The sequence below is a fragment of the Asterias amurensis genome, chromosome 5, assembly GCF_032118995.1.
Source record: "Asterias amurensis chromosome 5, ASM3211899v1".
Taxonomy (NCBI): domain Eukaryota; kingdom Metazoa; phylum Echinodermata; class Asteroidea; order Forcipulatida; family Asteriidae; genus Asterias; species Asterias amurensis.
Genome location: NC_092652.1, coordinates 702,844 through 774,932, shown reverse-complemented (window position 1 = coordinate 774,932; position 72,089 = coordinate 702,844). Strand labels below are relative to the sequence as shown.

General features: G+C 37.9%; 1 protein-coding gene across 1 annotated transcript; it reads left to right on the top strand.

Moving 5' to 3' along the window:
* The first annotated feature begins 12,216 nt into the window (after window positions 1–12,216).
* Window positions 12,217–59,055, top strand: LOC139937626 (neuromedin-U receptor 2-like). The gene is made up of 2 exons (XM_071932868.1): window positions 12,217–12,338; window positions 56,868–59,055. The coding sequence occupies exon 2, from the start codon at window positions 56,900–56,902 to the stop codon at window positions 58,106–58,108; it is 1,209 nt and encodes a 402-aa protein (XP_071788969.1). The 5' UTR covers window positions 12,217–12,338; window positions 56,868–56,899; the 3' UTR covers window positions 58,109–59,055.
* Window positions 59,056–72,089: the final 13,034 nt, after the last annotated feature.

Genomic DNA, 72,089 nt, shown 5'->3' with positions numbered 1-72,089 from the left:
CATGTATGAATTGTGTGTGTTGAAGCCATGTAACCATGTTTTATTTCAATATCATGTAAAGTATTGTATGCAACAAAATTTGTTTCTGGTCTGACGTTGCGACCCTATGACAGTGTTTTCCTCAAAGGCTAAAGTATGTTTGTATATTATTTTCCTAAAAGAGTATTTTCAGAGTGTTTCTTTTTGAGTTGAAGTAATGTTATGTGTACAATATTTCTTCAACCGCGTTCATGGCGAATGGTTATGGATGAATTTGACCTACTCGTGCATGATGTAGAAATTGGAACAGCCATGTCAACTTGTCATTACTCAGTTTTCTGCCAAATTATAGTCAGACAATGTACGCACAACTATAACCTCGCATCACATACTTATTCCTTGTTTGTAATCTCAATGAATAAAAAACTAGCACTGTTTTGGTCATCATAATTCCCCCTCCCTTATTTGTCCTCACCGCTATCAGTGCATGGAATGGGCTTAATGACGTCACTTCATGTGGTACTCTATTAGTATATCTCTCAATTTGTATCTTTTTCTATGTCTCCACTGCAGAACTATCGTATATTATATGAAGCTTTAAAGGCAGGGCTTTGCCGACGAAGGACACGCAAATCAAATCAAATTGGTCAATATAACCCCAGCCCTAGAATGTCATCAGTTAATGGGTTTCTTATATTCTCCGTACCACGAACTCTCCATAATCATCCAAGATGTGTACGAAACATCCATTAAGTGAATACGATTGCGGATCGGGGTTTATAGGGGGTATCGGATCGGGGTAGGGGGTATCGGGTCGGGATAGGGGTATCGAATCGGGGTAGGGGATATCGGATCGGGGTAGTGGGTATCGGGTTGGGATAGGGGTATCGAATCGGGGTAGGGGGTATGGGGGTGCGCGGTTTCGAATGCGAACTCTTACGATACCAAATATGTAATTCCCGTATGAAGTTGTTAGTTTTGCATGGGTACGGTCCACGGTAAACACGTGATGTCACAATTGTGCCATATCTGATCAGCATAAACCATAATTGTACCCCCGAGGATGCAGAGCGCGCAATCTGCCCTTAGAAGAAAAGAATAACCGTCGTGTAATTTTACTGTCTTGCGGGTCTACTCACCCAACTCCATACCCGCATAAATTAAGAAAATGTATGCATCAAATAGCAGTCGAGACGCTTTTCGCTCTTTGTTATATAATAATATGTCGTTAATAGATGTGTGATTATTATAAGGGTAGCCTACTGCGTACACCAGAAAGCGGTTTTTCTTGTCAAATTCAGTTCTGATTGTTCCAATTTATGTTCTACCTCCCTGTGTCTAGCTTTACCCAACATTTTTTGTTCACCCATTGAATGTACTTATTACCTCTAGTTAATCGTTAAAGACGTCTCGTTGCTGAACATCAATGTTTAAGGGTCAGTCAATACAACTAGATTATCTATTGAAATAATGGTTTATCCATTCGAAGCTATAGTTTGTCTTCTGAATAAAGCAATTGACATACATTATTTACATCTGTCGATGCTTGGCCATTAAATTTGTTTCATGTATGCAGTTCTATTACGCACAAACAGTGTTGTCTTTATGTTATGCAGAGTTTACCGGTACGGTGGCGTTTCCCTCGATTCTGATTACCCAAAACAATGTTAATGTGATGTAGTTTGGTTTCCTTTAAATATAGGTTTTAAAGATTGTTGCAATACCCACTACTTAAACATATTCTAACTGCCTCTTATAGATACCGGACAATCTCAGGATTGTAGTTAATACCATTATATTGAAATAATAAATCCACAAAAGCATCAAATGACGTCACACTCCAATGCATGAGTTTTTACATTTTTACTGGAAGTTAATTCATGAGTTATTTTTAAAAATTATAGCCGAAACGGCAATGAATTTGACCATTTGACGGACAAACCAGTCCATGCCAGTGGGTAATCTAGACATTAACTTCCAGTAAAGTATGTTTCCAAAGCGCCCAATTTGAGACAGCTTCACATCCCTCGTTTTTTTACGGATTCATAGAACTGTCCAATTGATACTTTTTGTCGTAGTTACTTTTATACTACTTGATTAAAGGTTTTGCTTCGGGCTGCCTTTCCATTTATGTATGTTTCCATTATACTCTTCAACCCAAGTTTAAAAGGGGAAACAAATATAAATGTCACTTTAATGTGTCGTTTATGTTCTTTAGGCATTTTTGGTGTCAACAACAGTTTTTATTTGCCACATTGAGTATATGAAACAAAACATGATATTCGTGACGTGGGAGCCCCCCCCCCCCCCCCCTACCCTCTACGCTCACCCACACCCCTCTAACCCCGAGCTCCACTTAGCGAAAACTGCGAATTGTGTGAATCGCCTCAGAATTGCCGGCCCCGCCCCACCCAATAAGTCTGCCTGGTGTAAATCCAACAAAATACAATTTAGATGACGAAAAAACAACAAAGTATAATTTTCCCATATTTGTTCCTAGGGTACGAGGTCTAACTGACTAGCCAGCGGCAAATCTTCCCGGGTGTCTCTTTTTATACGGACTAAGGCGTGGGTCAGTTGCCGCGCTAACAAAACAAAGCACAACTTGTTTATATCGGTTACTGTAGCGGCTAAACGTTTACGCCATACTTTCATGATATCTTGCATCTCTTTTCCTGTGCCATAAATATGTGTATAATAATTATACACACGGGTTGGATCGATATAGCTTTGCCATCTTATTTTTTCTTATTTTTTCTTTTCTTTTCTTTTTTTTCTGAGGCGAAGACATATGCCAAACAGCCGTGAGGGTAATTTAACTAGTGAGGACAGAATGGAATGGGTTCCACATGGTGTAAATATGCTCACCACGCGATGTATATGGATTCCTGTGACCGTAGCATGGTATCCAAAGTCTATATAAATGTACTCTTAAACAAAACCATGATTCATAAAAGCTAGCATGGATAAAACCAGAACTAACATCACCCGTGGAATTCGCACCCTTGTCAAGGAATAAACAAACACAAGATTGATAACTTCAATCTATAATCAATTACATGTATAAAACATATTAGCGGCTAATGGATACCGACTGGTCAATTATTTTTACTTTCTAAATATTGATGATACAGCTCTTTAGATTAGGAAATGATTTTGAATCATCTTGCAAAATCCACCCCAAAACATATATTATTTCGGAACCACAGCCTTCAAACTTTTGTGTATAATAGCAGAATGTTTTCTTTGCGCCAGGGTGTTATAATTGATAGGCATGGCGCGCTAGAAATGTTCAACATTATTATTTACAATTATTATGTTTTTCCTCCCTACCTCCCTTTCACAGAGTTATTTTGTCCTGCCACAGTGCCCCCCTACTTGCATTAAAGGCAGTGGACACTATTGGCAATTACTCAAAATCATTATTATCATAAAACTTTACTTAGTAACGAGTAATGGGGAGAGGTTGATAGTATAAAACATTGTGAGAAACGGCTCTCTCCAAAGTAACGTATTAATGAAATAATAATAATAAAATAATAATACAATAATAATAAAATTATATAAATATAGCAGTTTTCGAGAAAGAAGTAACTTTCCACGAATTTAGAACTCGCGGTCTTGAAGTCAAGCATCTGACAGCACACAACTTCGTGTGACAAGGGTGTTTTTTTTCTCTCATCATTATATCGCAACTTCGATTACCAACTGAGCTCAAATTTTCACAGGTTTGTTGAGACACACCAAGTGGGAAGACTGGTCTTTGACAGTTTCCAATTGTTCCAGTGTCTTTAACTCAGAAGCAGCTTGCCCATTCCACCTGTCTTTACTAGCTTCCCGGTTTACACAGAATGCAGTTACCATCTTTGGTCCAGTAATACACTCTTTCAACAAGCATTACTTCACTGTGATTGGAACTTTGCCATCCCTTTGTTTTTAATTTAAAAAGTTTGATTGGCTTTCTTTTCCTGCCTATTTCTGGATGCCTATACCCACACCTCCTTTTCCTGGTTGTGCTTTTAAATTGACACACTCTAGCTTGTTTATGCCTCTGATGAAGGTCCGGTTTTGATAGCAAGCTACGGCCATCACTCCTCATCAGTTGATGTTAACCAAATATGTATCGTTATCTACAACAGAACCAAGCGATTTTGGTATCTTGGTAGATATTGTATATGTAAAGAAGGGCATTGCTGCTGCAGTGAATACAAAGTATTGTGTGTTGAATATATAAGTGACAGACATTGCTGTCTCTCTATTATATCAAAGGGGTACTTTAAACATTAGTCACTGAATGAACACGGTTATGTTAAAAACACGGTCGTGTAGCACTCATTGATATCGGACACGTGCTCTACAAAGAACTACTTTTAATTTACAGGTCCTTAGACATATTTTATTCCTATCGCTCTAACGTTCTTCCCTTTTAATGATTCAGTTTTAAAGCATACATCATGGGATATTGTGCATCCCGGCATTTCTTCATGTTACTGATGGTCTTGCTTTAACATTATTGTACACAAAAAAAACATGATATTGATCTAAAACCCATTGAATACTGCCCAAGGAGTGGTTGTCACCCTTACACTACAGGGAAACTTACAAATCACCATCCTCGTCACGTTCCCTCTGTACAAAAAGCATTCAAGAACACCGATTCTCACTAGGCCCAATGGGGACCAGACTGAATTCACTCTGAACTTCAGTTTTGGTTTAATCTGAATCGAAGTATAGGTCATTGGTAGATAAGACGAACATCTTCGCATGCAACGCTCGTGAATCCTGTCACACGTGTCACCATTTTTTGTTAGATAGGAAGTTCATGTAAAATGGACACCATGTTGCCAGTCGTTACAAGTAGGACGTTCATGTAACCTGGCACCATGCATGGTTACCAATCTCTGTAAGTAGGGCGATCATGTAACACGTACGCCATCTTACCAATCATTACAAGTTACACATTTATGTAACACGTACGCCATCTTACCAATTGGTACAAGAAGACAGTTTATGTAACCCGTACGCCATGTAACCAATTGGTACAAGAAGACAGTTTATGTAAAACGAATGCCATGTAACCAATTGGTACAAGAAGACAGTTTATGTAACACATACGCCATGTTACCAATTGAAACAAGAAGACAGTTTATGTAACACGTACGCCATGTAACCAATTGGTGCAAGAAGACAGTTTATGTAACACGTATGCCATGTTACCAATTGGTACAAGAAGACAGTTTATGTAACACGTACGCCATGTAACCAATTGGTACAAGAAGACAGTTTATGTAACACGTACGCCATGTAACCAATTGGTACAAGAAGACAGTTTATGTAACTCGTACCCATGTTACCAATTGGTACAAGTAGACAGTTTATGTAACTCGTACCCATGTTACCGATTGGTACAAGAAGACAGTTTATGTAACTCGTACCCATGTTACCAATTGGTACAAGTAGACAGTTTATGTAACTCGTACCCATGTTACCAATTGGTACAAGTAGATAGTTTATGTAACTCGTACCCATGTTACCAATTGGTACAAGTATACAGTTTATGTAACTCGTACCCTTGTTACCAATTGGTACAAGAAGACAGTTTATGTAACTCGTACCCTTGTTACCAATTGGTACAAGAAGACAGTTTATGTAACTCGTACCCATGTTACCAATTGGCACAAGAAAACAGTTTATGTAACACCTACGCCATTTTACAAACTGTAACAAGTGGTAACGTGCACTAGTTTGTTAAACCAATACTGATCGATAACAAGCAAATTGATTCCGATCGTTTGCTTACTCAACCCTGAAGGGGATTACATGGCCCAGCGTTTTCCGTGCAAGTACACTTGAACTGACTATCGATAAAATACAATTATGTACATGGACAAGTTTACTTGAGGTTGAGTTGGAACTTGTGCCAATCGCAGTGAGATATAGAACCATCAATAAAAATAGGGACGGAGATAAAGTGGGTCGATTTTATTTCTCACAACTTCTGATGTTGTGTATGGAACTCTAACAAAAAGGTTATCAATTTTGTTGTTCATTGTGGGTTTTTTGTGTTTTTTTCGTTCCATTGTCGTCTCGGAACCGTATTCGTGTTTGGGGTTATTGTTTTGTTCTCCATCCATCCCTCCATGTTTTGGGCTGTTGTTTTTGTCCCCTTTTCACGTATTGTTTTATATGTGTCGTTTCTGTCACTTACTGGATTTGCTTTTGGGATAATAGTTTACTGCTGTGTGATTTTAAAAGACTTCAGTGCAATATTCATTTTAATCTTGGATGTGTATCATCTATTTTAAAATATGTGTTACCTCTGGTGGTGGTCTTGCTGTGAAGGTCTCGTTTAACTTTTGTAACCTTAAAAGCCCTTGCCCTTGCTCCAGTTGTATTCCTGTTTAGTAATGTAACAAGATTTATAATAGGTAAACCAATTATCTTGTTTCTTTCGCCCCCACGGAAATAATATAACATCAGCAATTTTACGTCGGTTTTCGAATTGCATTATGAACCTTATCTGTTGCGGTCGTGGGTTTGAATGACACTATTATTTCTTTTCCCTACAGAACTTTAAAAGCATTCAGCATGTGGGACATTATAACTAAACATGTGAAGAGGACCTCTGTTCGAAAAACCTTTCAATTCAATTGCTACTACAGATACGCCATTTTCGAAACCACGGCTTCGTCTCCTAGTTTATTTGCTCAGGCTAGCTTGGTCCCACGGTTGTTTTGATGCGCGAGCTTTGCGTACGAGCTCAGGGCTTCAGACGAGAGAACTGAGCCCCAGAAGCCGAATCCAAAGCCTGACGCCGTTGATTCGAAAGGGGCCATAGTTGTGTGGCTTGTGCTTGTTGATTATACACACCTGAATGTGAACACAGAGTCAAAGCATACTATTATTCATAAATACCTCAGACAGTTTCGCTATTCCTGTTGGTGGAGAGCGCGTCACGTGGGTGTGTATAAACCTTTGTTAATGACCAGTAAAAAGTGTTTAAACATGGGCGTGACACGCGAGCACCTGTGCTTAGACAGTTTCTTCGTTGGTCGAGAGAACGGCCGGGACAGTTGTGCCACATCACGCGATACGCGCGACGCGCACAGCATTCCCTTATAGGGAGTTGTTTACACGAGGGCCTTACCATTTCATAGCTGGAGGGGTGTTTGTTGAAAGAAACCAGTGAACAATTATATTTTTTGCATTTATTTTACTGTTTGATCAAAACGTGTTGATGTTTTTTTTTTGACCGAAAAAGTATTTCGTCTCGGTAAAATTATCAAGAACCAGGCCTCGTTGGGTTTAAACCACTTGTTGAAAACCTCTTCACCACACATTGATTCCCTTAGTAATACTTTGTTTCAGACATATCACAAAACATACAGGTACAACACATTTAGAGAAATACATTAGTGTTAAAGTGTTAAAATACATTTAGTATAAAAATATGAAAACAAAAATTAGGACAACAACTCAAGTTGCAACAGAGACAGAACAAGTGGTGTGCATGGAAGTAGAAAACCCCATCACAAATCCACATCACTCTATGGTCAGAGTAAGCCATGAGATTATTGGGCAAAGGGTCATCGCAGATTTGAGCTCACAAAACCAATATGTTAAAAAGAAACAACTTTTGAAATTGGTGCGATTGCTTGTTAACTGTGGTTGTAACGTTTAAGTATGCCCAAGATAATTGTCAAAGACCAGCAAATTTACTGTGTATCCCAACATAATTATTATGTATAAAATACCTAATCTATTAGCCTTCAGGCTCAATTGGTCATCGAAACTGCAAGAAAGAGATGGGAGAAAACAATAAATGGTCGTGTTGCGTGTGTTTTCAGTTTCTCTACTTCAAATTTTGTTTGTGAAACAAAAAAACGTTATCTTGCTCAAAACTACATTACTTCAAAGGAGGTCTACTTATCAATAGTTTGAGTTATTAACAGTTATATCCAGTGCTCTGTACCTAGTAAGTTTTAGTAATTACTAAAGGTACACCCGCCTTTAAATGACAAATCTGCAGACAAACAGTTGTTCACGTGCCACTGTAATTTGACAATGTACCACCAAAGGGTTTTAACCCCATCTTTAGGACAACCAACAAACCGTGTTGTACCACTTCGCATGCATATCTCATAACATTACAAGTAGATAGTAATATTTATTGCAAATTAATGCATTTAAAGGTATTTCACTTAAGTCGGCCCGCTTCGAAAGCAGAGCCAAACAAAAACTGTGATGTACATACAGTACTCGTACATAAAATCGTCGTTATCTTGATATATGGTCGTGCTGTGCCATTACATCTGTTAAAATTCCCAGTCGTATTACTGTATTTTACCCTGCTCTTTATCTCCATTATGAATGTGCATAATTGAAGAGAGATCTGATCGTGGATTATATCATTGCTTTGTCTGTAGTTTGGGTTAGGTAATGGTGTAGGTTGGGTCAAGGCTACGGGGACATTTGTTTTCATCTGTAGTATATAATTGCCATACTCTCAAACATGTTCGTGATTAATTGTTTATTAATTTAAAAAACGAAATTCCCATTGAAAAGCACTACGACAGATGGCAAGTTTGATGTGCAGAAACAAATTTGCGTACGGAAGTTCAAGTTTAGCTGGGCTTGGATATGGGTTTGTGGCATGTGAGCCCATTGATCTTGAATGGGGACCACTCGATACAAGGTTTGAGATGAGGAAAGGCGAATACACATGTACCTAATATTAAGCCCCCTATAGCATACAGTTCAAAATGTTATATATTCAAAAATACAGATAGAGTTTAAACTAGAGACAGACAGTTGGGGTCAGAAACCATGTTGAATGTGATGTTACTTGACGTATTGAATGTCTGAACTGTATGCAAACAATCACATGTGGTGAGCATCCCCAGTGCGGTGCTGTAGTTTTTAAGAAATGGGTAAAACAATTTCACGAAAACTATTTCCGTCTATGTTCTAGCATGTAAAAACGTATTAACCAGTTATGGCATATTATTATATATTATCATTGGTTAATACGTTTTTAATGCTAAATAAATTTGCCTCTCACTGAGACGAAAACTATTTTGTGACTTGTTTAACTCAATTCTCAAACACAACATCACTCAGTAAGTAATATTTGAAGGGATGCTTTCTGGTGACATTACCATAAAACCGTTTGAGTTTAATGTAAAAATGTGGACTTTTTGAACAAGTACCCGTCGAATCATTTATTAAGAATAACCCTCACATAAATGTGTTTAATTTGATATCACATCCTAGGAAATGACACCAGTGGGCCAAGGGAAATGCACCTATGAACCTATGACCATGAACAACTGAACTAATTATTTAAATACACCGTGTGGGAATGATTATAACTGTATGAAACTCCGCGGCAGTACAGTTATTACGATCCTATAAGCTAAAGTAGTAGTCCAGTCAAATTTCTATACCATCCGCCCTGGTAATAGTTATAAAGCAGGACAGTTCTTTTCAGAACTGAGAAGTCTCCCGAACCTCCGATTGTTACTCCACGGCAGTAGAATAAAGCAAGACAGTTCCCTAAGAACAACTCTACCTGGCAAGTAGATATACACACATGGTGTTACCGCAAACCAATATATATTGATACCCCACCATGCAATGCCTCAAATCCTATGTATGAAAGGTTGTTTGAAAAGTCACTCTTTATTACGATTGAACATCCAGATCAGTAAGCTCGATTCGAAAAGGTTATCCTTCCTTCGACATACCCAGAAAAAAAAGAGGCGTGCTTTACGAGATTTTGAGATTTTCAAGAGAAAGGGACAAGAAGAAAAAAATCCATATGAAAGAAGAATCCCTCTCTGTATTTCACGATCGAAAACGGCGGCAAAACAGACTGAAATATTATCCCGTTGTTGTCAGGAAAGACGGGACGAGTTTATGTCAGTCCACGTATGGGTAAAATTCTCACCAAGACCTAGACTGAACTAACAATGAAAGCACGTGAGTGGGCAGGCTTTATTCTCTTCTTGTTTGTTTTATATATGGCTTGACATACAACATTAATATTACTTCCCGAGAGTTGTATATACGTAGTACAAATGCTAGAAGGATTCCATCAAATCATACAGTAGGCTTTACAACATTTTATATGCTGGGCATGGAGTATTGTATCTTGTACAAAATCCCTTTTTTTTATAAGTTGTATGTCAGTCTTTACGACTGTTTACTTTTACTTAATAAATTTTGATTGTCTTTGTATAAAAATAACTGAACAATTTTCTTTAGTACAGACTGTAAACAAGAACGAGACTATGGCATGATATTTTATTCTCGGTCATTTATGTTAAACAACGGGGGTGGTTTTGTAGCGGAAATTGTTTTACTGTAAGAAGTTCATAATCTTTAATGACAAGGGAAATTTTAGATAAAGTTATCCGGAAAGTTTCTTGATTCCAATAAATAAAAGCAAAATTCCTTTAGGGTTCGGAAGTTTTCTTAGTGATGATGTTGTCTCGTCGACAAGAGATAAAACTCATTTTAGTAATGTTTTCGCAAATGCTGTACCGTCCCATCTCGAATAATTATACCAACCTGGCTAGATTGTGGCATCTGACCCTTTGAACATTTCCCTTGTGGTTTATTGCTTGATATGTAAAAGGCACTTACTAAAAGTTATTAGAAACTTGTTTGGTTAATGCAAGCAACGGGGAGCTGTGGTAGTACAGTGATAAACTACTCCATAATAACAGTTATGTCGTAACTCAGCTGTGCCATAATATAAAAGTAGTTCGATTTAAAAAATAAGTTGAATCGTAAAGCCGTATTACGGTTTAGTAAATCCGTTTGTGTGAATTTGCCGAGTTCCCTTGACAGGAAGATCACCTAAAAACATTTATATATATTTCAATTGTATGTCCAATAAAAGTGTGAGCTTTTTCCCATGGGATTTATTGAATCTCAATTCAATTAAATAAATTACTACCCATCCAACATATAATTAAAAATATCCTTGTAGCTGCAACCCACCCCACCCAATCCCTGCCCCCAGCAAACGCATAACAAAGTATTCCATTCTATTAACGAGGTATCTACTGTTCATGCAAGAATTCAAAAAACTATACAGCAAATTGTGCAAATTCCGGCAGATAATTATCATAACAGAATTATGCTTTGTCCTCCACTAACATAATCTAAAGGCCGTTTGATACACGTTTTTAATATTAACCAGGCTTGATTAATAATAAAATTGTGAAACGTGTCCGACCGGGGGATGTCTGCTAAATATGTTGTGTTTTTTTCGTTTGGATAGAGTAGAACACATGTGCGTTTGTCCGGAGTTTTTAACATTCCGAATTTTGTTGAGACCTATTTGATCGGTGTACGCCCAGATTACTGTGCGCTGGGACCACACACTCACATTGCTCCGACATTCCCATGTGAAACCGCCTTGACATTGCATCAAAGTAGTGGGAAATTACAGAACAAATCTCAAAACCCTCGTATGGCGTGTTCTAAAAAAACCAGGAGAAAAGTCGTCAACATTTAGTTGTGATCTTACAAAGTGGCTCTGTACATAAGAAAGCGTGACTTTTCACAAGATGTGGCATATTTCACTGATAATTCCAGCCCCGAGACTTTTACATCATCTGGCAAAGACATTTGAAACCGATTCATATCTTCCTTTAGTCCGTTTTTTTGCCGACTGTAAATTCATTTTTCGATATGAGTGAGTGACATGATTCAGTAACTGCGACACGCATTTAATCATCCTAAGATGGTTTTAAGGCAAGAGCGTCTAATGAATGATTTTCAAACAAGAATATTGCTATGGAATAATGTAGCTAGGTTGAATTACGTTAAGGACGTGGTTTCTCCATGTTTAAACACAATGAATTAGAGTTCTCCGTGACCTGTTTTCGTGGTCGAATAGATAACGTTACGAGGTTCAAATCGTTGGATGGAAAACAAAAATATATTCATAATAATTGTTCAATATTATGCTGATGAATCCAAGTAGACCGTCAGTGCAACTCAGCTCCCGCCAAATAAGAGAGTGATCCTCCTCTAGCGTTCAGCATTTGGTTGCTAAGTAGACTGTGACGTCAATAACGTGTCATCTCCCTCCCTCTTTGTGTGTGCGCGTGTATGCAGCTAGCTAGCCCCTACCCAGAAGTCTCTACGATGCGAGACCCAGGCCTCGTCTTCTATTCACACCTCTATCGCGCTGGCCAACCAGTCTATGAGGAGAGCGCGAGCTACGACGTGTGTCAGTGTTCATATTAACGCCGACGGAACTGGACGCGTTGATCGCCAAACTAAAGAAATTGTTTACGCTGACTGAGACCATGGTCGACATCAAATAGTCTGTTAAACAATCGGTGAGTAAACACATTAACCTCTTTAACTCAATTGCAAAGATTAATTAATTGTTACAGTTGTCTTCCCCCCCCCGCGATTTTTTTTTTTTTTTTTTTTTTTAATGTATAGACAATTTTACGAACCTTTATTATGTTTTCTTTTGTTTACCCCGTGAAATCGTTGAAACGCGGTTGCACACAATTCAATAACATTTCAACCCGTCGGTCGAACCGAAAGAGAAACTTCAAACAAATTTCCTTTAGTATTTTTTGGAAAAATAAGGCAAGTCAGAAACTCTTTGTTTGCCTCTTTTGTGTAAGATAGCACTGAGTGGTGCCACAGCATCTCCCGTTACACACAGTATTGGAAATATCAAATAACAAGTGCTTCTATACACGAAATACATTCGCCAAATAACCGGATTGAACAAAATATATGATAATGCAACGCGAAGTCAATTCATGTATGGAACGAATAAGAGGAGGACACTAGTAACCAACTCATTTAATATCTCCAGGCGAAAGATTTTGACCGATACAAAAAAACAAAGCCGTAACATTTTTAAGAATTAAGCAGCACCCAAGTTGCATTTAAACATCGTTCTCGCGCACGAGGTAATTATCCGTCTGCGAAACGAACCCCAAAAGAAATGTGCTGTAAAAATATCATCTTGGTAAAAAAGAAAATTGTTGTTCGTTGAATTATTTAGGGTTACACTGGTGCTGCTCTTTTAATACCCAAGTGTGTGGAATTTATATCTCCGGTCGGTCACAGAACCCGTTTAGTATACAATTCCGTCATTTGCATGATTGGTCTAAATCAACCAAAATTGTTCATACATAACCCCTTTAGTAAACAACACAACTTCTTACTCGTTTTCTCCTATCATTTTTACCTTGGCAAGGGCGGAAATTAATTAGCAAATGGAAATTAATAAGTTCGAATCTTGAAAAGAATCACGATGGGTGGTTAAGCCTTGTAAATTTGAATCAAATAACATGCTGCGCCACGAAGTAATGATGTACTGATTGGGGCTTATTAGCACAATACTATCTGAGATGATCTTTTTTCAACCGAGATTTTCGGTTTTCTTGTTTCGGTTTGTGTTGATAGCAGCCATTTTTTTTTTTTTTTGTCTTTTTGTTCTTTCTTCGTATTGTTTCTATGTATTCGTGTGCAGTTGCAACAAAATGCACTATCACAAGTCACTCATTTTTGTAAAACATTAGCTTTAAACGCGTGGGCCGATTTCATCTATATATTCATGTACAAATCCGATAATTTTGCATAAATTCAGATTAAAATAATATTACAGAGTTTTATGGTTAATTTGTGTATAATTTAACATTTGGAAGAAAGCAAAAACACGTGCGCTTGATAGGTACGTGGTTTCATAATTAAACAGAAGATCAATGTGACAATACATACAGCAACGTAAGCTACTATTACACTCGGGTAAATCCTTTTGGATTGTTACATTATGACACAAAATGCTTTAGGCCTTATGTATAAATTTACTCAATGGGAAAGGCTGATGCTGTTGCAGACTACAACTGGTAATATGGTCTTACTGAAAGAAACAACTCAACAATGGTATAAGACTGCAGATAACATTTCAGTGAAGAAAACTGTCAAGTCTTTATGATTATGACATAGAACAAAACACGCTAACGCAACAAATATTTAAAACAAGTTATATGTCGCAGCGTTCACATAAAACAATAACTAAATGTATCGAGCAGGCCTTTATTTTTCATTTGATAAAACAATAGAAACACATACAAACAGGGTCACTGAGTTACACATACCGGTACATTTCACCAGAATGACCAAATAGTAAGACAAACACAATCACACAAAAACCCCATAAACATTAATTAGCTGCGACTTGAAATTAAAATTCAACTAAACAAAATTAGAACAGAATAATTAATGCTATAATATAATGTATATTGACAAAAACTGAATCACATCATTACACAATTGTATGTAGGTATTGCTGCGTCAGTTATGATAGGCCGGCCATTGGAATGGCAAACAAGTAGTGATAATGTCAACTTTAAACACACATAGACACTTATGGTTATTACTCAAAATAAATGTTAACATAACAACTTATCTGATAACGAGCAACAGAGAGCTGTTGTGAAGTGAGAGGAAAGAAAAAGAGAAAACAAAAAACATTGTTTGAAACAGCTCCCTCTGAATAGTTTTTGAGAAAGAAGTAACTTCTCACTAAAATATTTCAATTGAATTCGAGACCTCATCTGAGGTCTCGAAATCAAGCATATGAAAGCATATAAATTGTGCGACAAGGGTGTTTTTTCTTCCATGTATTCTCTCGCAACTTCGACGACCAGCTGAGCTCAAATTTTCACAGGTTTGTTATTTTATGCATTTTTCGAGATCAAGTGAGAAGACTGGTCTTTGACAATTACCGATAGTTTCCAGTGTCTTTAAACTGAACTACCAGCAGGCTTACAGGTACTTAAGAAATCAATGACGCAGAGAGAAGCCGTCTTGTGTTGTTTGTCTGGTTGTTACATAAGCAAAGTACCAGCGTCTTAACACTGTTGACCAGATCTTATCAGAGTCACACACACCCGTCATGTTTATCTTATCTTAGATGAAGTTAAGACAACTCAATTATTTCTGTGTATTATTACCACACACAAACTATGCAACTGTAGACCTATACGTAATTAAAATCCCGCGGGAATTTAAAGAGATAAATGACAGATAGATGCAGTTTGCCCATGATCTATTCTGAGCGACTGGGTTTCCTTACTGTTGCTGATCTTTCTCCGGACTCTGTTTGATAATTGGCTATCTGGTGAATGATATTGCAGCTGGTACTTGGAATTATGGTTTGCTTTGATTGAATTTTCTCAAATTGCTCAATTTTCATCCGGCGCGGCACTAACCAATGATGATGTGTTTCTTTGGGGCCCCCACTGTGCACCAAGATTGGACCACATCTCCGATCGAACACGGTCGTTTTACCACTGACAGACGTGTGCGCTATTTTGTTACATTGTTTACTTCAGGCTCGCCGAAAACGACGATAAAAAACCTTCACACACAAATTTAACAAGACAAGAAAAGAAAAAAAAAACGGAAGTGATAATATAAATCCGCTATAGCGTGATAAAATCAATCCGCTATAGCGGATTGGCATTATTTATATTTTATATACTTAAGTCTTTATATATTTCCAAGGATTGTGTGATTGATGACGTGTCCGTGTTTTCTTCTATAAACAGCAAACAAACACAAACACACAGTTAATGTGTTGTCTTGCTATATTATTTATTTATTTATGCTTGATATTGTCTTAGTTTATGCAATGCTTATCAGTTCTATAAAGGCATTGACGTGAATGTCGCTCCAGTACGCTTGCAGCATAATTTAGAGTCCTTTGTGATCCTACATAAACAGCAGACAACAAAAAGAACAATACACTTGCTGGCTTTGTATGACCTTCTTTTCAGAAACCTCTTCTTTTTGTATTCTTTCCTGGGATTCTTTCGAATTAGTGAAGCTCGATTTAAACTATCGATCAAAGGATTGCCTTACATTCGACAAATAAAATAACATCAGCTATCCAGCGCATTTGAGATTCTAAAAAAAAAGTATATTCATTTTTTTTTTTTCTTTTTTAAAATTCTATCAAAATAGCAAATAAATAATGAAGAGGTAGAGAGAAGTGTGTTTCATATAGCGCTGTGAAGGTCTTTTTTTGTTTGTATTTTATAAGGCCATTCATGGTGACTTCGGTGTAAAAATTGTTTGGTTTCCCGTCCTTCGTTTCCCGTCCTGGAAATGTATTGTTTCTCTTAAAGAAAATAAAACAATTTGAGATTCTTAGTGGACTATTCCGAGTGTATTGATTGCCGAATGAGATCAGAAACTGTCTCGTTATTACGTTTAACGTTTTATTCATAATATGTTATTTTAAGGGTGCTGTTTTGTTGCTCCTCTTTTGCTTTATATGGAATATCAAAAATGTATTATCGGAGGAGGCAGAGTAGGCTGGTCTTGAAACTGAACATTTTATTATTGTTACCATGCAAGAACAAATTCCTTACGAACGGTTATTTTGAACGAAAGTCGGTCTAATTCTTGTACGATCTAATTCCAAAACGGTTTTTGTAAAATAACATTTTTAATTCTTGTTAGAACCAATTCCGACATGAACGGGTATTTTATGAAGAGCGTTTCAACACCAAATGCAATGTCCTCATATCGTTTGTATTTATAAGGGTTTCCCGTGTCGTTGGATACTGCAGTGCATAATTATGACAACTTACGTATGCAGATTGTGTTTTAATTCAATTTATTCCGTAAAGGCCCTACCCCCGTATAATTTTTAGGAAATTGACTTCCTGTTTCGCCAAATTAAAATCTATTTTTGCAACTGGACTTAAGCTGGCAATGCAATTGAAAATGGTTTGTTATAATTAGCTAAAACAAAACAGAACATAAAAAAAATACTAAATTGGATCTTTCGTTATCGCACTGAATGTTTTAAAATAATATGGCCTTCAAATGTGTTGTGTTTTTAGCTACTATTCCAGTCCATAACAATAAGTTGTGTTTGACGGAGAGACAAATAAATGCTTTATCCTTGAATTTGTTTTGATTTTTTTTTAAAGCAGAACTGTCTCTAGCTAATGCCCAAGCTTGTTGGACTTGCGGTTATAACGTAGCGAGGTACAATGTGAAGGGGTACTTACCCCCCCCCCCCCCCATTCCATCCACGTCCAACCCCCCGGTGTCCATTTTGGGGAAAAATTGCAAATGGAAACTATATTTTTTAAATGGCCAAACAAACAGCCCCACGTAAATAATGGTGTATACCGTGTGTACCCTCCCCCTAAAATGTAACCCTTGTTCATTTACTGTCCACGTGACATGATAATCTGCGCAAAAAGCCAAGGTATTCGGTTCGAAACCCACCAATGATGTATTGGATTTACTGGATAAGATTTCTACATAATTAAACATTTTACCGAATAGGCTTCTTCTGGTATGCATGGGTTGGCAATCAGTCTGCAAGATTAATTCATGCAATGTACTTTAATCCAGGGCTGCTATAAATGGTGGATCGTCGGCACACACACACACACACACCCGCACACACGCATCCTCTCCAGTTTAACGGGTATCAGCCGTAAAAGACATGTCAAGTGCACTGTGTCTTGACTGGTCAACTGCTAATTTTTGCTTATCTGATAAAGTTGCGCAAAACCTGTTGTCGCCTGTATATAGCAAAGCCAAAAAGCCAAAATTGATAAAGCTGCTTAAGCACAAAAATAGCCTCAAGCACAACACACTTTTGCTTAAAACCAGAACAGTGTTACCAGCCAAAATTCTATGTCACATGTTCAATCTGTGACTTGTATCCTGCTCATTTCTGTTAAAGATGCTATGTCAGATTTTTTGCGGATTTAACCCCAAAACTTTGATTTAAAATTTAATAGGTATTTTGATGGGTTCGAGAAAGTTACAAGCTTTCATTTGAGCCATTGCTCGAAAAAGTCCGCCAATTATAAGTAGCAGTGAAATTAAGTGCTCAAAATTAGTTTTTGTCGGGATCCCGAAAATTATATCACGTGACCAATTCTTATGTGTTTTATAAGAAACGTTTTAAATTGTTGTCATGGTTCCTGACCATTAAAAGTAAAAGTTAAACTTTTCGTTAGAGCGGGTGATACTCTTTGAAATACCATTCACTCAAACATATCTATTTTTTAATGTTTGGGGCTCAACATCTGACATGGAATCTTTAAGCATAATATTGTTAAGCAGTATTTTTTGCTGAAGCAGATCTTTGGGTCCAGGTGTGTGAAATATTGGTATTTATGGGGAGTAATATCAAATGAAAACCTAAAGGGGTGCCCTTCAAAATACCTCTAAGTGCATGGAAACTGTATAATTGGTTGAACTACCACGAAACGTCAATTCTTCTATTCGGTTATTACTCACAAACTCCAAATTATACATGGAACGAGTTTTTCATTGGCTGCGTGGTCACCACGGACAATCTTGATCCAATTCAAAATTACAGCCGTTACGACATTGATTACAAGTAACCGATGGCTAGTTCATATCTAGATCACTATGGAGCAGCACGTACATTTAACTTGACATTTTCTGCCATCCCTGCCCCCCAAAAAAGGGCAGAAAAAATCGACGGAATCGATTTGATAAAGCGAGCACTTGTAGCAGTTGAATTTCCTTCCTAAAATGGAAACTACTGCACCTCGAAACGTGACTGGTACTCTCGATGCCATGGTAAATTGACAATCTGTGGTAACGCTATGAGACTTGGCTCCGACTATCCACTGAGATATACAGTGGCTGGTGTTAAATCAAGACTTGGGACGGTTAACGTGCGTTTTGGTGTAAGTAACCTTAACCACCTAGAAAGCTCATTCAGTGCTCCGACTATCCACTGAGATAAACAGTGGCTGGTGTTAAATCAAGACTTGGGAGGTTAACGTGCGTTTTGGTGTAAGTAACCTTAACCACCTAGAAAGCTCATTCAGTGCTCCGACTATCCACTGAGATATACAGTGGCTGGTGTTAAATCAAGACTTGGGAGGTTAACGTGCGTTTTGGTGTAAGTAACCTTAACCACCTAGAAAGCTCATTCAGTGCTCCGACTATCCACTGAGATATACAGTGGCTGGTGTTAAATCAAGACTTGGGAGGTTAACGTGCGTTTTGGTGTAAGTAACCTTAACCACCTAGAAAGCTCATTCAGTGCTCCGACTATCCACTGAGATATACAGTGGCTGGTGTTAAATCAGGACTTGGGAGGTTAACGTGCGTTTTGGTGTAAGTAACCTTAACCACCTAGAAAGCTCATTCAGTGCTCCGACTATCCACTGAGATATACAGTGGCTGGTGTTAAATCAGGACTTGGGACGGTTAACGTGCGTTTTGGTGTAAGTAACCTTAACCACCTAGAAAGCTCATTCAGTGCTCTCTTTGAAGAGGTCTGGCCCCAAGTTTATAAGCAAGGAAGAGGGATACAGGGGTAAATCAAAGTGACATTTAATGATTGTAGTTAGCCTTCAGAATAAATTATTCAATTTATTTCTCTCAATTTAGATAATTTGTTTTTGGGTTGATTTCGGTACTGGCGTTGCGCCCCAGCAAGATACAACTATACGTTAGTAGCTAATATTAGATTGAATCATTTGGCTTTGAAATTCATTTCTTAGAAGAAAAAAAAGGGTGAGTGTTTGAATGGTTGAATGTTTTACAAAACTTGTTTTTATAAATATCGTGACTTCAACTTTATTTGGGTTCGTAAAGGTTAAGACCTGCAATTTGCAATGCAATTCAAAGCCAAAATCTAACCATGTGCGTTTTGTTAAATATTTGTACACCACTTTGTTTAAAATTGGTCACGACACTCTCTTACACTTGAGACTCTGTGATTCTAAACAAACATAAGGAACATCGACTGGCTTCGTTTAGAGTCTTAAGTTTTAATCAACATATAATTATATTTGAGAATTCTTAGGCGGAAATATCGCCCGTTTTTGTGTTAATGTTAACATAGCATATACATACTCATTTTGGTTTTACCCGTAATACCGATTTAGCATTGTGTACTCTGTGAACAAAATCACGGGCATATCACTCGGATGTGATTCGAACCCATGGCTATTACAGTTATAGAGCAGTGTCATAGCACACATACACATTTAACATGTATTATATATAGATATTGTAGGTTTAAGTAATACAAAAACACGCTCAGTAGGCTACAATTTGTTTTTGAAAAAAATGATATTGCCGGGCTTGTCACACACGATGCAAATGGGGCAACCTTTTCAATTATGGTTAATTGTTTACCTATTGTTTACTCTGGTAATGGCTCACTCGCATCTATCTATCTATAGGTAGGAAATGATTGATCACTCAATTCATATATTCAACTAACCGGTCTTTGTTTGTAATGTACGTGTGTCCACATCTACACTGAGTGTTTCTTAAACCGATAGGGGAGGGGGTGGGGCACATGTTCTTTGGAAATGAACCTCGTCACCTCGACTCATAATAAAGTTAATGATATTTAATGAAACCCAAAACGCTTTATGTATGTTTTAAAGACATCATAAACAGGACATAGTTATGTATTGAAACTTGCTCTGTGTTGTTCTCTGAAAAGAAAAAAAAAACGGAACGTATACATCCAGTTTTAAAAGTAAATTTAGACAATGAAGGCGCTAGCAGGAAACTGGTGTACATATCAGTGATACTTTGATTCAAGAAACATTTTGCTAAACAAATAGTAGCTTAGACGTCGTAAATTGAAGTGTAATGACCATTTCAATGATTTCTTTACATCAATAGTTTGTTTAAGAATAACAGCTTGTTGTTGAATGCATGACATAATAAGGCTTTCTCAGTAACGTGATTTATTCTATTTTTAGAGTGGTAAATAGTCTGAACCAGATGGAAATTAGTTGCATCCAGAAACCTAAACGTTTTATAGCCCATCACTTGCACTTTCCATCTCTACGGGACCGGTTCGAATCCCTGCAGGATCTTATACGAAGTCCAGACTCGTCAAGTCTTGTTTTTGTTTAATCCCTATATGATTAGGTGGGATTTCCCTGGAAGCATTTGACTCGGCTTGCTCCCTCCCACACCAACGGTAACAGACAAATACTTTATCTTATTCGTACTGCATCAAGTCCTGGTGGCTTATAGACGAGCTTGAGGGCTGTTTTTCATTTTTACAGTATTCCAAAATGCTTTGTCCACGGAGAATTTCAAGCTGGTTACATTTTAGTCGGCAAGTTTAACAGGGGTATTTAAGTTTATTTTAAACAGTAATAATAATAATAATAATAATAATAATAATAATAATAATAATAATAATAATAATAATAATAATAATAATAATAATAATAATAATAATAATAATAATAATAATAATAATAATAATAATAATAATAATAATAATAATAATAATAATAATAATAATAATAATAATAATAATAATAATAATAATAATAATAATAATAATAATAATAATAATAATAATAATAATAATAATAATAATAATAATAATAATAATAATAATAATAATAATAATAATAATAATAATAATAATAATAATAATAATAATAATAATAATAATAATAATAATAATAATAATAATAATAATAATAATAATAATAATAATAATAATAATAATAATAATAATAATAATAATAATAATAATAATAATAATAATAATAATAATAATAATAATAATAATAATAATAATAATAATAATAATAATAATAATAATAATAATAATAATAATAATAATAATAATAATAATAATAATAATAATAATAATAATAATAATAATAATAATAATAATAATAATAATAATAATAATAATAATAATAATAATAATAATAATAATAATAATAATAATAATAATAATAATAATAATAATAATAATAATAATAATAATAATAATAATAATAATAATAATAATAATAATAATAATAATAATAATAATAATAATAATAATAATAATAATAATAATAATAATAATAATAATAATAATAATAATAATAATAATAATAATAATAATAATAATAATAATAATAATAATAATAATAATAATAATAATAATAATAATAATAATAATAATAATAATAATAATAATAATAATAATAATAATAATAATAATAATAATAATAATAATAATAATAATAATAATAATAATAATAATAATAATAATAATAATAATAATAATAATAATAATAATAATAATAATAATAATAATAATAATAATAATAATAATAATAATAATAATAATAATAATAATAATAATAATAATAATAATAATAATAATAATAATAATAATAATAATAATAATAATAATAATAATAATAATAATAATAATAATAATAATAATAATAATAATAATAATAATAATAATAATAATAATAATAATAATAATAATAATAATAATAACAACCGTATAATTATAACGCGCCTTTTTCCAAAGGATACAAAGCGCCAGGTATTTACTGCTTACATTTACTGTATTATTTCACACTTTCAGAACTATTAGTACGTAAACAGAGTCATACATCTAGAACACATACCATTCTCGGATCAATTCGACCCCAATTCAACTCCACTCTAACAAAAAAAAATAAATAATAGTGTCAGAATTGACCCGGATGAGGGTCCCATTGGGCCTGACTTGGTTTCTTTGTCAAATTGGCTCAGAAATTGGTCAGACAAGGTTCCTTTATAATGGACTAGAACCAATAGGACCCGGCACGTGTGTAATTTCTGACCCCGGGAGTGTTGATTATTAACAACTGTCCTCCCGGATTTTTAAAAACATTGGTCAGTTTTTAATAGTTGGTCCAGTTGACTCTAATTGGGTCAGAGATACCTTTAAAATCAAAATCTATGTCGAAGTTCACCGTATTTTGTTTTCAAATTGCTTGAAGAGCGACTTCAACCGTTCTACCACGTCAGTGACCGTGTAGACTTGTTTTCTTTTTCTTGCACACTAAAACTTGGTATAAGGACCTCTTGAATTAACGCTAGTTAACTTCCATATACTCATCTCTCATTAACAACGGACATTTCCCATATACTCCCCTCTACGCAGTTATACACTCGTCAAGACAACGAGGGGTCGTGTGATTACTTAATTGTCAAGAATGATTAAGGAGTACCGCAAATAGCAAGGAATCGCATAATGTAATGTTTTTCTCTCACACTCTCTTTGTAGATCTTGAAAGCAAACCGACTCTAAAATTAATATTGGTTCTTGATCTAATAATGGACCTGAAGATACTTTCTTGTTGTTAGTTAGTTACTAGTGAAAGTAGTGTTGATCTTGGCTTCCATGACAACGTTTGAGACTGTCCTTACATTGTCATAACGGGAGATAAGTGCTCTCACGAATATTTCCACTTAAGCTCAAACAAACTTCAAGAAATAATCACAGTCATATAAAGATGAAAGCAAGATCCAGAGATAGTTTCTACCGTGCCTTGGGACAGTTTATCATTCGCCGCTGTGTAAGATGATGACAACATTATATGGCAAAGAAGTGATTTTCTTTTATTTATAGTAATGTAATGCCCAGAAAAGATCAGAAACTCGCCGTTTCCCTTTTAAACTCTAAACACGAATCTTAGAGTATATGTCATGAGGTTAAGTTCTGTCTGAAAAATGTAAACGCGCAGATAAAATCCTAGTAATAATCAGTTCTTAGACTTCGATTTATAAATAACCGATAACAAGAACTAACCAATTTGTGACATAACTTTGACCATTGTTTGTGCGTATCCTCGAGAACTTGAGTACCTAAACATCTGAAATTGTCAACGTTTCTCGAGGAATTGCATCAATGCAATCATTTTCGTACTAATGTTAGTTTTCGTATTTCTTGCATTTAGAGTTCTACAAACAGCAACGCATAGAGAACATTGTTTTCTTATAAGAAGGCCCAATTGTAGCCATGTTGGTTAATTTTCGCGTATTATTGGGTTGTTTGTGATTTCCTACGCAGAAACTTTTTTGGCGGACTTTTTCTTCTTTTTCTTAACTTTGGGACTGTGCCTGACAAACACGTACAATGTCCATCATGTATTCCTGGTCATCTCTTTGTAAAAACACTTCGAGATTAAAATATTAGCCTGTTTGGACGTTAATTTGCATATTGGCCTAATTTGGCGAAGCTGTCCGTAATACAATTGTTGCCATTATTATTTACACATTAAAACTACTAAATAAAACATGAATTCAGTGGTACACTAGCGAAAACAAATGACTGAAAAACACCCGAACAATCATAAATATTTCATCGTTGAAGGATGGATTATGCTTATAAATAGAGGTTGTTTTGGGGGTTTATAAATCATGGTTTAAATATTACATGTTTGAGTGTTAACGAAGTCTAAACTACATCAAGTTGATACTAATAACCACAAACAAATATAGCATTTCATTCTCTTTAATTACTTCTCTGGGCATCCCCATCCTCCCGCAAGTAACAATGATCTTGTATTTGATAAAAGCATTGACTAGTAGTATCGCTGTGCTCATATCTACGGCAGTAATAGGTATACCACACATAATTGGAAGGGTTTATAATGTTCCCGTTGTATAACCAACAACAAGCATGATAATATTATTGTTACAACCAACACTGTCTTTTTTACGACCTTTATTAAACTGAACTCAATTACATTGAGCTGTCAAATAATAGACTCCTGCTTACAAGAAATAACTTGCTAAGAGGAGCAGGGCACCAGTCTATTATACCAAATGTTGTATGAGTGTTGGTTGCACGCCTTTGCTTCAGTACACACTTTATGTTTTACGACAAATGAATGCAATCGTCTTGATACATTCTAAAGGGAATCTTGCCGATCCCTTACCAAAGTTTGTTTTTAATCAGTCGGTCCACACTTTAAAAGTATTTCACCGAGAATAAGAATTATCAGAACGGTGATGATCGATGCCATCAACTGCTATGTAATGTGATAAGATGTACACCAACATTTGACAGGGGGTATCCCTTAAACATTCATGTCACAGGGCACACTACTGGGGTATACACAAACGCCAGTATATCTTACTATGGCAATGTTGACATTATTATTTATATAAGAAGCTTCCGTGGGTGGTATGATAATGTTCTCATTAATTTATAATTATTATTATTATTTTATAGCAGTGTGAATGTATTGAGTGCGGTAGCTCTTAAAAGAAGCAAACTGTTTGCCAAGAATTCAACGGGACTAAACCTTTTACAATGTAAATTGTTTAGTCCCGTTTACTCTCATGTACTCACAGTAGAAACAATTGATGCATTTTACTCCTCAATATGTTAAGCTGACTCCAAAGGAAACTGTGAAGAAGACAAACAAAAGGAGAATAAACTCTATTATTGTTGTTGTCGTCGTCGTTGTCGTCGTCGTCGTCGTCGTCGTCGTCGTCGTTGGTATTATAATTTCGTTCTAAATTATTTGTTTAACAAAACAATCATCAGCAAACAACAGACCTGTTAAAACAGGTGTAAATATTACTCCTTTAATATAATTATCGTTTTCACTTTATACAGTTTGATATGTAGAACAGGTGCAAGTTTGATCTCACGCATTCTGTTATTTTTATTTTTTTCATGTTATTTTAATCGCTGGGCAATCGTAAGAATTAATCTGAAACTCAATGACGCTGAATTTAAAAGCAAGGCTGTCATTTATTGTCAAACAACAACAACACAAAATGTGCACCAAATTTAGGTCGTTGAATTGTTTTGGTTTATACCGACACGGAAAATAGACATTATGTGTTTGTGATCACACACAAAGCTGTTCCGTGTTGTTTTGCTTGGATTATGTGCTTCAATGACTAAGGAGTCTATAATTGAAAAAAAGTTTGAAATCGGTCATATAGTTCTTGATATTTTTTATGGTCCTACTTCCGGTTGACCCGGAAGAAGAGGTCAACTTAGAGGTCAAGAAGAGGTCAACTTAAATATGCAAATGAAGGTAACGTGGTTAATTAATTAAGAATGTTATTATTTTTTTCATTTAGAGTAAAGCTTATGTTCTAAGCTTCAGTTTGGTATATGATTTAACTCATTTGTCCTTATATTTTAGGATATTAGGTTTAAAGAAATAAACGTGTGCAATTGCTATGGGTTTTAGGCGGAAACAAAGACGGTAGGTCAGAACAGCTAATAACGTTTAAAAAATGTTTCATATGGCGCTATTCCATAAAGGTCGTAGCGCACGAAATGCAAATTATTATAAAAATAGGTTAGTCTTAATAGTTTGACCTCATAAGACATAATGACAGCAGGAACAGTATTCCAAATTATTGGTCGATCTGCACTGATTGTTTTTTACCTAGAACTTTGTTTGCACGGGAACATTCAAGTGAGACACAAATGTCATGACATTTAACCCCTCGAGTAGCCTTGCTCAAGGCAGTCGCATTATTCGCTCTGAAAAGACGCCGCTGTAAACCCACCCGTATACCCTGTGCGTGGTGCGTGCAATCACACCGCATGGCCCACCCGTACCCTTATACACACTGTCACATCGTACGACTACTGTGCACACAAGTCATCCGCACTCGTACCACTAACCGCATGCGGAGGCCGTCAGGCCGACAGCCTTGTCGGGTCTGTAATTTCTGGGTTTAATGTGTTGTATTGAAAAATTTCCACAAGTGGAAAAAATTTGGGGGGGGGGGCTCTCGGATATGCTAGTATGCAGCCCATGAATATGTATATCTTTCGTCAGACCTATCAGACAACACAGGATGTGAGGCAACTGAATTATTCATTTTTACGTCCAATCACGCACGCCTATCATGCTCGCTGAGCGTGTGTGGTGGTGGTGTGTGATGTAGACATGTCTCGTCTTTCGCGGGCATTATGGTAATGAGCTGACCGTGGGAACTCTTCGCTTATTATAGTTATGAGGTCAGTGGCTTCAACACAGACCCTACAAGGCTGTCGGCCTGACGGCCGACGCATGCGAATAGTGTACGGGGGCATCGTGTCGTGCGATGTTACGCACAGTGAATACGGGTGGGTTTTTTATACAGCGGCGGTCTTTTTTTCGGAGCGAATAATTCGACTGCCTTGAGCAAGGCTACCCCTCGTGCAGTCATATAGCCTTGATCAAGGCGCTCCAGCCAGTCACGACTTGCAAAATCCCAGTCCCAATCACTCAATTCCGCCAGCGCACCCCCCCCCCCCCCATACATAACACAGTATATATAATACGTGTACAGCGTATGTACACATACTATGTACATGTACCATCTGTACGATACACGTACGGTACACTTACGGTACATGAGTACTTTGTTTGAGCTACACGCACGAGGTTGAATACACGACCGTACCCATGACTACGCCATACTGTTCTCGCTGTACAATGACTGCACAAACAGTGTATACGTTGTTCGTGTATACACTGCGTGCAGTTTTTGTTGCTGAATCGTGCCGCGCACCGGGCCGGGGCACACTACGCCAACAGCCTTGAATCAAGGCTATCAGTCAAAGGGCGGGGGCTAAAAGACCAGCAGCCGATTTCAAGAAACTTTACGCAACTGCGGCATAAACGTTGCCCAAGTGGACTTACGCAGTTGCGTAAAGTTTCGTGAAATCGGCTGCTGCTTCATACTTGTTGTAATAACTAAACAATGAGTGGATTCTGCTGATTTGGGAGTTTTCTTAATATCACACTTTCATATACTTTATTATTTTTGGGTTAGGTAAACGCAGAGGTTGACAATTAGTTTGGGATGGCAATTATTCAAATTGGACCCATTATAATGTGCACACACAAAATCGACTGTTTGCACACAAAAACTTATACATGTACGTCCGCATGTGTAAATTCTCAGAATGCTTGTTTGGGTTTAGGGAACTGATCTATTCATATGTTAAGGCCATTAGAATAAGAATTATGACCCCCTCCTTATTCTTAATACAATCTGCCTTCCGATCGCGCCCTGTGGATACAGCATTTCCTATATTGTGATCCCTTTAAATTTGTGAATTTTTAAGGAAGTCAAGTGTGGACCGAAGATAAGGTGGATGAGTGTAATAATTACTTTAACGGGTCTGGGTACTTTTTTGTAGGACAAACACAATGTCAACAGATTTACATTTAACTTACACTGTTTGAAGATAGTGATGGTAGAAAGCTTCCCTGAACATGTTAGCTGCTGATGGAGCAGTAGATTTTGAGAAATGAGTAAAACAATGTCATGCAAATAATTTTCGTCTCAGTGATCATGAGACGAAAGTTATTTCAGCAATGAAAACGTATTTTCATTACATTGTTTTGCTCAATATTCTCAAAAGCTATACAGCACCTCAGCAACTAATATTTTATGGTACGTTTCCTATTCTACAATTATCTTCAAACGGTTTAAGTTTAATGTAAATCTGTGGACATTGTGTTTTGTGTTACAAAAAATACCCCAAATCCTTTAAATTTGAAAGATATCTGCAAGTTGTTGTGTTCAAGCATTTATAAACCAAAAAAGAGCAAGTTTAAAATAAATGCATTCTGAATTGGCGGTATGAAGTTCCCCGAGTGGATGGGTAATACCTCAGGAGTGTGGGACCAACAAAAAACATTATGAAGTAGTAAGACAGCTGAACTTGCAATCACAAGGTTGTGTGTTCGACTCCTACCCAGCTAATCACATTTTTTTCACAATGATAGAGCAAGTATTGGCGTCTAGAAAATGAATCGAAAATTCTTAATTAATGTTGCGCAATTCGTAATCATAGACGTTAAACCAATATGTTTGTATGAGAGATATTTGTTATTATGTTGCCAGCTTGGTGTATATAACCCCTTGTATTGTGAGAGTTTGTCTAATCCCTTGATGAGAAGATCGTCTAAACAAACAAACGAGCTGTAATTGTTGTACTATGTAAAATTCATGCGACGGTAGCACTATAGCATTGAGATAGTCATAACGAGAGCGTAATGTCATGAACAGATCGCTTAACCAAACCTGATTTTCAACAACGGGTGTCATTATATTGTGAACAATGGCACATGCTGTCAATGCGGCACACATGGAACATTCATATATTTAGCCGTGGTTTGTATCAAAGCAACTAATTAGATTGAATATTAACTCCGATAATGCGTCCAACATGTGTCAGTATTGTAAACATAATACTTACATCAGGGTAAAATCATAATATTGCTATTATTTAAAGGGAAGGTGTACGTTTGGTTTCGCTCTTAATTTAAAGGCAGTACAATTTTGTTTTCTTATACAATAATTATCAGCTTTTGATAGATTTCGAAGAAATTGTGATATTATGTCCAAACATGTTCGTTTATGCCCCATGTTATGCAGTAGCGCATCTTAGATTGTGTTTTCTGTATAGAGATAAATCTTCCAACGTGGAAATATTCGCTCCGCATTTTCGGCGATTTCTCGATTTGAACGCGACCACTAAAAAAATAAAACGACTTACACGTGTTTGTTTTCTTAAAATTATTATGTCAACATTTAGACAGGATTAAAACGATTAAACGGTTCCAAAATCTAGATGTACACTTTGCCTTTCATTGTACTTTTGTATGGATTCTAAGTCGGTGGACGATCGTTTAAAGGAGGTGGCGGCCGTGTTCCGCCATGTTTGGCCAAGCAAAGATTAAACACTCATTTTTTGCACGCATGTGCCTTTTTCTGCTGGAGTCCCATCGCAATTCTGAGTAGGGGAAGAGTGAGACGCAATGATAACTTGAGGTGACTAACGATTGAGAGATGTTCGTTCGGACATCATTTTACAATCCATCATTTTAGACGGGGGTCCGTGCAGTTTGGGTGTTTTTCCTCTCGGGTCGGGTACGAGTTACCATGCCATTGCAACAGTGTAAAGATGGCCAAAGAGCCATTTTCGAAACAGACAAATGAAGGATGGTGGCTGTGAGTTTAGGCGCTCTATCGAAATTATTCGGTTGTGGAAGAATAAGAACATTCCAAATCTCTGTGGGGATGTGTGTTTGCCACGGGCATAACTCAATGTAAAGATACTATAACACGGGCTTATGTCAACCCTTTAACTGTGTTTTAACATTGGGTCTCATATGTACGTGTGCTTAATTTCCCAGAAGAGTTTCAAAGCTCGCAGTCAAAACGAATTTGTTTCAATTGCAGGAAAAATACCTGGATGATTACAATTTCAAATTGATACTCCCGGCAGGGCATCGTGCCTTTATAATGGAACAACTTCATAGAATATTGATTTAAATATTTCAAACACAGGTGAAATTGAATTTGAAAATTATATATGATATAAAAAAAGACACTCATCCATCAAAAAGTTTGCATATGAAAAGTTTACATTGATGAAACTTTACAATGTATATGTATAACCTTTAGAAGGGGTCTTTGCACAGCAGAATCATCGAATTTTGATTGTTCGTTGCTCACAATAGCATAAAACGTAGCAAGATGACTCATCTTTAATAATGATTGTTTAAAACAAGTCCTATGGACATGCTTGGAGTAGGACGTTTTCTCAAATTATTTTAGTAATAGCGGTCTTGGTTATGTTTTATGAGTAAGTAAGTGGACAGTTATTAAAGTTTCATTCATTTTCCACGTAATAAAATCATCATTTTATATTTTGTTTGATTTTTTAATGCACACATTTGAGCTCACATCATTGTCCTTATGTTTCTAGCAATTATTTTGTTATTCTTGATTCTTAATGACATAAGGACAGAGAAGTCAGCTACAACTATAATGGCCATGTTTGTGTCTTGTTGTTTTTTTGGTTGCAAGTGTAATCTAGAGTTGTTTGTTGTTGATTTTTTTCCCAAAAGGATATACCAGAAAAAATAAAAAGTGTATGTCTCTGACCGTTCACCACCACCAACGATTGAAAAAAAAAAGATAATTGCCCGCGTATGATCCAACCGGAACTAATGTTTAATTTCTACGGCTAATTTGCTGATGGGGCGATAAGATCGTTAGGGATAGAATTAACGGGAACTGTCGTGAACACAACGTGAGGCAGCGTTATTCTACTAAATCATACCCACTCCTACCTACGTGCTGACCCTGTATAGATTCCAAACCGATAAATTGTGCGGGAGCTATGAAGATCCATATCGACACGTGCTGAATGCGTGGACGCCTCGCATTCGCAGAGATTAGCAAACTCGCTTTGAAAATCTTAGTTTTTTGTTGACGTTTAATCCACGCTTCTCTTGAAGATATCACGACTTTAAACCGACGGCTGCCGAAACGTTTTGTGCGGGCAGGATTGTCTGACTTTGAATTATTCTTTAACTAAGGTTTGACTAAATTTGGAACATGGTGTAATTCAAAACCGAGGCAATGGAAGTGTTGCACATTATACTAATTGAGGACTGTTGAGGATTTGTTCGGTACATATTACGACCTTAAACTGTTATTACAAAAAAATATTAGTACATCCACTGATGCCTAGTGGTATTTTAAGCTGAGTTTGTTCTGGCACTACAATTGAACTCAAGACTGAGGTAAAACTACTATTGTTATGTTAATTGTTAATATCAATATAAACCACAAGGGAAACTGACTGGGTAAATTTTGAAATGATTTTTGGGGTTGAACAAAGAGTTGACTAGAGTGGCATTCGAACCAACGACCTCCGAAATACCGTGCCGGCGCTCTACCAACGGAGCTATCTAGCCCTATATTGGCGGTGTCCCTATTTGGCCAATATCTTTGTTCGGGGGTGCCAATCAGAAGCCATACAACCGTTAACTGCCGTGTAGCCAGGGATCACACCCACATTACGATGCAACCTGGGAAGCGGCAGTCAGTTAATTGTTAATGTACAGCTTATAGGCAGTCATTAAACCTTTAGTTACGCTTACCTGGTTCCGTCGATTTATATTTATCGAGTTATTGACTTGTCTGCAGTCCCGGTACATCCACTTGTACATGGGTGTCTATTGCGAATTGTCATTAATGTGTGGAACATGTACCGCAAGTTTTGAAAGTAAAAAGGTGAACAAAAGACTCAGCAACTAGTAAGGGTTGCAAACAAGCGATCCTCGCGGAAAGAAGTTGTCAAACTCAGAACGGTTTATTTGCGGCCTGGTGAATATTGGGGATCTATACCGGGTAACCATGACATGGATACCCACACGTCCGCATACCTGTCATGTTACAAGTAATTGTCGCACGCAGCAGACTCCCGCTGTTATTTCCGTTGCCATCATGATGGCACAGCCATAAATTAGATTCCTACTTATTATATGGTGTTCTGGTGTCCACTCCTGTTCCGGGTCATATATTACACCCGGAGTAAACGTGTATATACATTTCATTTCACCTGGCGCAAGGATCTCAAACTATACATACACCACATGGTGGTAATGCTTTATGAAGACGGACTCGATCCGAATTACCGTCCATAAATTTATCCGAGATCGTTCCAAATCAGAACCTCTGTCAAACGCATGTTTCAAAATGTCTTTGCTAGTGAGCTTGACCCCTGATCTGAATAAGCTACACCAGAACAATAGATCACCCCAATCAGTTCACTTTTAAGGGATACGGTTGAAACATTGAGAGATGATTGATGGCTATGTTATTATTACGGTTGGAGCTCTTGTCATTTCTGCACCTGTCGGTAAAGTCAGAGTACTTATTTCTCTGAGCGGTAAATGTTTACATGCCATGAGCTTGAGATGGACTTAGCTTGCTTCACCAAAACAAGATGAAAAAAGATTATCTTATCCGAACGTCTCTCGGAGTTTATGTCAACAGCATACCAATATCAAAATAATACCGAAACTACTAATAAGAAGGAACTTATACCAAGATTAAGAAGGTTTCAAAAGAAAAATAGACTTGTTTTCATGATGTTGAGGAGATGAAGTTAATAAAGCCTGTACAACGAAATAAAGGAAGACAATCTACACCAGAAGGAAGTTTCAATAAGATTTCACGGAAGCGCCCAATATCATTAATTGGCGAAGAACCAAACCACTAAAGCACAATATGACGTCGGAGAGTAGTGGAACAATAGTTTGTTTGAAAACAGATAGTAAAAACTACAGTTATGACAACTGCGCAACGAAATTGAAACAACTTACGCGTATAATCAAGTATGAAACCCTTTGGCAGGAGTGTTGGTTCTGAGAAGAACCGTTACTCTAACGACGTTTCGAGAAGTTTGAAGACGTTTCGAGAAGTATGTTAAATGCTGGACTGTTGATGATGCGGATGTTTAAAATTGTTGGAGGGAGATGTACATTTTGAGCGGGTAGCGTCCAAGTTTTCTTTGGCTGGTGATGCGTGGGAGTTGGCTGTGAGCGTGGAAACAGAAACACAAAGCTTTCATCACCTCCGTGAGGGACAACATTTGCTTTATTACATTAATTGCATCACTTATTGCAAGCTTTCATGACATTAATCCAAAAGTTCATTTCGCGTATCCGTTTGATCGACTAAATGACCATTCATCAGCACGTTGGCCTACACATTAGTATACGAGTGTTAACTCTTAACATAATAACGAGAGACTTGTTATTATTATTTTAACTAAACTTGACCAAAACAAATCCCGTCAGTCAGAATCCAATAATAAAGCATGATAGATCCAAAACAAACCAAAGGTCTTCGCGCAAATTGCTAACGGGTAAAACAGCGTATTAGATTATTTTATTATTAATAAATGACTATTTTTGCCTCCTTTATTTTACTGTCATATCATCCGAAACAATTGTTTTCGCTTAATTACGTTGGAATAATTACATTGCTTGGTAACGTCCTCTCGACGCAACGTGACGCGGACCACATCGTCTCCTGGCCATGCCTTATCTCAAAATAAAGACAATTAGTGACTTGGACTGTCAGACTTTTTCTTCATTAGTACTTCACAGCTTTTCCCCCGTGGGTTATTGTTGCTTCAGTAAACTTCGAACTGATCCTATATGGTTGTGTTATCTATATATGTGGCTTCAGTTTGACGTGGCGTGATCAGTTCCCAGATGGATCACGGATCTGAATGTCAGACTTTTTAAATCCCAGTGAATGTCATCCACTGGGATTTAAAAAGTCAAAACGATGAAAAGCTATGTTCATAATGTTTAGCTAAGTATCTAAATCAGCAAACGACGAATTGTTAATTGAACGACAATATTATATCGAACGCTTGCAATCCCAGATTGATCCCATTGTTTTGTCTGACATACCACTCTTCCCTTTTTTTTTTTTTTTTTAGAGTGAAAGCAGGTTGTTTGAGCTCGATTTAGAGTGAAATTTGTTTTAATCTCACTAAAAAATATTGACTTTCACTCTCGAAAAAGTTTTCACTCCTTTACATTAAGATAGTACAAGAATGTTTTAAAAATTACAAGATTAAGGAAGTTTTGTTGATTAAGTTTACATCCAAAGTGGGAGAATCGTTATCGCGAACATACTACTCTCGGTACTAAAGCTGAAGACGATTACAATTATAGCTCGGTAAAGTAAATTCCGGCACGTGAACAATACAATAAAGGATTTCTATGGACGGGGATATAACAAGATAAACCATGATCAGAATCAAAAGTTTGTTTTAAGACGCTGAGGCACAGTTAAACGGTTAGAACAAGTCACGAGATGTGATGGGAACAATACCCTACAGTTCCTTGTCCGTTTCCCAATTCTCGACTTGACGACCCTGTCACAATAATATTGGCAGTTCCTCTCAAGTATCTGAAAAACACGGATCCAAAACTGCTATCAAATATTCATGGTAAATATCATGCTTGATCCATCATGGTATGCACATCATCTAACCAAGTTGTTTGCCTTTATACGGCGGAAGACTATACAATAAATAAAATACATGCCAGACCGGGTCATGTGTTTATAGTTTGATTGTTATAATCCCAAAAAACGCAACAATCTATATTATCTCAAGCCCCAATCTCCAGCCATGTTCATCTCCAGATTCGTGTCCATGTTTTTAAATCAGAAATCATCCTCCCAAGATATTGAGAGTGCACGCTCTCGCATCCAAAACAGAAGACGGCCTCTTTTCCTTACGATGTGTGCGAGGCGTGGGAGGGAGGCTGTATCAGTCATAATAACATCTTGAAGTTACATGTGAAGACACTGGGCGAGCTTGAAGAACCCACCGGGACGACTTATATTTTCCATGGTTCAATAGAGGTTTTTCTCAACCTCATCCCGTGGGGTTTGTTGTCTTCGTCTTGCCTTCGACTCTTGGTCCAGATCGAATGAATTCTATCTTTTGTATATTATTTTCTCCATGGAAATGTCATGAAGGCAGTGTCCCTCGTTGATACATGCTCTTCTTCGAACAAACCAACCGAGTTCTCCCTTTTTTCGTTCTTCTTCTTATTCTTCTTCGTTGTATTTTCTTGTGGCGAAGCGATATTTTAGGTAAAAGCATTTCTTTATTCAGCATCAAAATACTTAAATAGATGTAATGCACCAATTGCTTTGTACAGCACGTCAATATGTATAGTAGAAGGTTTAATATTTAAGCTGGATATTTATGAATGGATAATTTCATTAAAAAAAAAATAGTAAAAAATTGACAACATTCAAATTTACAATAACTTTATTAAATTAAGAATGGCACATCGGCTCATTTTTTTAAGCTTTAAAACTACCTTAAACATTGACCCGTAGTTGTTTTTTTTTTTAAATTGCTTTTTATTGTAATGTTGTTATTTGGTAGTTGCCTGATTTATCTTTGTACTTTTTGGCATTTTTGCGAACAAGCTATCCACATACGCAATAACCTTGTGCTCAATGCCCTTTAGTGCTAAGATTCCAATTTCCCCCAAAAAAGAAAGAAAAAAAAAAAAGAAAAAAAAAAACCCCCGTATTATCTGGACCTAAATTTACTGAACAAACAATCTTCTTATTCAGTCCTTCAGATTTGATGCGATGATTGACAGTCAGTCATCAGGGGGGCTTAGACCTAACCATGTGTACTAAATTACAGTAAATTGACTGACAGATCCGCTCCACCCCCTCCCCCTCCCCAGTATGATCGAATTCAATTCCCCGAAATAGCTTCACTTTACAGCGGAATAAAATAGCTCAATATACTAGCAGTGTTTCATTTATAGCAATCATTCAGGGACGCGACTATTCTGACTATTCTTGCACCTGCCATTGTATCAGAGAAGGGTTTCGGGTTTCTTGACTTCATTGTTTCCTCATGCTCCGTGATATTTTGAACGACTACTTATCACACCCAGCTAGTTTCATTTTGAAGATTTCAACCATAGCCACGGATTGATTGTGCTTCACATCTAAATAAGATGCATTGGTTTTCTTTTCCATGCAACGCAAAACAACTTTCTTTCTTTTTCGGTGGACTTCCTTCAATGTGAGTTATTAATGTATTGCTAATTCTGTTTGTGTGCATAAATAAAGCTGTAGCCCTATTATTATGTTCAAATCAAATCAAATCAAATCAAAAAGAGAAAACAGTGCAAGTTAGAATGATACGTATGATTGTGGGAAATAAATGCAGTATTGTTTAATATTGAGATAAATTTTGTTTAAAAGAAATAATTGTCTATAACGGGAGGGGGCACTTAGTAAGATTAAACTATGTTTACACCGTAGTTTGGTGAATTACTTGAAAAAAATAGTTTTTGAAAGATTTATCATACCAAGAATAGACGAAAGACATCTATGATAGGTGATTTTTATGAATATTGCCAGTTGCCACAGCCTAATTTGCGTATAATTTCATACAATTTTAGCATACATTTAATTGCATCCATACATGGAGGAAGACGCTATTTTCTTCTTCCATGATCCGTGTTACACAAAGAACTAGGGACTAATTACGCAATTTGTGCTGTCTATTGTCGTTGGGATGTATAGCTTCTGAGTGAAGTCCTTGACATTCTGTGGCAGTTGTGTTAACAACAAAATAACAAGACCTTAAAAAAAAAAGAAAAAAAAAAAAAGATTTTTAGACTAGAGGGGGCCGAAGTTCACCCAACACTTAATTGAAAGCTATGAAAGGTATAGTGATGAGACAAACCATTTTCTGACACCCCCCCCCCCCTCCCACCCAGGGAAAGGTGTGAGTGTGGGGGTGGGGGTATTGTCATAATGTAATAGAAAAGCCTTGCTACGTTTTCAAAACGTAACCCATACAATTTTAAAGGTTATATTGCAAGCTTTAAAACAAATCCAATCGCAGACATAAGGACCTCTGTGCCTGACTAATTTTCATGTTCAAAGGATGCGGGAAAGACAATGTCAAAGATGGCTGCAAACAAGATGTTTAATTTTGTATGAGCCTTTTAGCTTCTCAAGGTATTGGTACAATACAACACAAATAACAGTGAGTATTTATGTGTTCAGGGGAGATGTATTTTGTAGGACTGGCGTTACAATCAATGGACTTAGCGCCAACATGATGGCTTGGTGACGATGTCTGCAAATAATCTATCTACCGCTGCTCCCCAACCCTCAAACGCCTAATTTTCCGCTTTTGTTTGTATTTTTGGCTTCCATTTACAATTGTCACATCTGTTGTAATATAGGTCCCAGTTTTGAATGTGTACACTAACCACACACTGCAACAACTTGTGTGTTAATGTTGACACCGTGGGTGTTGTCACACATTATTTATATCCATACAAGAGATTACAAAAATAACAGCATCGGATGTTAAAATAAAACGAATTCAATTGTGTCGTCAGAAATTACTGTTATTTTAACACACTAGTGAACATTTTGAATAAGTTGTGTCGGTATCAATAATGTGGCAATACCCATGGTGTCAATTTTAACACCCTCTTTATTGGCAGTGTAGTGCGGTCTGCCAACAGAGGATTGGTGTACTTCTCCAAAGTCAGACTGAACGTCAGTCTAAGAAAAAAAATACAATTATTTGTTAAGCTTCGTTTTTTTTTGTTTTTTTTCATTCGATTCACTTCTTGTGCGTCCCGTGAAATTGTTTATGTTTTGGTACATGTTTAATTTGTTGAGGGCAAGCTGGTCGTGTTGTTTTTATGGAGACTTTGACTTGAGCCGTGTACACACGCGGTACCCCCCCCCCCCCCACCCCCCCCCCCCCCCCCACACACACACCCCCAACGTTTCTTAAATTTGAAGAAAGAAAAAAAGCGTCAATCTTAGCAAACAGGACAATTATTTTGCAGCGCCTCATTCCAATAATCTTCATTAACAAGCCCAACAAACATGGGAAGTGGGAGATATGTTTTACAAAGTATCATTACTTAGATTGATTCGATAACAACAATTACAGTGAAATAACATTGGGGTTGTATAATAAAGCTTTTTATACATGGTTTCTAGTTCGAATAAAATTTGAGCCGGTATGAAATTCATAAACTCCACGTCCAATTGTGGACTCGATTATAAGCTTTTAGAGCCTTGCTTAATTGAATTGTCTTATACGAGGTTTTACAAACTGATACAGCTTGAAATGGGTTAGGGCATGTTTGAAATACAACTAATGTAACAAATGGAGTATGCAGTAATCAATTTACCCGCTCAAAACCTCCGTGTAGTATAAAGGTTACACTAACAAAATAAATTGCTGTATTGAGTAGAGCGAAAGTAAAATGAAAACCGAAAACACGAAGCATTTATTGTCCAACCTTTCTTGTTTTGTTCAGGCTGGAATGCCTTTAAGGTTAAACAGATGGTCCTTCACACGTTTGTAAAGCAACTTTTAATTTTATAAAGAGAGGTACTTTTTCAAACGGCCGAAAGGAGAGTCCCCCAAAACTAATCTGGTTTTAAGTTGTGTACATACATGGTGAGATTGGACATGGTAATGTAACGTTCCGTTGGATAAATGGTTTTGTTGTGGTGAGATTTGTGTTTGACTGATTGGGCTAAAATGCACTGAACACGTTCGGTAATTGTCTAAGACCAGTCTTCTCACTTGGGTTTCCCGATGTGACCGCCTTAATAAATGACCATTAGAGACACTGATGGACACTCTTGGTAATTGTCAAAGACCATGCGTTTCACATGGTTTATCTCAACATGCATAAAATAACAAACCTGTGAAAGTTGGGCTCAATTGGTCATCGAAGTTGCGAGAAAACGATGAAAGAAAAAACACCCTTGTTGAACGAACTTGTGTGCTTTCAGATAGAAATAAAGGACTTCTCGCTAGAAGTCTTTAAATATTTTAGTGAGAAATCAACATCTCTCCAAAGCTCGTTACCAAGTCTATTTTTAAGTTAATGTTTGTTTTGAGTAACTACCAAACGTGTGCCTTCACTTTAAATGTTGTTTGTGCGTTGTGATCCAAACGTATGCTTACGCGTGTTCGAGTGAAGTTTTGGAACAACTGTACTTATTTATACATTTTATTCTTCGGATCCCCCAAAAATATGGATAATATTGGAGTACTCCTAGTTTTAAATAAGTTGGATGTCTGATTGAAAGTTATCACTTTTGTTATTCTGTAATATAAAGTATTTAGCTAATTATTGATCCAACAGCAACTTCCTACCAAAACCGATTGAACAAAAACTTCCCCTTTATAATCTTCCGTGAAATATTTATAATAATTCACGATTTAAAAAATGCTGACACAAAATGACGAAAAGGTCAAAAGAGTCTATTTCAAGACACACATATGAAATCTAAGCCAATCTCAGCATCTTCTCTGAACCAACTCGACACTTGAGATGAGCGCCTGGTGGTAACACGATGGAGTGAAGTGTACATGGAACATGCATTTATATAATTACCAATAAGTGATATATTATATATACCGCTCATCAGCTTTCGTGACAAGAGTGTAGCACACAGGACACCGATATACCGCCGGCACTTGCAAGAACAGTTTTCCCCGCAAGGTTGTCGTTCAATCCATTTATTTTTTACATTTGATAAAAGCGAGAAGAAGTTAACTATAGCTCTAAAGTGAGCCAACATCAGGGGATCCTAAGACGTATAACTCCCTAATGATGAGGCATATTGGCCCAAGAGACAAGCAGCGTCAGCGTATAAAGGCAACACAGTATTATAATTAGCGAAGCATTCCACACTTCATAAATAAACGTTTAACTGTGTACAGGTGAGTTTTTTAGCAGGTATAGACAAATCAAAATGTAGCCCATTTTGGACGCGGACCTCCCGGGACCAAACGGGTCATGCCCGCGGTTATAACTGTTCACACCAATACGGTCGAGGTAATGGAACGTTTAGCCGCGGGGTAAAAACAAATCACACTCTGCCTAACAAAATGTTTAACAACAAATTTAAAAAGATTCGTTATTTTTGTGAAATGTAATTTTGTTAAGTCCCATGATTTAGTGGCACGGGACGATGCTTAGATGATGACTTAGTCAACATAATATTGCTGGCAGTATTTTGTTTTTTAATCATATTATAATTTCTGTCTGTTATAATTGTAATGGGATTTAAATAATACGATTAATAACAATCGATATACAAGGACACGTGTCACAGCTTCGAAATCTGTTTTGAACGATTCTGAGAAAACTGAGATTGCGCAATGAAAATCAGTAAACAGAAGTCAAGAAGCAGCGCTATGTCCCAATTCAATTCATTTCGATTCATTTCGCATTTATCGAATTTACTATCGAGATACCTCTCTGTTAACTGTTGTCCATTTCCTCCTTCTAGTATGATTCTAATTAAAGTTTTAAATTAAGGACTTTCTACTCTGGTACGCTTTTCAAGTGAATTTTGTTTATAGAGTATTGCTTTAAAACATGTTCTCTCTCTTTATCTAATACTCCACTCGAGGTCAACAGCGATTTTGATTGAAACACCAACAACACAAAATCTTTTTAGGAAATAAATACACACAATTGAGTCCATTGTAACATATTTTGGTTTTTATTATTGTATAAGGTGTCGACCATTTCTTGAGTTTATAAATCATTAATATGACTTCGTTTATGAGTGAGCCCACGCATGGAGTGTGTTCTTAGACGACTTAAAATAATGTAATAATTAATGTAAGCTGGGAAATTATGACAAACGAAAACAGTTTTCCTATGTTATATCTTCATAACTTATGAAGAAGCTTTGTGCTTGTCATGTATTATATTTCCCCCAAAAGGGTAAGTTTGGCAGTAGCAACGCATAAGTGGTTGAGTTTAAACTTGTTTACTTTGTAGGTTTTTTGGGGGTTGAACTAATCTCGTATAATTTACGTTAGAAAAGGATTCACTTGAAACACACGTCATGTGCAAAAAACAAATAAAAATTGTTTTGTAAAGACGTCTCGAACAAAAACGGCATCAAGAATATGTTTGCTAAAATCCATTTAACATTTCTTTTATCAACCAGAAATGTTGAGTTAACATGAGATAAGTTTTATTTTTATAAATATCATGTCAATATCTTTTTCCGGAAAGCAGTAGTACGTCATCACTAATGTTACATCATTTGTGAGAGCTCACAGTAGGGAGAATATGCTAGCGAATGTGCTTACGTTCGGAAATATAATTCAACAATCGCTCAAACTTCGCAAGCTCCGTGTCCTCTTAAGCGTTTGTAACAAATTCGTTACGCTGACAAGACATTATCCACCTCCTTACGAAGATCGATCAATTTAGAAACCGGTTTCAAAATTTCAGCGAATGTTGCGAAGACGGTCATTCGTCGTCGAATTGGTAACGTTGGTGAAGCGTGCGTAAGCGTTTGCAACGTTCGTAAAGGCATTGGCAAGCGTCGGTAAGCATTTGTATAATTATATTTATAAGATATTGTAAGGAGAGGACGATCGAGGGGTGAGATCGAGATGACAATGTTCACTACCAAACCGCCAATTTGGACGAATTCATCGCATTCAAATATTCATCTTCACAAGAACGTTCGTCACTCTGTGAGAGCAGCAATACGAAGCACTTCCTAAATTTCAGCGAATGTTGTAAAGACGGTTATTTGCCATCGATTTTCGTAAGCATTGGTCAGCCATTTTGGTAAACCGTGCTTTTTATGCGTGAGATATTGGTATGGAGGGGTTTAAGGACGACCAAGAACATTATTCACTTTCAAATCGCAACTTTTGGGCGAATTCATCGCGAGTTTCAAAAATATTCATATTCGCCCAAGTGTGAGAGTAGCATAATATAGCCGCTTGGTTGCAGCATATTAAAGCAACATTCCAAACACGACAGCGAAGTCTTGTAATTTGTTCGCACGCCACCAACGGCACTTTCTTGTTTTTCTAAACCTCGAGGTAGGGTAATAGTTTCCTTTTAGGGTATAAAATTAAGAACATTTTAGAAGTCATCAACTCAATGTTACATTGAAAAAAAAAAAAAAAAAAAAAGAAAGTTTAGAAAGCATTCCTGTCTAACTCGTTCGCTCAAGTAGTTATTTAAATCGGGTATAGGAACGTGCGTTACGTATTCATCAATTAATAATTGTTGACGTAAAATTGTGATGATATTTCACAAACGAGTTTGACGTAGAGCGTTTTTCGCGTTTATTGAAAACTAGATGAAAACTTTGGTCGAGAAAATAAATTCTTCTAAGAACCAATGCTAGATGAAAAACAATCGCTTTAAGGTCGCCCCATATAGTCAAAATGGAGACGTCTAAGTGAAATGAATGTAATATATCCGACTCAATTGATATTCATGCCCGTGTTTCGTTTACCATTTATGGATTTTTCCCCTCAATATCATTCTAAATTAATAACCTTTGATATTGACTTCAGAAACCCTGCGGCTTCTACTGTTACACGAATGCAGTGTTCAGGTTTCAATAGAAAACGTCGGAGTTCTTTGGTTTGCAGTGCGCCATCTTCACCAACCCCGCCTCTCTTTTCCCCCTTTTTACTTTTACGCTTCAACAGGAAATATCCCCCCACAATTTGTTTTAATTGTGTGAAAAGGTCCAAGCCAGTGGATCCACTTACTGTGTACATAATATATCCAGAACGGTGAATACTTCGAAAATAGACGTGATACGGAAACCGTGGTTTGACCGGTGGGATCTTGTTTAAATAGCAATGTAGAAAGTCACTCCATTTATCGTTAATAAACTCTTCTTTTTTAAGGGCCGGAAAAGGTCACCAAGATGTTTAGAGTTCTTGAAGAAATACGAACACTAAATTCGCTTTTCACAGTTGGCGATGCGACTAAAAACACAATACGTTTTTATATATTACCAAGGTTAGGAAGTTTTGATCGATTCGGAATGTCAAGATGTGTGTTGAAGCGATTGCGCCTTTAAGAACCCTTTGAACCACGAAATGTCAGAAAAAACATATCTTTAGGGAGAAGGAACGATTTGTTTTGTTTTTTTATTACTTGTATTATGCCTTCGGGTGCTAAATTTTAGAATGGTCTATACACAAGTTGAGTGGTATGCAGCATTTAATGTTCCGAAGAGAAGAAATCAAGTCAGCGAGGAGGCTGTTATTTGGACGACCTCTGACATTATAGCATTGATCTTCGTTTGTTGCTATGGGGCACTGATTTGTACCATTGATTATATTGATTCCTTGTTCGTGTACTAAAGTCAAGTAGGGACAAGTTGCCATTCAGACAAGTCACTGCAATGAGGGTCAGCTCATAGTAGATGGGCGGCTCTTTTGTTATTGACTAATGCTGGCTTGGTGGCCGGGGCACCAAACCCACAAAAAAAAACAGCATGCTGCCATGTCAATCGATGATGTCATCGTCAGCCAATCACCGTGCAGGAAAACCATGCTGTCTAATGGGAGTTTTTAGATTAACGGTGGAAATCGCTACTGGACTAGCTACGATCCGGTCTCGCTTTTAACATTTTCGGGAAGAATATGAAATAATCCATGTATACTAATTGGGGACTGTTACTGACATTCTTTACGGGAAAATTTGCCGTGTTTATGTGACTTGTTTTCTTTCTTTTGACACATTTTTTTTACGTACAGTTTTCTTTTTTTGGAATTTGAGTGGCACCGATTTTTTCATACATAACGACAGATGCTCTTGGTTTCAATTTACTGGTACATTATTTTGGTTGATACTTTTCAGAAAAGATCGAAAAACTACCGAACTCCAGAAGCACTTTTGACTTATTTTATAATCATTCACAGAGGTCACGCACGAAAAACGATGCATAATTTGAAGATAAAAGGAAAGGAAATTTAGTGACCTGCAGGTAGACTGAAGGAAAGCTGCTGACACCAGTTACGTTTGTGCACAAAACTATTTCATAATTTTTTTTATTTTATATATATTATATGAATGTACTTTTCAAAACTATCACTTATCAGACCGACGACGTCCATTCTACCTAACTAAAGGGATTGTGTACGTTTGGTACCTAGAACCGATCGGGTTTTTTCAATCCTCATATAGTTGTAGGCCTATAGAAAGATACAATCAACCTAACCTATGGAAAGTGCATTTCACAATGTGCACCATTTTTTGAGACAGTGTCGAAAATCTGGACCGTTAATGTCCACGCGCATAATTTAAGGAATACTCTGCAGTTGAATACACAATCATCAGTAACGCTTTTCATATTTGAATATTTCCAATTATTTGCAGCATTTAAAGGTGAACAGTCAAATAGCATTTTACTATCCAAAATTGTTGCACTTCGTACCAAATAAGCGTAGGGTCGTTATTACTGAACGTATACCTACCGGGAGAGCCCGGATCTCCGTGGTGGTATGATTAATGACAGTAGTCAGGGTCATTATTACTGAACGTATACAGACCGGGAGAGCCCGGATCGCCGTGGTGGTGATTACTGACAGATAGTCAGGGAAATCATTACTGAACGTATACCTACCGGGAGAGCCCGGATCTCCGTGGTGGTATGATTACTCACAGTAGTCAGGGTCATTATTACTGAACGTATACAGACCGGGAGAGCCCGGATCTCCGTGGTGGTGATTACTGACAGATAGTCAGGGTCATTACTACTGACCGTATACAGACCAGGAGAGCCTGCATCTCTGTTTTGGTATGATTACTGACAGTAGTCAGGGTTATTATAACTGAACGTATGCAGGCCTTGGGAGTCCGGATCTCCGTGATGGTGATTACTGACAGTAGTCAGGGTCATACTGACCGTATACAGACCGGGAGAGCCCGGATCCCCGTGGTGGTGAGTACTGACAGTAGTCAGGGTTATTATAACTGAACGTATGCAGGCCTTGGGAGTCCGGATCTCCGTGATGGTGATTACTGACAGTAGTCAGGGTCATACTGAACGTATACCTACCGGGAGAGCCCAGATCTCCGTGATGGTGAGTACTGACAGTAGTCAGGGTCATTATTACTGAACGTATACAGACCGGGAGAGCCCGGATCTCCGTGGTGGTTTGATTACTGACAGATAGTCAGGGTCATTATTACTGAACGTATACAGACCGGGAGAGCCCGGATCTCCGTGGTGGTATGATTACTGGCAGTAGTCAGGGTCACTATTACTGAACGTATACAGGCCGTGGGAGTCTGGATCTCCTTGATGGTGATTACTGACAGTAGTCAGGGTCATCATTACTGAACGTATGACCGGGAGAGCCCGGATCTCCGTTTTGGTATGATAACTGACAGTAGCCAGGGTCATTATTACTGAACGTATACAGGCCGTGGGAGTCCGGATCTCCGTGATGGTGATTACTGACAGTAGTCAAGGTCATTATAACTGACCGTATACAGACCGGGAGAGCCCGGATCTCCGTGGTGGTATGATTACTGACAGTATTCAGGGTCATTATAACTGACCGTATACAGACCGGGAGAGCCCGGATCTCCGTGGTGGCGTGATTACTGACAGATAGTCAGGGTCACTATTACTGAACGTATACAGAACCGGAGAGCCCGGATCTCCGTGATGGTGATTACTGACAGTAGTCTTACAGGGTCATTATAACTGACCGTATACAGACCGGGAGAGCCCGGATATCCGTGGTGGCATGATTACTGACAGACAGTCAGGGTCATTATAACTGACCGTATACAGACCGGGAGAGCCCGGATCTCCGTGATGGTGATTACTGACAGTAGTCTTACAGGGTCATTATAACTGACCGTATACAGACCGGGAGAGCCCGGATATCTGTGGTGGCATGATTACTGACAGACAGTCAGGGTCATTATAACTGACCGTATACAGACCGGGAGAGCCCGGATCTCCGTGGTGGTATGATTACTGACAGTAGTCAGGGTCATTTTTACTGAACGTATGACCAGGAGAGCCTGATCTACGTGGTGGTATGATTTATACTGACAGTAGTCATTTGATTTTACTGTGATGCAAGAGCAGTGTTTTGCTGAATAACAATCGACAGGGTTCAAAGGAGAAGAATTAATCAAATATAAATCATCGATTCTACCAGCAGGGGCTCTGTGAGTCAATATTTACCAGCACGAACTCAACAATACTTTACGATACATGCTGCTCCATTACATAGACTATCGTTCCATGTACAGTTTCTGAGCCGCATCAGTTAAATCAATCCTTGATGTATTATGCAAAAAGAACGGTATCCAGTGTTCATAAAAAGGGTGTTTGAAATGCATGCAACATAATTATATAACTTTGCTCCCAGCCTTACAGAAGACGTCCAGGTCACCAGACTTAGTGGATGTGTGTGACACTCCGGTTTGTGGGTCCTGGTTTTGTTGTACCAATGTTCCCTTTTTGTAAAGAATTGTCTTGCGGGGTCCAAGTTGAATAAATAATTTCACTTGATTTTGTAAAAGACCCCACAATGGCACTCCCGTAAGCTAACACACAAACATAAGTTGTCTGATGACATTGCAACTAAAGACTCGCAAACACTGGTGACTTCGACTAGAACATATTGATGAAGCTTTATATGAATTATTCTCAATGATGTATATGCTATCCAATGTTACTCGCACTGTGCCTAACTAATTCAATACCCTGACAACTGTAAACTAAGCCATCCCTTGTCTTCTTCTTTCATTCGAGTCGCCATGGTATTTTCATATTTGTTTTTATAAGGAGACACATACCCCAAACGAGGCGTACCAAATTGCCATACCAGGGTAGCTAGCAACTCCTTATGGTCAGTGCCCACGTTCCGGATGCCCTCTCGCAGCAGACCTTAAATTGAATATCGACGCTTAATTGCTTTTTATTGATCAAACAATTAGTGGTCGGGCAACACACTGGATTTCCACTAGGGTTTTCTTTAGCACCCTAAGTATTTCATACCCTCCACCGGTCTGTCGTGCATTAAAAGGTGGACCATGGTGAGGATGTGGGTACATAAACTTAATTTGATTTGTCTGTTTCTACGTAAACCCAACACGCCGATTTGCCTGGAAACATTTGGCCCGTTGTTGACGAAATGGCTGCCCGGCGCTTTCAGAAGTGATACCCAAACAATAACGCGAGGTTATACGCGCTGTCCTTCGCACCGTTACTAAAAGTTTTCAAATCCAGGTGCGGGGTGCATATGGAATTGTTTCATTGTATGATTGTTACAATATAAGGATGGAACATTATTTTATGGGTGGTGTCTTCAAATAACAATTTTGCAAGGTGTCTACACGTTCGAAGTTGTTGGGGTTGGTGCAGTTGCATGTAGAAGGTTTGAAATGTTGAACCGAAGGCTGTATCCAATTGCAATTCTCGCCCGTATTCGACCATTTTTGGGACATAAGTACATAAAGGAAACAAACTCGCACACTTTAAGTCCAGTTGTTCGATTAAACGCGAGACTTCGGGTGCGACTAATGCTGAAAAGGTGCTGCAAAGAACGCGTGCTACCCTTCAACGCATGTGAAAATCTAGACGTAGCCACCAATTCTGACTCGGCCGTTTTCTCAGTCTCAGCCCAGCGTCTGTGTTGAAGTGGGTTTACATAGGATATTGGGTTACAGACTTATGGATGATAGCATTTCAGAGGGTGTCTCGAGCTGATGACAATTCTGGGCCGGTGTTGTGTCATCCTACTCCAGCCAATGTTAATTTCCCATCAATGTTAATTTCCCATATGGGGGACCGAATCTCTACTGGACAGAATTCCCTGCGACACCGGCTTCATTTTACTTAAACTCTGCTGATCCGGTTTGTTTTAAAACCATTTTTACTTTTTAGTGAGTGCTGGTAACATTTTAGTCATGGAACATGTTATTTGTTTCACTATTTTCTCCCCGAAGGTGCACTGCCCTGTGACTCGCAGTCCTTGATATCCTAGAATGGAACAGTGCACATATCTGAGAGGGGAGGGGTCAAGTGTTTGAGGGACTGACAGAAAATGTCACTGTGAAAATAACATACATACTTTACGTCATATGAGTCATGACCTACACAAAGCTGAACCTCTCAAAAGTGTGGCGCAATGTTATTTGTAGCAGGCTTCTGGATGTCTTGATAACAGCCTTTGATATTGTTTTCCAAAACCTCTTCTCTGCCGATCAAACTGTTGGCATACGGGGAGCTATTATCTGAGTGGAACCTTCCCGCATCTATGTACTTCCTGCATGAGGAAAACTATCTAAGGAAGTCAGATCTGTGCAATTATCTCAGTACACAAATAATTTCTTTCACATGAGCCTGTACACCAAGACCTGGCAGCTACAATTTTCCAACCTTAAACAAAAATGTTCCGCTCTTGAGATTCTAATACAGATCTTGAACGCATGACTGAATGCAGTGGCTCCTCATCTGATGTGCCTTAGCAGTTAAAGGAAAAGATTGAATTCATTTTGGGAAACCACGAAGGCATAACTAAGTTGACTTGAATTATTCACAGGAAGGTTTCTGCACCGAACATCTGCTCTTGTTTTCGGAAAACTTCTGGCCGCAGAAAGACACATATAGAATGGTGCCCTCAACCAATTTTTGTTTTCACTCTGATGCACGATTACACAAATCCAGAATACAGATTCTTGGTCATGCCACTCCCTCTGCCATTTATTACAACGTTACTTAAGATTTCACCAGTCGCCTCTTACTCTGTTTAATTAGTTTTTAGTAAATTTTAGCCAGCACGTTGAACCGTTAGGAATAAATCCCTAAACGGGAATGGCGCACACGTTGTCTGCATCAATAAGGCACACCAGAACATTGCTTCGTGTTGTCTGTCGTTCGCGCTCTTTCTGTCTCTGGCCCTGTCTAGGATTTCAAACTATCAGGTCGGGGAGCTGTGCATTAGTTCTTCTTTTGTGGATGGTTCGTGTGTTTGTGTATTCGGGGTACCAGTACACCAGTATTGACCCATGTAGAATACGGAGCCCATGTACTTTATAAGCAAGGGACAGCTTTAAAGGGATACTACATTGCTTTTGCGAATATTAAAATTACCTTTCAATTATCATTGCAAACCTGTTAAAATTTTGACAACTTATACGTAGTCACGCTGGTGTACAAGTGGTCACTATGTTTTGTTACCCCCTGTGAATTAGGGTACCTTCAGTAGTAAATATGTATTTCGGTTGATTTTATAAAAAAAATTAGTAAAGAGATATTTAGAGGTTGTCTAAATAAAACTTTAGTATGTTATGTTTCTGTTGGCGATCGATGTGGTGTATTGTGGGCGACAATATTGTCTAATGCATCATGACTTAAATTCCGATGTTTGAATCATCGAGGTTTGGGTTCTATTCCCGGTTGTGACAATTGTTTCATTGAGCAAGGCGTGTAGCTAGATCATCGCTTCTGTAAACTCATGTGTATAAATGAGAACCTGAGAGGGCTGAGACAAAATGCGTTAGGTTCACTCCTTGGCACTAACTCAAATAGCTTGGGGCTGTGCTCCCAAGAGTGTAGAGTAGGGGTAATGCCATATTATGCAATGACACTTCAAATCCTACTTTTTCTTTTTCTTTTGTTCATCCCAAAATTACCAATCATGAACGTCGAGCCACCGAAATACTAATCACAGAATAACAGTGTTGTCTTTAACAAATCATCTGAAGAATGGCTTGGCAAGAAAGAAAAGTAATCAACTGTCATCTTTGTGACATGTCAAAACGAAGTTATCAATGTGGACATGGAGCCGACATGTGGGTTTTACAAGTTACCAACATCATCTGGCTTAAAGGAACATTACAGAATGGTTTTTGCCTCACAAAACATTTGCTGGCAGTGTTAACACTTTATGTGATTTGTCATAAACTGACAAATCGGTAGAACTATCAGGTCGATCTGGGTCACGATAAAATAACGAACAACCGATTACATATTATTTTTTGCATGACATCGCTGCAAGTAAACTGAATAAAACGCTATTGGAGCGATAATAGATGTTAATTATGCATGTGGGGGATGAGAAATATATTAATTTGGGTTTTTACCCATCAACCGATGTGTGTTAGCATTGTAAAAGATAAATACAACATAAAAGTGCTGTGGCAAAAATGCGTTATGATTTTCCTTTAAAGCTCGGCGGCGCCCTTTCGTTACTTCGTCTAACGTATTGTTTCTTTGTTATCGAATGTGCGGTCTCGCCACTCGGGTCTCACGTACTCAAGTTTTATTTTATTGTTTGAACCTTTATCCAGGCTAGACACTTTGTCTAGCCAAGGATGCTTTCGTCTTCCATTACGACGGAAGTTCACGTCTTCGTCATATTTACTTGCTTTCCATTGTGTCAACTTTTCAATTTGTTAAATATTTGGGTTGAGCTTTTTGGGTCGGAAGAGAAAATAATTACAAAAAAGATTGTCTCAGATAAAGAAACGAATGTACGGACTTGTTTACCACGACAGTCAAAGTCAAAGCATACCTTCGGTTTTCTGAACCGTTCGACTATTTATTTCTAGATGTATACATTAAAACTAACATGTCACTATTTATATTCAAGGTAGTAAACGGTTTACCCAATCTGAAACAAAGCATTACTGATAACCGATATAATATTCAAAAGCTGCTGTTTATATAGGCCATCAAACTAACATGTCACAGTTTATTTTCATGGTGGTAAACGGTTTACCCAATCTGAAACAAAGCATTACTGACACCCGATATAATATTCAAAAGCTGCTGTTTATATAGGCCATCAAACTAACAAGTCACAGTTTGTTTTCATGGTGGTAAACGGTTTACCCAATCTGAAACAAAGCATTACTGATAACCGATATAATATTCAAAAGCTGCTGTTTATATAGGCCATCAAACTAACATGTCACAGTTTGTTTTCATGGTGGTAAACGGTTTACCCAATCTGAAACAAAGCATTACTGATAACCGATATAATATTCAAAAGCTGCTGTTTATATAGGCCATCAAACTAACATGTCAACATTTATATTCAAGGTGAAACGGTTTACCTAATCTGAAACAAAGCATTACTGATAACCGATATAATATTCAAAAGCTGCTGTTTATATAGGCCATCAAACTAACATGTCAACATTTATATTCAAGGTGGTAACGGTTTACCTAATCTGAAACAAAGCATTACTGATAACCGATATAATATTCAAAAGCTGCTGTTTATATAGGCCATCAAACTAACATGTCAACATTTATATTCAAGGTGAAACGGTTTACCCAATCTGAAACAAAGCATTACTGATAACCGATATTATATTCAAAAGCTGCTGTTTATATAGGCCATCAAACTAACATGTCAACATTTATATTCAAGGTGAAACGGTTTACCCAATCTGAAACAAAGCATTACTGATAACCGATATAATATTCAAAAGCTGCTGTTTATAAAGGCCATCAAACTAACATGTAAACATTTATATTCAAGGTAAACGGTTTACCCAATCTGAAACAAAGCATTACTGATAACCGATATAATATTCAAAAGCTGCTGTTTATATAGGCCATCAAACTAACATGTCAACATTTATATTCAAGGTGGTAACGGTTTACCTAATCTGAAACAAAGCATTACTGATAACCGATATAATATTCAAAAGCTGCTGTTTATAAAGGCCATCAAACTAACATGTAAACATTTATATTCAAGGTAAACGGTTTACCCAATCTGAAACAAAGCATTACTGATAACCGATATAATATTCAAAAGCTGCTGTTTATATAGGCCATCAAACTAACATGTCAACATTTATATTCAAGGTGGTAACGGTTTACCTAATCTGAAACAAAGCATTACTGATAACCGATATAATATTCAAAAGCTGCTGTTTATATAGGCCATCAAACTAACATGTCAACATTTATATTCAAGGTGGTAACGGTTTACCTAATCTGAAACAAAGCATTACTGATAACCGATATTATATTCAAAAGCTGCTGTTTATATAGGCCATCAAACTAACATGTCAACATTTATATTCAAGGTGAAACGGTTTACCCAATCTGAAACAAAGCATTACTGATAACCGATATAATATTCAAAAGCTGCTGTTTATAAAGGCCATCAAACTAACATGTCAACATTTATATTCAAGGTAAACGGTTTACCCAATCTGAAACAAAGCATTACTGATAACCGATATAATATTCAAAAGCTGCTGTTTATATAGGCCATCAAACTAACATGTCAACATTTATATTCAAGGTGGTAACGGTTTACCTAATCTGAAACAAAGCATTACTGATAACCGATATAATATTCAAAAGCTGCTGTTTATAAAGGCCATCAAACTAACATGTCAACATTTATATTCAAGGTGAAACGGTTTACCCAATCTGAAACAAAGCATTACTGATAACCGATATAATATTCAAAAGCTGCTGTTTATATAGGCCATCAAACTAACATGTAAACATTTATATTCAAGGTGAAACGGTTTACCCAATCTGAAACAAAGCATTACTGATAACCGATATAATATTCAAAAGCTGCTGTTTATATAGGCCATCAAACTAACATGTCAACATTTATATTCAAGGTGGTAACGGTTTACCTAATCTGAAACAAAGCATTACTGATAACCGATATAATATTCAAAAGCTGCTGTTTATATAGGCCATCAAACTAACATGTCAACATTTATATTCAAGGTGAAACGGTTTACCCAATCTGAAACAAAGCATTACTGATAACCGATATAATATTCAAAAACTGCTGTTTATAAAGGCCACCAAACTTACAAGTCACAGTTTATTTTCATGGTGGTAAACGGTTTACCCAATCTGAAACAAAGCATTACTGATAACCGATATAATATTCAAAAGCTGCTGTTTATATAGGCCATCAAACTAACATGTCAACATTTATATTCAAGGTGGTAACGGTTTACCTAATCTGAAACAAAGCATTACTGATAACCGATATAATATTCAAAAGCTGCTGTTTATAAAGGCCATCAAACTAACATGTCAACATTTATATTCAAGGTGAAACGGTTTACCCAATCTGAAACAAAGCATTACTGATAACCGATATAATATTCAAAAGCTGCTGTTTATATAGGCCATCAAACTAACATGTCAACATTTATATTCAAGGTGAAACGGTTTACCCAATCTGAAACAAAGCATTACTGATAACCGATATAATATTCAAAAACTGCTGTTTATATAGGCCACCAAACTTACAAATCACAGTTTATTTTCATGGTGGTAAACGGTTTACCCAATCTGAAACAAAGCATTACTGATAACCGATATAATATTCAAAAGCTGCTGTTTATATAGGCCATCAAACTAACATGTCACAGTTTATTTTCAAGGTGAAACGGTTTACCCAATCTGAAACAAAGCATTACTGATAACCGATATAATATTCAAAAGCTGCTGTTTATAAAGGCCATCAAACTAACATGTCAACATTTATATTCAAGGTGAAACGGTTTACCCAATCTGAAACAAAGCATTACTGATAACCGATATAATATTCAAAAACTGCTGTTTATATAGGCCACCAAACTTACAAGTCACAGTTTATTTTCATGGTGGTAAACGGTTTACCCAATCTGAAACAAAGCATTACTGATAACCGATATAATATTCAAAAGCTGCTGTTTATATAGGCCATCAAACTAACATGTCACAGTTTATTTTCATGGTGGTAAACGGTTTACCCAATCTGAAACAAAGCATTACTGATAACCGATATAATATTCAAAAGCTGCTGTTTATATAGGCCACCAAACTAACATGTCACAGTTTATTTTCAAGGTGGTAAACGGTTTACCCAATCTGAAACAAAGCATTACTGATAACCGATATAATATTCAAAAGCTGCTGTTTATATAGGCCATCAAACTAACATGTCACAGTTTATTTTCATGGTAGTAAACGGTTTACCCAATCTGAAACAAAGCATTACTGATAACCGATATAATATTCAAAAGCTGCTGTTTATATAGGCCATCAAACTAACATGTCAACATTTATATTCAAGGTGGTAAACGGTTTACCCAATCTGAAACAAAGCATTACTGATAACCGATATAATATTCAAAAGCTGCTGTTTATATAGGCCATCAAACTAACATGTCAACATTTATATTCAAGGTGAAACGGTTTACCCAATCTGAAACAAAGCACTACTGATAACCGATATAATATTCAAAAACTGCTGTTTATAAAGGCCATCAAACTAACATGTCAACATTTATATTCAAGGTGAAACGGTTTACCCAATCTGAAACAAAGCATTACTGATAACCGATATAATATTCAAAAACTGCTGTTTATATAGGCCATCAAACTAACATGTCAACATTTATATTCAAGGTGGTAAACGGTTTACCCAATCTGAAACAAAGCATTACTGATAACCGATATAATATTCAAAAGCTGCTGTTTATATAGGCCATCAAACTAACATGTCACTATTTATTTTCAAGGTGGTAAACGGTTTACCCAATCTGAAACAAAGCATTACTGATAACCGATATAATATTCAAAAGCTGCTGTTTATATAGGCCACCAAACTTACAAGTCACAGTTTATTTTCAAGGTGGTAAACGGTTTACCCAATCTGAAACAAAGCATTACTGATAACCGATATAATATTCAAAAGCTGCTGTTTATATAGGCCATCAAACTAACATGTCACAGTTTATTTTCAAGGTGGTAACGGTTTACCTAATCTGAAACAAAGCATTACTGATAACTGATATAATATTCAAAAGCTGCTGTTTATATAGGCCATCAAACTAACATGTCACAGTTCATTTTCAAGGTGGTAACGGTTTACCTAATCTGAAACAAAGCATTACTGATAACCGATATAATATTCAAAAGCTGCTGTTTATATAGGCCATCAAACTAAAAGTTTGTCTTGTCATGAATTTCTAAGAGTGCTTGCCAAACGTATAATTATGACTCGATGTTTATAATTATGAGGAGTTTAGCATTTACTTTGTTCTTCCTTCCTGACAAGTGCTGCTTCATAAGTGAATATTACTGAACAGACGCAAATGAATTATTTGAAAGGTTCCGTAGTTATTGTTTGAACTACATTAGTAAACGAACAGTCCAGCTGGGCACATTTAATTGGCTCTACTTACCTTATAAATAAATAATCTTTATGACTGGGCGCACTATGCCGTGTTCTAGGTTTGTTTAATACGTGTACCACCTAGATGTCCAACCCGAAGGATAAAACGTATCTTGCTCAGTGTGACGCACATGTCACGATCAGGACTCGGACTCGGACACTGCTGATCAAAAACACCAGAGCATGACTCCAGTGCATGTTGAGCTTCAAATCAATGCAATTTGAGACTTTGAAACGTTAGGTGGCAGCAGACTTACCAGGTAAATTGCCATTTGCTTACGTAGTTTAGAGCTTGCGCACATTGCCGAGGACAATGGATTTTACCTGGTAATTCTGCTGCCACCTAAGTCCCAAAAGTCCCCCATAGACCTTATATGCACATGACGTCATTTCAGTAGAGCACCCTCACCTAGAGGTCAAAAGGAGGTTATTCATTGTGCGCCACGCGTTCACATCCGTGCGTCTCGATGTCAGGGGCCTTTCTCAAACCACGGCTTGGGCTCCGGCTCAGGCTCCGCGTGCTGATATCCCTGCAATACGCGCTGCTCCAAAATGCAGATTAAAAGCAAGCTGCGTACACAGCACGCGGAGCTTAAGCCTGAGCCGGAGCCCAAGGCGTGGTTTGAGAAAGGCCCCTGGCTCGCCTGTGTCGTATAGAATTACTCAACCCCGTTTCCAAGGGGTGATCGATCTCGCCGCGCCAATTTTTCCCAGCATGCCTTGCTCGATCATAACTCCTGGAAATGTGACTTCAAAATATTATACAAATATTGACTGCTTTGAGTGCTATGGTTAACACTATGACTCCCGAGGTGATCCACGGAGCGATCTATTTTCCCGAGGCGAAACCGAGGGAAAATATAACGCTCCGCGGATCACTGAGGGAGTCATAGTGTTAACCATTGCACGAGTAAAAGCAGTCAATATTTGTTTTATAACACCCCAAACAATTCTAAATACTGTACTATTAAGTTACAGAACTGAATGCTACAATCCACGGACGACGCGAATACAGATTGCGAAAACTTTTACTGTGCTGCTTGTAGTGTCATGTAATCTGAAATGGTTACAGACTATTAATTTATCATCCTCGTAGACGCAACGGATTTCTGGGTACTGCACGCCGTGTAATAGTCTTTTGACTAGCGCACGGCAAGTCGACGCACTATTACACGGTAAACCGATGTACTATCACACGGCCGTATCTAGTAAAACTAAGACATATCATGTGACGCGCTCTAAACCAATGAAAAGGCAGAATATTGGTAAGGGGTGTTATAACAAAATGTATTGGATATTACTATTAGTCCTGTGGTTGATCCGTTCTGTGTTGGGCGTTAGTTGCGCACACGTTGGATGCGCTGTGTGTAATACAAGTCGTAAACTTGCCTTGGCGCAGTGTTGCGTGACAAAAAGTGAATACGTACACCTTTATACGCACGCGTTTCGGCATATCGAGCTTTTTGAAGACGCACGGCGTTTCAAATCTTGCGCGTATACGATAGCCAATCAAAGACACGGATCGTAGTTTCCCTCCCAGGGGTTAGAGACGTACGCAGAGCTAGCGGGTGATACGGCCTGCTGCCAATGGTAGCGAGGTTGAAAATTAATGTCTCTAAAGTGTTTTGAACATGCCGTGTTTTATGTTTTAAAAAACTTTTTTCGAATTCTTGTTTTACAGATCATCCTGCTCCTTGACTATTACCGGACAAGATGACGGGGACTGAAGGGTATAGTTTACTTGATGACCAAGTCACTTCAATCAACAACAGTACCTTCGGTGGTTCGGTAGTAGACCTTATAGAGGATGGGGCCACACTAGATCCAACCGACTCGCCAATCAACGTCACGGATGAGAACCTTCATACGTTTTTGTACACAACAGTCGATACTATGCTGGTAACTGTAGCTATGCCGTTAATTTTCTCAATCGGTGTCATGGGAAATTTTGCTGTCATAGCTGTGTTTATCCGTGTGAGATCGATGCGGACGGTCACCAACCACTACCTGGTAAGTCTTGCTATTGCTGACCTGACTTTCCTGGTGCTATCAGTGCCACAGTTCTGGGTCATGTACGTGACGTCACCCATCATAGCAGACTACCGCGTTCTACAGACGGGCTACTGCAAGATGTCAATATACTTGACGGAGTCAAGTATCATAGCTTCTTGCTTTACCGTCATCTTGGTAACTTTTGAGCGGTACGTCGCAATTTGCTGGCCCCACAAATTCAAGGAGCTGAGCACCAAACCACGTGCTGTGCTTCTCTGTGCGTTAGTCTGGCTCTTCGCCCTCGGGTACAAAATCCCCGCCCTCTGTTTCTCCGCTGCTATTAAAACACCCATCGTTTGGCTAATTAGCGCCCCGAAGAAAGACTACCCGGACTCTATGTATGTTTGTAACTTCTGCTACCCAATGACTTCTGACACGTGCAAAGTTTTTAAGAAATCACTGACATTGGATCAGATCTTGTTGCTGATGGTGATTCCAATCACAATGGTGATGTATTCGTTAATTGTGTTACAGCTACAGAAACTGGCAAAGTCCACTATGATCCGAGGTTCTGGCAGTAGCTCATCTACACGTATGAAGAAGCAGGTTGTGCGCATGCTAATTGTGACGATAACGCTGTTCGTCATTTGCATGACACCGTTTCGTATTTTGAACCTGTTTTCGATTTACGAGTTTAGTCTACCGCCCAACTCGCAGTGGGTGCTGGTGAACGTAGGTCGCATCATGTTGTACACAAACTGTTCTGTCAATCCAATCATATACAATATCATGAGTGACAGGTATCGTCAGGCGTTCCACGACACGTTTCTTTGCTGTCTACCAAAGCGAGGGGAGGCCAACCACGAACAGTCGAGTTGCAACCGCAAGACGACCAAGTACACCGCCAGCATGTGGGCTGAAACCAAGTGAAACTCACGTTTTGACGCTACCGACCATTATACGTCATCATTAACGTCCTGCTAACGTGACAAATCCGTCCTCCGGGACGTAACGTTTGAGATATTGGCTTCCAGGCCATTTACGAGCATAGACCTAGATTAATAATGTGGATGTTTCATGTGACAGTAAGTTTACACTCTTACGTCATCAGCAGAAGTTGGCGTAAGGCTTGCGTTTCTGACTAAAACAAACTTAATTATAAATTTAGTGTACTTTGTATTTGAAGGAGGGTTGTTTCTCACTGTGTATCAGTGTTGACGCAGTAGATCCGCAAATGCTGCTCACATTATGGCACTTGTTGGTGTCATTACAGACTTTGCAGAGAATTAATTAACCATTAGCATTGTCCAGCGCTGTCATAACCTTAGCCTAGGCCTCTATGACGCAAAAGCAGAGATCGTATTTTTGTAAGACTCTTAAAACTTTGATACCAGCTTTTTTGATAATGTAAATACATTACACTTAGAAAGCCGACTCACTTGATTTGAATGAAGTGGTGCTTCGATTTCCAAAGGCTGTTTCTTGTTTTATTGTTAAATTAAAGGACAATGACGTACCATATTATTCGGAGTGGTCGCATAAAAATCTAAATAATAGATACATAACGCTAACACACATCCCCTGGTAGGCTCCCACATCCCCCGAAATGAGATTTGTTTAGTTTCGCGGTTATTTACATTTTGTCAAAAACATTTTTGCGCACATGCAAGGCTTTTACCCCAACCCGTCCCTTTGTAGGTGGAAACAGCACACTCCTTTCTAACTCGATTATGTTTTTTCCCCAAAAAATTCTCATTGAAGTCATCACCCCACCGTTTATGGGTAAAGCACAGACGGTGAACGTGGAAAACGCACAGCTATGCACACGCAGAACGCATGATGGGCAATTGAGCTACTTTCTCTAATTCCCCCCCCCCCCCCCCCACCGTTGCAGTTCCTGTCTGACTTTGACACGATAAAACCGCTTGGAAGAGATTTTACGTAAAGTGCTTACACTTGCAAGACCGTGTTATATCCTTGCATTTGGACTGTCCTTTATTAAAGTAATGTGTAGTCGTTAACAGTAAATCATGTACATGTCAGGGACAGTTAAGTAAACATCAGTCATGTTGTGTATTTTTGTTTACTTAACTGTCCTGCGCTCGTGATCCATGTCACCATACAGCCGTCTAGCGAGTTCAAACGCCTATAAAAATAACGATTTGTCAGTGTGGTTAAATCTTTAGTAAAGACCAAGTATACTAAGCCAGTTCAATGACAACTTTTACTGAAAAACAGTCATTGTGTGCTGACTAGCGATGTTAAATAAGCGAGTCTATAATGGCTGGAAAAGGTTTGTGACGTTGCTGTGACGTCAATTAGTCTCATTCATCCGTTAAACCAATAACAAATTGATAAGCCGCGTATTCTACTTTTAATTTAAGAGGTATTCTTGGTAGTCACCAAACCAGCTTTCGATAATCTACAGATAAACACCCTATGTATCCTGATACATTTGGCAGACCGTAACTAAATGCCCCGCTGTTAATCCAAACACATGTAATGTGTATTTAAACAGGTTTTGGTAATCCAAACACAAGTTGTTATTCAATTTTAAAACAAAATTTTGTAATCCAAAAATATTTAGTGAGCTAACTTGAAGGATTTTTACAGGTAAAATAAAAGGATTTTTGTTTATCATTCGATAAGTATGTTCAAAGCCACGAGTTCCTTAGCCATAATTGATCTCTTATGAGATGGAATTTGTATACGCATTGATATTCACGTTACGGGAATATTGTTTTTATGCAATGATGATCTGGTTCTACACCATGAATGCAAGCTGAAATAATCGGAATGACCCATAAAGAATATTTCTTGCCAGCGGCTATCAGAACCTCTTGCATTACATTGCTGTCAGGTCTACAGGGTATTTTAGGCACGTATGCCTATTTTTTCAAGAGCCTATGGTGCCATGTACGTCATCTGACAGGTTTAGTATCAAACCTAGCTCAAATCATCAAACTGTCTTCACTGGTTAACTCTCTATGTTTTTTCCAGCCATTTACGAATGCTCTCGTTAAATGCTCTGGTGTCAGTTTTTGTTCGGAGCATGTTTTGCGTGCAAACCATAATCTGCACGGTCAACGCGCAATTTATTGGTGTAAATGGAAGATGTGACAATCGTGACATTGCATCAGCGCTGGAGTATTGAGAGAGTTGGGTCATTGTGGTACAAAATGCAACAACAAAACCAAAAAGGTAGACTAATCTGGCACCCCGTACTTCCAAATTGTAAAAAGTCGCAACTCTCTCAATAAACGGTTCTTGTTGTCATGTGTCACGGTACAGTTACGTCACTTGACGTAAACGCACGTTGTCCGACGAGACAAAACGGGGGTTCACCACACCAATCACAGGGGCCTAATATAGTGACGTAACAGTAGCATGTCGCCCTTCCGTTTTAACGGATTTACCTTAGTACGGAAACGCTACTCTATAATTATAACAAATGGTTGTAACTGCTTTTGCCTGTTGTCGGTCTTATCATTGTATATAACGGGAGGCGACCTCGGTTAAAATTAAAGTAATGTGTTTTTCTACATAACAGCGGGTATTTTGGTTGGCAAAGATTTGGTTGTGTTTAATGCTGCTGTCAATCATCTTTCACTAAACATAATCACTGATTGCGAATCCTCTCGGCATGCTAACGCCTTAAATGTTAATAATAAAATATGTAACTATATAGCTAAAAAACAAATTGTGGTTACGGAATAGCTTAACACTTATGTAGATTTTCATAAATTGTGTACATTTATTAAAAAATTATATCAATTTAAAGAGCATGTGTTTTGGCCGTACATGTACTCTTGATTGTATACACAGTAGATATATTTAATCGTCACCGCACTCCACTTATGATGCCTTTGCTTTATTTGGCAAGACAAGAAATGTTTGCTTATTTTAACCCCACTTCCAATTGTCATGCTTTTTTTTATGTGATCATTGATGGTTATTGTTTATAAAGTTGTTTTGTTTCAATGCGGTATCACTGATATTGAAAAGCTGAGAGGATTAAGTGACATGACCTATATTTGGAATATTTCCCATACATTAAATGAATATGTAAAAAAAAAAAATATTTTCCACAGACCCTGATAACCTTATTAGACGAAATAGTCGCAGACATTGTTTATGTTTAATGTAATCATCCACATTGCATGAATTATGAAAACCTGTTACAAACTTTGCGTTTATTTCGTTGGCTAAGAAGAAATTATTACACAATGTTCAGCATGTAGCCACTATGCCCTTAATTGTTGTAACAACCCAATTTAGTTGTTGCGTGAGATGGTTCTAATAAGAACTGCATAGCTCTCTGACTGAAGTTGAAACAATGGTGTTTTTTCATCCATACCAATCCGGTATATCTTAAAGTAAGTTTCCAAAGTTATTCGACACCTTTAGAAATCACTTTCGTTTACAAATTGTCAACCTCCGTGACACTAGGCCCTAAACTTGAGGGCTCTGCTGAGACTGTTAGCTAAACAAATTTACAAATCCACGCTTGAAGTGGGTATGGTGCAATTCACGGCTAAACAAATGCTAGTTTACACTGTAAGCAAAAACGTCACGTGGCAAGCAGACCTATGTATTGGAACCTCTTGTTATGAGTCGTGTCTACTTGATAACCCCTTGGATCATCCTTGTTAATAGCAATTTATTTTAAGTTACAATGTTCCTTGACTAGGCTAGATTGATGTACCTACACGAACATGAAATTAATTCATTTGTAAATACCTTGAACTAATTCATTGACCACCTACATCAGTAACGAGGTATAGCTTAGTTCATTGTTAAAGGTCTGTAAGTACCCAATAAATCTCGAGTCAAATTACCCAAGTGGATGTCCCATCATTAAAACAAAAAAACACGCACAAAATTACACAACTATTTTGTCTATAAACACAACTGACATTATGAAAGACTGGACCAGACAGGCATCGTGACGTACTTGGTCTCTATAAAGCAAACCAATATAACTGAACTATACAAGGCTTTGAGTCACCCGTGAGGGTTTCGGGCGATGTATGTTTAAAACTGTGTTTAATGGCAGCTTCTTGTCTCTTATGGTCATAGTTGTTTTAGGTTCTCTCCGCAGTATAACTTGTTTATTTTGTAGAACATGCGGAATAAAATACTCCATAAAGGTCATTGGAAGTTAATGCCAATCACAATTACCAGATTGTTTAAGTTGCATCAGTGCTGTTGCATCATCAATGTGTCTTTGTTGTTTCTGTATCATGTCACTGAAATTACGGGTGGTTCGAGTTTTATTGATTTGGTACCAAAACATTATTGTTTTTGTTTGTTTGTTAGATTGTTTGTTAGATTGTTTGTATGTCTGTCTGTCTGTCTGTCTGTCTGTCTGTCTGTCTGTCTGTCTGTCTGTCTGTCTGTCTGTCTGTCTGTCTGTCTGTCTGTCTGTCTGTCTGTCTGTCTGTCTGTCTGTCTGTCTGTCTGTCTGTCTGTCTGTCTGTCTGTCTGTCTGTCTGTCTGTCTGTCTGTCTGTCTGTCTGTCTGTCTGTCTGTCTGTCTGTCTGTCTGTCTGTCTGTCTGTCTGTCTGTCTGTCTGTCTGTCTGTCTGTCTGTATGTTTGTGTGTCTGTCTGTCTGTCTTACTTTTGTTTTCATGTTGTTTTTCTTTTTGGGTTTGATGTGGTTTTTTTTTGTGTTGGTCGGTTTGTTGTTAAGTGAGAAGTTCGGTTTATATGTCGATTTGTAGGTTTTTGTTCCTTATATTGACCATCTCTACCTCCCATCCTTCCCCAACGTTAATTTTCAATTCTATCTTTGAGTGACGGGACAGATGGTTGACCCAATTGACAGAATTATGTCTGGCATGCAATAGCGTTTAACTATAATTCACTAGTGACCAGCCAGTGCAACGCACGCCGTTTCAACCCGCAATCAAAATAACGGTGTTTAACAATGTAGAGTTGTGTTTAGATGAAAGCTCCGTCGCGCAACTCGAGTGTTTATTAAAATTTCCCCGTTGCGGCTGTAAGCTTAGAGTGGTTAAACAAAGCGTTAAGCCCTGGAAAACTTGATTTGATTTTTGTCACACTAACGAGCCCGTTCGGTGTGTGTTTTAATGTACTCCAGACGTCGGGAGGTGTTGCATTTTTCACCAGCTAATAATTCTTCATTCCATGGATACCTGTCATACGTCCAACCATGGCCATTGCAAACTTAACCCAGTCTACCGAAAAATGAATAATTTGAACAATTCCGAATGTTGCCTATTTATATTACAACATTTCCAGGCTTTTATTTGGTGAGAGACGTCGGTATTTTTACAGCAGCTTGGAAGTACCTCAGCAATTTATTGACTGAACAAACAAGATAACGCACTCACAGTATCCCTAATGGGATGAGAGACTGAAATATCCTTATCAAAATGTGTCAACTACTATTCCCAGTTCGGCTCTCATGTTGAAAGTTGTGCGAACTATACGTTATTAAATTTGTGCACTTGGGAACGGTTGGATACTTAACAAAGAAAATAAGTGTAGCTTAACACGTCACTTCTGGGGGAAGTTTTTTTTTCGGAAGAAATTCAATACCACACTGTTGTTTCAACAATAGGGGGGTTGTTAATTTGTCAAGCAATACAGTTTCATTTTCGTTCCAAGCCGTATTCTTATACGGCTTGGCTGTTTATTGTTATTCCATTTTTCTTAATTTTGTAAAAACTTTGTAAATTTGAATGTCGACAACCTTTTGGTTGTTTTTTTATTCAGATTAAAATAAACCATTAATAATAATATACTGGGAATAAAAATGGTACTCCCGGGTATAACATCCCACTTACGTAATACATACTAATTATGGGTAAATCACGAAGCTTTGGAGCCGGCTGGCCGCCAAGCAATGTTATCAGGCATCCAATTACAGAGTAAACCTTTCCCCATCTACGTCACAGTGACGCAATGCATTTGTCTCTTGTAGACAGAGTATCACTGTGAGCTCCCGTTATCATTGTGTGTTCATTTCTAGTAACTGAAAACCTATCCCATGCATGCTTTAATTGTCTAATACAATTTCCGAATCGATTGACGAAATCAACCGCTCCAATTCCCCAGTAATACAGCCCGCAGACAACCAGACCAAGACGTTGACATTAGTTTTAGAACAGCTGCATAAAAAACATTATCGGTACACTCTGGAACTAGTACATATGAAGATGAGTTGGGTAATTAATGCTCGATAGAAGAGGCTGAAGTGTAACTAGACACAAAGAAATGGATAATGTTTTCACAAAAAGATAGCCATGGCAGAAATGTGAACCCTTCAACCATTGTTGATAATCAACGGTGCTTTTTGTTTGTTTGTGGGAAAAAGGTGTCCGAAACCTCGGACCGAAAACAAGGTCAACTTCCCCGGGACCTGAAAACCGGGCTAATCGTCCCGTAAGCTTTAGGGGTTGCTCGTTATCTAACACGTTGTTTACTTGCTAATTTCGATTGTATGGAAACGGACACACGGCATGACGGACAAGACATTTAAAAACATAACGTGGATTTTACGACAGACAAAACTTGAATGACGACGACTTGAGCAAACTTATCATAACCACCATTAGACGGATCTCTTAAAAGGACTGATACATCTGACAAAATAATCACATATCAGCGTTCGTGTTTTTTTTAATCAATCATACCAATGGAATGCTAACAACTGTAAACAGTTGGTTTTATTCCGTTGTGTGAGTAGGGTGAAAATAATGAGCAAACATGTACAGTTTTCGGTATTAAAATTTGCCTTACTATTTTTAACAACCGAGATCAGCTGTTGCTGTCACTTGTATTAACTTCATATCAGTGAGCGTTGCAGACTAGAATAAACAATTTGTTGGTTTCAATTATTACCAATCCTGTACATTACCCCGACGTTTGTACAGGGACATGTATTCGGACAGAAACACTTACAACCACACATCAACGTTGTGTGCAACCATTTTAAAGAAAATGACTTATTGACGACATTGGGGACCTCTTTACAAAATGTAAGGAAATTTACTTTTTGGGAACCAACAATGAGTCTAAGATTCCAAAACTTCAGTCGTCTTCTGACGGACAAAATAACGTTGTGACAATTCAAAATTAGTCTTGACAGGTTCAGTTTGGAGTGTGTAGAAATAATTGTAAAATGTTTCATTCGGGACGGTCAGTGGCAAGGGTGGCGTTGTCCAAATTAATGTTGTTGTGTGAAATATTGACTTGATAAGAATGTGATACTGAATCTGGTAATCATGACAACTGAAATCCATCCGTTTCAACTTCGGAAACAAATATAAAGAGGTTGTAGGAATTCCTCGAGATGTCTGTGCAAAGTACTAACAAATTTGTACCGTCGTAGTTTGTTTGTTCTTTTATTTTTTATTTCTTCGAACAGTTATAAGTAAAACTATTCGTAAAAAAAAATTGCAGTGATTATTTATTCCTGAAAAGTTCTAGATGGTTATAATTACCATTTTTTTCTAAATCAATATTGGACCATACTTAGTACAATACTTGAATGCATAATATAATTTTCAAATGCTATTTGAAACAGTGAACGTTACCCGTGGCGGGAGTCAATCCAAAAATAGTACGGTCCCCCTGTATCATATATCGATCAGTGATCATGATGGTGACGAGGAACCAGACACAAGATTGCAGCAGCGCAGGTTTGGGCCTTTTTAAGACTTGTAAGTAACACACGGTGTTTAAATTTACGCTGATTAAATTGAGGTGAAATGATTTTTAATTTTGCACAGCTACTTCGTAAACACCAGCATATTTTTTTTTAGTCTTAACAAACGTATATTCTAAAACAAAATATAAACACTGTTGATGGTTGTTAATTCTGTGTTGTATATTGTGACCTCAACTTTGACATAGTGTATTACTGAATGTATTAATTAAACAAGTTAATGTACATAAATTAATCGTGTTTGTAAATACATCTTTGTGTAATGTAGTTGCAAATAATATATAAAAGGTCATAGATAAAAGTTACATGAAATTGTTTTGGTTGTCTCAATTATTTGTGTCGATGGCTTTCGATTACATAACCTTGACATTGTCCGGATTGAATATTGTATTAAGCGTTTCTAAATCATGGTCGCTACCATTTGGATCTATCCACAATTACGATTTATTCCAATTTGATCAAGTCTTTGCCAATAATTATTGATAGCAACTGTCCATTGACCATTTTCATATAGCTGCTTAAGAACAAAAAGTAGCTTAGCACAACAAAATATATATATTTAACATTGTTTACTAGTGAGACTACCAAGGCACGTCTACAGTTTGTAACTTGTAACTTGCTAAGTTTTGCAGAGCAGAAGACTGTTAAGCATCAGTCTCTGCTCATACCAAATTGGGATAAAAGTGTAACTATAAAGGTCATGTCGCACGGTGCAATTTTTTCAGCCAACATGGAGGTCATCCTGTGCATGCTGTCAGGGACACATTTACCACTAAAACACAGTCTGTAGCTATAGACCACATCCAATCACGCCCAATATGAGGCAAACACTGTTCCTTTTTTTTTTTTTGTGCATTGGCTTTGTGTTCTCGAGATGGATGACCCTTCACCTTTTGATATGCCCTCATTTTGAAACAATTCCGGTTGACCACAAAGTCAATGTAAAAAAAATGCGTCATTTTTACCAGATGCTGATTATTAAAAAAAACATTTTTAGTGGATCAAACTCCCGGTTGACCCGGATGTTAAGGTTAACATGAGGTCACGGAAATCCATAGCACCAAATGTTACCATCCACTACCCACAACCCAACCTAGCCCAATTCCGAACGCCATCAACGGTAGGGCTAAAACGGAAACAAAGCAGGCCTAACTTGTATATGAGGGAAAATACAATAAAAACTGTTTTTAATGTAAATGATTGCATTCGTTTTTAGTTTAGTCACAACATTTGTAACCCGCACAATGGAACGTTTTGCTACATCCCAACCGGTGCAGTGTGTTTATCAATACAAGAAAGGGATGAAACATCATTTTAATCGTAGACAAGCCAGCATGAAACACTAGGCCAGGTATTGTAAATGAACTGATTTTTGTCGCCTATGTTGCTGGCAAGACACCAGCTACCGGTCCAGAAAGGGAAACAACTCAATAATATTCTTCGCTGAAAACACACCAAAACTTAAACAATAATATTGTTCCGCTTTGTCAAGCACGTATGACTAAAAGTATGTTGTGAGATAAGTTGTCCATAAATTATATTATATGGTGTGCGACATAATTAAAGCATGGGACAAACCTTGTTTTGTGTACACATAGGTTGGTTACAACATGCAGCTGTCTATATTATTAATACCTACAATAATACATTAACAATGTACATTTATAATGCACTATGTCTCTCATAATGAATGATTAATAAATGACACTCTTGGCGCCCGGATTATGAAGTCTGGCGAAGGATGTTAAGATTGATTTTATGAGACGAAGCAACTCTAATTCAACACCTTGAAAGGACTACAAGGTGAAGTGGCGCGAATATTGCTGCCACCTTCTATGTCAGAGAAGTACCAATGAAGCAATTGAAATACGTGAATTCCACAAAGTTAAAGGTGTGGCCGGGGGGTGTACCTTACTTAAAGAATTTATTGCCATTGTTTTGTATTTGGAAAAGCAATCGTCTTTTAAAACCAAAGCATTGAGGATTGCATGCGTGAACGAGTTGCCTGTCAGAATCAGTAAAGCGAATTTTGTGCAGACAGTTTAGAGCGTGAACTTTCACAGAAAGTTTCAAACACCCGTAGTATCAATACCATGCATGTGTCTTTGGCAAGTCAAATGTTGCAATCGATGAAACTACTCGATATAGCTTTGGTGTCAAATCATTGCTCCTGCTTGTAACTTTTTGAAAACTTGAAATTCATAAATTTTTGAAACAACCGATTACTTTTTAGTTTGACCCAGTGGGGTTTGGGTTAGGGTTGGGGAAGGGTAACAGTGTCTTGGCAGTGCGGATAAGAGCACCGAACTCAAGCTCTTGTGCTTCTGTTCAGCAGAGTGTGGGCTCGATGTCTGATCAAGGCACTTGTGTCCCTGAGCCAGATACTTCGCTATCATTGCTTCTTTCCGCCTAGGGGTAAATAGGTAGGGGCCTACCTGAGAGGGTACATGTAAAATCAAGTGTTTTTTTTGTTCGAGTTAGTCGAGCATGGAATGTTAATGTTGTACATGCTATAAACTCCCCAGGGAGCTAAGATGGTTTAAGGAATGAATTTTAAGGCCCAGTGACCATGGGTAATATTGTTGGATGCAATAACTTCTTTCCATCATACTGTTTTCTTCTTTTCTGGCGCACGGTAATTTATAGACACTTTTTAAAGTGTATTCTTTCTGCACGCTGACCTCATCGGTAACTTCCAAAAAAGGTATTAGTGTCATAACACTAACATAATTCAATCAAACCTGTGAATATTTACGCCGAAACAGTCTTTGAAGTCACAAACCATTAGATCAAATTACGTCATGAGCGGCTGTTTTAAAACGTGGTGATAGGTCTTTCACGGTCCCAAAGTTGTAAAAGCATAATTTAAACAACGTAGCAATAGAAAACAAATCTTGTCACCACTATACATTCCTGAAATTCTTCAAGTTAAGAAACACAATTGACTGGAACTTTCAACCCCCCAAAAAATAAAATAAAATAAAAATGACCTACCTCACATATCTGCGATAATAATGTCTGTTGGCGGTAGAAGGCGGCAATTTTTGCCAATAATGTAGTGTTGTTTTCAAATTAGCTACGAAAGTCTCTGAAGTCACTGATTATAAGCAGTACAATTTCTTCTCACATGTATTCTCGTGAAGTTTCAAAGTTCAAGCAGTAATAAAATCCGACAGAAATTTGATAGATCTCGCAATTGATCACGGGAAACAGATGTGCATCTCCTGCGTCCATGTAGAGTGGTGGTGCCTCTACGCAACAAGTGACTTACTGTGTGATGAGAAGTGTGTACATGTGGGCAATAGCCCGATAACACATCCATTGTAACTTTGCGGTAGACATAACTAATTTGCATAACAAAACAGCTTTAAGCTTTCTTGTCAAACTTCACTTTATGAATGCAAAGAAATTTTGGTATTGCTTAGACGCCGGGAGTTGTGGCAAAGAAGTATTGCTCACTGTTTGGTCTGTGCTCTTTGGTTTCGAAAGGGTCAGGGTAAGGGTAAGGGTCAGGGTCAGGGTCAGGGTAAGGGTCAGGGTCAGGGTCAGGGTAAGGGTCAGGGTCAGGGTCGGGGTCAGGGTCAGGGTCAGGGTCAGGGTCAGGGTCAGGGTCAGGGTCATGGTCAGGGTCAGGGTCAGGGTCAGGGTCAGGGTCAGGGTCAGGGTCAGGGTCAGGGTCAGGGTCAGGGTCAGGGTCAGGGTCAGGGTCAGGTTTAGGGTTTAGGGTTTAGGGTAGGGTTTAGGGTAGGTCAAAACCTATTCGTTTTCCATCAGGGTCGCCAAAAAACCTCGCCGTTTTTCGTCCGGGACGCTAGGTTGTTTAGTCGTTTCCCGATCGAAGGCTACACTGTCGCATTTCACTTTAAAATCTAGCCCAATCTAGCCCCAAAATGGGCGTATCGGGGGCGTTTTGTAGCCGTTTCCTGGTGAGAAACGGCAGAGTGTAGCTTTTTAAGCTAGATTTGTAGCCGTTTTACTCAGGGAAGGCTACATGTAGCTTTCGGAGGCTAAATGTGTAGCACTTCTACCGAAACAATGGCGGCATGTAGATTTTAGAGGCTAGATATGTAGCCGTTTTACTCAGGAAAGGCTACATGTGTAACCCTTTTACCGAAACAATGGCGGCATGTATTTTTTGGAGGTTAGATTTGTAGCCGTTTCGGAGACTACATGTAGCTTTCGGAGACTAGATGTGGAGCCCTTCTACCGAAACAATGGCGGCATGTAGATTTTAGAGGCTAGATATGTAGCCGTTTTACTCAGGAAAGGCTACATGTGTAACCCTTTTACCGAAACAATGGCGGCATGTATTTTTTGGAGGCTAGATTTGTAGCCGTTTCGGAGACTACATGTAGCTTTCGGAGACTAGATGTGGAGCCCTTCTACCGAAACAATGGCGGCATGTAGATTTTAGAGGCTAGATATGTAGCCGTTTTACTCAGGAAAGGCTACATGTGTAACCCTTTTACCGAAACAATGACGGCATGTGTTTTTTTGGAGGCTAGATATTTAGCCGTTTTACTCAGGAATAGCCTTGCTCAAGGCAGTCCAATTATTCACTCCTAAAAAAGACCGCCGTTGTATAAAACCCACCCGTACTCACTGTGCGTAACATCGCAGGACACGGTGCCCCCGTACACTATCCGCATGTGGAGTCCGTCAGGCCGACAGCCTTGTAGGGTCTGTGTTTAAGCCACTGACCTCATTACTATAATAAGAGTTCCCACGGTCAGCTCATTACCATAATGCCTGCGAAAGACGAGACATGTCTACATCATCACACACCACCACCACGGACGCTTAGCGAGCATGATAGGGGGCGACTTTGTAAAGGGGGTGACTTTGTAAGGGGCGACTTTGTAAGGGGGTAACTTTGTCAGGGGGCGACTTTGTAAAGGGGGTAACACTGTAAGGGGCGACTTTGTAAAGGGGGCAACTCTGTAAGGGGCGACTTTGTAAAGGGGGTAACTCTGTAAGGGGCGACTTTGTAAAGGGGGTGACTTTGTAAGGGGGTGACTTTGTAAAAGGAGTGACTTTGTAAGGGGTGACTTTGTAAAGGGGGTAACTCTGTAAGGGGCGACTTTGTAAAGGGGGTGACTTTGTAAGGGGGTAACTTTGTCAGGGGGTGACTTTGTAAGGGGTAGCTTTGTAAGGGGGTGACTCTGTAAGGGGTGACTTTGTCAGGGGGTCACTTTGTAAGGGGGTGGCTTTGTAAGGGGTGACTTTGTAAGGGGGTGACTTTGTAAAGGGGGTGACTTTGTAAAGGGGGTGACTTTGTAAGGGGCGACTTTGTAAAGGGGGTGACTTTGTAAGGGGGTGACTTTGTAAAGGGGGTAACTCTGTAAGGGGCGACTTTGTAAAGGGGGTAACTCTGTAAGGGGTGACTTTGTAAAGGGGGTAACTCTGTAAGGGGGTGACTTTGTAAGGGGGTAACTTTGTAAGGGGCTGACTTTGTAAGAGGGTGATTTTGTAAGGGGTGACTCTGTAAGGGGGTGACTTTGTCAGGGGGTCACTTTGTAAGGGGGTAACTTTGTAAGGGGTCGACTTCGTAAGGGGGTAACTTTATAACGGGGTAACTTTGTAAGGGGGTGACTTTGTAAGGGGGTGACTTTGTAAAGTCACCCCCTGACAAAGTTACCCCCTTACAAAGTCACTCCTTTACAAAGTCACACCCTAACAAAGTCACCCCCTACAAAGTCACCCCCTACAAAGTCACCCCCTGACAAAGTTACCCCCTTACAAAGTCACCCCCTTACAAAGCTACCCCTTACAAAGTCACCCCCCTACATGTCACCCCCTTACAAAGTCAACCCCTTACAAAGCTACCCCTTACAAAGTCACCCCTGACAAAGTCACCCCCTTACAAAGTCACCCCCTTACAAAGTCAACCCCTTACAAAACTACACCTTACAAAGTCACCCCCTGACAAAGTTAACCCCTTACAAAGTCACCCCCTTACAAGCTACCCCTTACAAAGTCACCCCCTACAAAGTCACCCCCTTACAAAGTCACCCCTGACAAAGTCACCCCCTTACAAAGTCACCCGCTTTAAAAGTCACCCCCTTACAAAGTCACCCCTTTACAAAGTCACCCCCTGACAAAGTTACCCCCTTTACAAAGTCACCCCATTACAAAGTCACCCCTTTACAAAGTCGCCCCCTGACAAAGTTACCCCCTTTACTAAGTCACCCCCTTTTTATATTGTATAAATAGAT

Bases quoted from the DNA above. Each gene is read 5' to 3' on its own strand.
- LOC139937626 (XM_071932868.1), top strand. From the start codon at position 56,900: ATGACGGGGACTGAAGGGTATAGTTTACTTGATGACCAAGTCACTTCA.